The sequence below is a fragment of the Aotus nancymaae genome, unplaced genomic scaffold (genome assembly GCF_030222135.1).
Source record: "Aotus nancymaae isolate 86718 unplaced genomic scaffold, 86718_ANA_hifiasm-v0.15.2.pri h1tg000058l, whole genome shotgun sequence".
NCBI lineage: Eukaryota > Metazoa > Chordata > Mammalia > Primates > Aotidae > Aotus > Aotus nancymaae.
In genome coordinates this window covers 18,897,352-18,969,440 of record NW_026988472.1, presented here as the reverse complement: position 1 = coordinate 18,969,440, position 72,089 = coordinate 18,897,352, and the positions used below count along the sequence as shown (strand labels likewise).

General features: G+C 47.3%; 1 long non-coding RNA gene across 2 annotated transcripts; it reads left to right on the top strand.

The window, feature by feature from the left end:
- The first annotated feature begins 16,651 nt into the window (after positions 1 to 16,651).
- On the top strand, positions 16,652 to 24,484 carry LOC105714289 (uncharacterized). Of its 2 annotated transcripts, none has more exons than XR_010338190.1 (5): positions 16,652 to 16,837; positions 18,423 to 18,494; positions 22,647 to 22,718; positions 23,278 to 23,332; positions 24,218 to 24,484. It is a non-coding gene; the product is annotated as an uncharacterized LOC105714289 (long non-coding RNA). The 2 variants fall into 2 exon arrangements; XR_010338189.1 differs by having other exon boundaries at positions 23,142 to 23,332.
- Positions 24,485 to 72,089: the final 47,605 nt, after the last annotated feature.

The following is a 72,089-nucleotide window of genomic DNA, read 5'->3' as shown; positions in this document are numbered from 1 at the left end:
TCTCCAAATATAGTCATATTCCAATATACTGGGGGTTAGGGCTTTAGCAGATGAGTTTTTGGAAGACATAATTCAGTCCATATAACCAGTTCACCTCTTTCCTTTAAAAGGTCCTCAAAGAACCAATTTCCCAAGAGATAAAATGAGTCCCACAAGCTACTCGGGAGGCTGAGTCGGGAAGGATCACTTGAGCCAGGGGTTTAAGGCTTCAGTGAGCCATGATTTTGCCTGACAATAGCTACTGCATCTAGCCTGGGCAACACAGTGAGACTCCATCTCAAAAAAAACAGTGTTGAAATATGTGTCCTTCTCTTTTCTTGCTGAAACATTTTATAATGGTACAGCTTCCATACTCTTCCCAAAGTTTTTAAAACTCACTTCTGCCTTTAGGAAAGCAATACCACCCTCCTAGTCATTCCTTCCACCTGCCTCCCTGTAGGTCTCTGTACATCGCCACGGCAGGTCCAGAGCCCATGGTAGCTGGAGGCCCATGGCAGATGCAAGCCCAAGGCACTCACGGGAACTGTAGCAAAGGCTCAAGTGACACAGGCCTGTGGCAGACATGGGTCCGCAGAGGTTACAGTGCTTCCAGAAAACACAGTCCTCCTGAGGTCACTGGACCCAGAGTCCAGGCAAACATCAGCTCGGGGGCAAAACGCCAGACCTGCCTTCCTAGTTTTGTGGCGGCTTTAGTGAGTCAGAGGAGAGACTTCTGGTCCCCACTTGAGCACTTCTGGAGGATCGAGGACAGTGGAAGAGCTGATGGCCTGAGGGGAAAGCAGAAAGTTGTCCTCAGCTCAGCAGTCACTCCATCCTTCTTGGGCCAGACACTTCTCCCTAGATTGTTTTCTGTTTTCCTAGAAAATGGGGGTAAGTTGGATAGAGGAGCATGTTTTTCCACTATAAGATATCATTTCCCTCCAGCAGACCTCCCCTGCTGGGAATGGGGGGCACGGAATCAGGCCAAAACTGTGAGGCCACTGATCAACAAAGTTACCCTCCTCACAGAAACCCTGCCAAGACCTTCCTCTCCACCCATGAACCCCAGCCTTTTCCCCAGCTGAGTTGAAGCCCCGAACCCCACCCCACCCTTACCCTTCCAATAAACAGGCTGTCCTGAAGGTTGTGGTCCTTCTTCTGTAGCAGCAGGTGGGGTGAAGGAAGGTGGGAGGGGGCTCTAGGTGGTGGCTTCTTCCCATCCGAGCTGCCCACACCAGGAGTGTGAGTGTTGGAGGCGAAATAAGGCAGTCTTCTCCATAGAATTCTTTATTTTATTTTATTTTTTGAGACAGAGACTCACTCTATTGCCCAGGCTGGAGTGCAGTGGTGCAATCTTGGCTCACTGCAAACTTCATCTTCTGGGTTCAAGCGATCCTCCTGCCTCAACCTCCCGAGTAGCTGGGACTACAGGAGCCTGCCACCACGCCCGGCTAATTTTTATATTTTTAATAGAAACCTGTTTTCCCCATGTTGGCCAGGCTGGTCTCAAACTGCTGACCTCAGGTGATCTGCCTGCCTCAGCCTCCCAAAGTGCTGGGATTACAGGCGTGAACCACTGCACCCAGCCCTCCATAGGATTCTTGGCCAACTTTCCTGCTTAGGTTTGCTGGCTGCTCTTGGGGACCATGCCCTGCCAAGGAAAACAAAAACAGAGGGATCAGGAGAGAAGCCACTGCGTACAGAGCACAAGCCTCGAAATCGCTCTTTAGCTCCAGTCTAAACTTAAGAAATGTGACTTTCGCGTAGGACAAAACCTGCTGTGGAGCAAAATTGGGACAAATATATAACGAGGCGGGGATCCTGTAATTCCTGTTAATCACAGGCTGGTATGGAAGGTGGCCCCCATTTCAGGCTCTGAACGTGCTCCATGGGGGCAAGGTTGCATTTTACAAGGAGGTCCCTGAGTCACTGCCTCGCAGGGTGCAGGTGTTGAGATGCAAGAGGCCCTGTCCAAGGAAGTGGGTGGGGGGCTGTGTGCTACCAGGATTGCGGGCAGGCCTCCAGGTCTCAGTCCTGTCCTTGGCTGGAGCAGGGAGATCCTGATTAACATGAAAACAGAAGCCAGTTCAGCGTCCTCGGGCAGCTGGCGGCTTCTGCTGTGCATCTGAGGGGGAAGGGAATCATTCTATCACTGTCTTTCTTGGCCAATTAGATGATTCAGCATATTCCCGGCCTCTCTCTTGGCTGAGGTGATTTATAGTGAGTTCTGCAAGCCTGGCGAGAGTGAGTGATGGGGAATAGGGGCCCATCTAACACGTGTGTGCGCGCGTGTGTGTGTTGTGTGCACACTTTACACATCATGTATACAGCACCAGATGGGGGTTATGTGTGAGAGAGAGGAAAACATTCGCAGGCCTCTCCAGCTACTCTGGTTGCTGCCAGTTTCTATTGGAGAATTTCTCCTCTCAGGCAAAAATATTTACTTACGGGGATCCTCCAAGATTTTTTTTTTTTAGATGAGGGGTCGAAAGGAAGGAATGGGAAGAAGGGCAGAAGTTTAGGGCTTAGTCTGCTCAGCTGTTTTGAGTTAAGAGCTTCTGGGGAAACAAATGAGAAGGGAGGTGAGAGGGTCTGAGCCTCTTTGCCTCGGATATCTGAGCTTGCTTCTCTGATGATGGCAGCGGGAAATGGGCCTGAAGCTGAGGGTGCAGCTGTGGGCGGGCAATACAGGAATGTGTGTGTGCATTTGGGACGTGCACAAGATGCCCTTCTGCATCAGCGTTCAAGCATTTCTCATGGACGTTTTGATGAGATGCTCTGTGGGATTGCTTTAATGTACAGCTCTGTCCATCCTGGAGTTGGGGTGTAGTTTGTTATCTACTGCACCAGGACGGTGAAAGAAGCTATCATGTGCCCTTTGGGGTAAGGAAGCTCCAGCCCAATCTTCCTGAAGGAGTCAAAGAAAGAGATCATGACAGTTTTTTGGCTGCTATGAAGAAGAGTGATTGTTTCACCTGCCTATCTTTCCCCAAAAGATGGTTTCTAGCTTCTGTTATGGACCCCCCTCTTTTTTTTTTTTGAGACGAAGTCTCACTCTGTCACCCAGGCTAGAGTGCAGTGGCGCGATCTTGACTCACTGCAACTTCCACGTCCTGGGCTCAAGTGATCCTCCTGCCTCAGCCTCCTGAGTAGTTGGGATTACAGGCACACACCACCACACCCAGCTAATTTTTGTATTTTTAGTAGAGATGGGGTTTCACCATGTTGCCCAGGCTGCTCTCGAACTCCTGGACTCAAGTGATCTGCCCACCTCAGCCTCCCAAAGTGCTGGGATTACAGGTGTGAGCCACTGCGCCTGGCCTGTAATGGACTCTTGATATCATCTATTGAACAGTGACCTTTCTAAGCCCCTTTCTAAGTGGCCCGTTTGAAGTTTGAACCCATGGGCTTGACATTCTTTATAGCCTTCATCACAGTCATTGTCAGCATTATCAATGTCATCCTCCCCAATGTTTATTAAGTGCCTAGTATATGCCAGCCATTACTCCAGGTGCTTTTTGTACCTCATTTATTCCCCAAGACAATCCTTTGGCAATACTGTTAGCATCCTATGATGGTTAATTTTATGTCAACTTGGCCGGGCCACAGGGTACCCAGACATTTGGTCAAACATTATTCTGGGTGTGTCTCGGGGGTATTTCTGGATGAAAAGAACATTTGAATTGGTGGAGACAGCAAAGCAGATGGCCCTCCCTAATGTGGATGGGCCTCATCCAATCAGTCAAAGACCTGAATAGAACAAAAAGGCTGAGTAAGAGGGTATTTTGCCTGCCTGACTGTTTGAGCTGGGAACACCAGTCTTCTCTTGCCCTTGGACTGGACTTACACCTCCCAGTTCTCAGGCTTTCAGAGTTGGAGTGGAACTATACCACTGGCTCCCCTGGGTCTCTAGCCTGTAGATGGCAAAATATGGGACTTCTCAGCCTCCATAATTGTATGAGCCAATTCCTTATATCTGTATCTATCTATCTATCTATCTATCTATCTTTCTATCTATCTATTTATCTGTCTGTCTTTCTATTCTATCATCTTCTATTTCCGTTGGTTCTGTTTGTCTGAAGAATCCTAGCTAGTACACATTTTAGAACCAAGAGTGGTTCTAGAGGAACAGAATTTGAAGGATGAGGTTTCTGAATTGGTTCTAGGGTTTCTGGAATTGGCTGTCTAATCTGCTTGGATTTTAAAACAGTAATGACTCTATTTCTAGTAGTAACAAGAGCACTGATAATCTACGGTGTTATCTGGCAATAGAGATACACAAAATGTCACCATTAGATGTTCCTAATCAGTCTATAAAAAACAAGAAACTGGGTGACTGTGTATATATTTTTGAGCAATGTTTTTCAAACTATTGAATATGAGATTGGCTGGTTGCTCTTAATGTTGCTGGACAAAATGAGGAAAGAAAAGGATGAGCTCAGGGATTCCAATTCTTAGCTCAAGTACCACATAAATGATCTGAAAGCTTCCCTGTGTGCCATGAAAGAAACCCTTATTTCCTGTAGTCACATGGCTGAGATTGCTGAAAATCAGATCCAGAATCTCATCCTGTAGCTGGCTGAATTACAATGCAAGTTGAACTTCCAGCCTCATCGTGTGTCTACTGTTGAAGTGGGGGCATTGATTGGGAAGGAATGGGATCCTGGAAGTTGGAATGGGCTGTGTGGGAAGGATCCTGATGAAGCTGGGGACACTGAGCCCCTAAATTCCCATTAATCTTCTTTGCCAATGGAAGAAGTCTCCCCAAGCCCAGTGGGAGCAGCATCCTCACCTCCAGTGGGAGCAGCTTCTCTATCTCCATCTGAGGAGATTAACCGTGCATTGCCTGAAGAAACTGCAAAAGCTTCTCTTGAGGCAGTTGCTGTGCAAGACAATGCCAAGTCTCCTCAGAAACCACCCCACAACCCCTCTTTGCTTCTAGACCTATACCTGGACTTAAGTTCCAACAGGCCTCTAAAGGTGAGGTACAAACTATGACCCATGAGGAGGTGCACTGCACTCCAACAAACTACTTGAGTTTTCTAATTTATACAGACAGAATCTAGGGAACATGTGTGGGAATGGTTACTAATGGTGTGGGATAATGGTGGAAGGAACACAAAGTTGGATCAGGCCAAAGTTATTGATATGGGCCCACTAAGCAGAAGTTTTACATTTAATGTTGCAGCTTAAGGAATTGGAAATAACTCCAACAGTTGGGTTGTCTGGTTAGCTGAAACATGGACCAAAAGGTGGCCCATGGACCAAAAGGTGACTCACTCACAGTGAGTGAGTTGATCTGCCTTAGTTTAATATGAAGATAGAATTCAAAGGCTTAGGGAGGTTGGAATTTTAGAGTGGATTTGTCATTTGAGATCTACTCACCCACCCTGGGAGGGTCCAAAAAACATAACTTTAACCAACACCAGGAGAAATAAATTTGTGAGGGGAGCCCTGGCATCTTTGAAGAGCTCTGTGATTGCTCTTCTTTGTAAGCCAGGTCTTACAGTAGGAACTGCAGTCACTGAATAACACTAAACTCAATGAGGGTAATTGAATCCCAGGGTGGCAAGGCCAAGTGGCAGTCACTTGACTGCCAAAGGCAAGGTGGGAATTGTTACCATAATGGATAGCAGAGTCAAAGTAGCAATCAGAATAGTCTGGCTCATGCATACCTATGCCGTTCACTAGATGATCATAGTGTTCCTAGAAATGAAATAGATAGGAAGCCTACTAGATTCTTACTTAATCTGTAAAAGCAGAAAAAGTTTTAGGTCAAGTGAACAAAAGTCTAACCCGAATTATGAAAACAGAGAGTCATAGCCCCTCAATCAATTGCCAGACTTGAGCCAGTTTGCACACTCAGAACCCCTTAAATATAGGGAAGTCAGGGTTCCCTGGAGGAAGAACCCCAGTATACTGTCAAAATTTTATACAATTCTATCGGTTGTTTCTCTGGAGAACCTTGAATAATATATATCCCCATTTAACAGATAGGGAAACTGAGGCACAAGGTCTTACTTAGGAAGTTAGGATTTGTACCCAGGCAATGTGACACCAAGGCCCTCCTGCCAAGACTACTAGTTATCTCGCCTTCTGGCTCCTTAGCTTTTGCATATTCAAATAATTCCCCAGAAGATTCAGCATGGGCAAATGAGCTGAGAAGCCTGGGTCCTGGGCTGCCACTAACTTCCCCGTCCAAACCACCTTGGGCCACATCATGGAAGGATTAGTGAGAACTGCTGAGGGCTGGCTTGCCACATCCTGGATTGGAAAACCTCGGTCACCCTGAGAAGAAGGTGATGTAGTGGAAGCAGGAGGTAGGAGAACCAGCTTCTATTTCTACCTGGTCATTGACTTGCTGTGTAGCCATCTCTCTGCACCATAGTTTCATCAGCTATGAAAGGGGTGGTGTAGGCATGATTAATCTCTGTTGCTCCTGAATCCTGTGATTTGAAAGGGCTGTGGCCTTCAGATCATTGAGCAGCCCGAAGTAAGCAAGTCAACCATTGCACAATCTGAGTGTTTCACAGTAAATGTACCCAACTACAGAGGAAGTGTGTCAGTCCGTTTTGCATTTCTGTAAAAGAATCTCTGAGGGTGGGTAATTTATAAAGAAAAGAGGTTTATTTGGCTCACAGTTCCACAGGGTGTACAAAAAGCATGGCACCAACATCTGCTTCTGGTGAAGCCTGGGGAAGTTTCCAATCATGGCAGAAGGCAAGGAGAACTGGTGTGTCACATGGCAAGAGGGGAAGCAAAGGAGATGCCAGGCTCTTATTTATCTAGTTAGTTAGATGGAGTTTCACTCTTGTAGCCTAGGTGGAGTGCAATGGTGTGATCTCGGCTCACTGCAACCTCTGCCTCCTGGGTTCAAGCGTTCTCCTGTCTCAGCCTCCCGAGTAGCTGGGATTACAGGAGCCTGCCACCACACCCAGATAATTTTTGTATTTTTCATAGAAATGAGGTTTCACCATGTTGGCCAGACTGGTCTCAAAATCCTGACCTCAGGTGATCCATTCGCTTCGGCCTCCCAAAGTGCTGGGATTACAGGCATGAGACACTGTGCCCAGCCACCTAGCTCTTTTAAACAACAAGTTCTTATGTGAACTAATAGAGGGAGAACTCACTCATTATCACAAGGAGAGCACCAAGCCATTCATGAGGAATTCAATCCCATTTCCTAAACACCTCCCACCAGGCCCCACCTCCAACATTGGGCATCACTTTTCAACATGAGGTTTGCAGGGGACAAATATCCAAACCATATCAGGAAGGAATTTAGAGGGTGAAAACAGAAGTTTAAAAACAGGCTTTTCTCTTTATTGTGAGACTTTGGGCAAGTTCCTTAACTTCTCTGAGCTTGTTTCTGTAAAATAAGAATAATGATACCAACTTTTGGGATTTCTGAGGTATTTTAAGGAGGTAACATAGGCACCATGCTAATATAAGTGGCTACACAGTCTGCAGTTTTTCCTTCCCTTCTTGACTCAATTGATGTCAACATGGCTCATTCTCCCAGCTGGAGGACTAAAAGTATTATTCATTTCTTTCCCCTTTTCTTTTCAGAAGCCCGAGAAAGCCTCGAGAACACTATTGGAACCAGCTAGGCTCTTAAAGGGTCAGGCTTGCTTTCTGTCTTGGTTTTCTTCCCTTCTTCTTCCCTTCTTCCTTGTTTTCTGGCTCCTCTCCCTGATTCTTTTCTCTTATTCAACAAGCAGTTGCTAAGAAGCTCTCTATATGGGCGTTTGTACTGATTCTTTGAAGGTCAAGTTTGGCTAGCTTTCTGCGTGTAAAGCAAATGCCTTCTCTTCATCTCAGCTGGATGTTACATGGCTGCTTGAAGCCAGGAGGAGGGCAGAGTCAGCTTCAGTGGGGCCATGTGTGCATGTGCACATGGACACCGTGTATGTGTGCGTGTGTATATGGGAATCCACATATTCATATGTGTGTATATACATGAGGACACCGACACATGTACTGTGTACATGAGGAGAACCACACGTGTATATGTATGTGTGTACAAGAACACGTGAGTGTTCTTGTACACATGGACACCCACATGTGTACATGTATGTACAAGGTGGCACCCACATATGCACCAAAACATGATTCTCCAGCACATGCACAGATGGTTCTGATGAAACCCTCTTCCAGGCCAGGTGCGGTGGCTCACACCTGTAATCCCAGCACTTTGGGAGGCTGAGGCCTTCTTGAGGCCGGGAGTTCAAGGTTACAGTGAGTTATGATTGCACAGCTGCACTCTAGCCTGAGTGACAGAGTGAAACCCTGTCTCAGAAAACAAAAACATAAACAAAAAAACTCTCTTCCTACCCTGCCCCCAAAGTGCAGTCTGCCAGCAAAAATCAAGTCATTTCTAATGGGCTTGAAGGAAATAAGACATGCCTGGGTAAAAGGAAAGAATCTGTACCAGATAGTGCTCTCTTCATTATCAAACCAATCATTTTGAGCTATGACTTTTCCCAGAGGAAGAAGAAAATTATTAAATCAAACAAACAAATAAAACAAGATGGAGAAGAGACATACCAGGTTACTGGATTGGAAGACTCACCATGGCAAGGATGCCAATTGTCTCCCAAGTCAATCTACAAACTTACCATAATTTCAATCAAAACCCCATCACACTTTCTTGTAAAGACAAACTGATTCTACAAGGTATATGGAAAGGCAAAGAGACTAGAACTAGAATAGCCAAAACAATTTTGAATAAAACAAATGAAATTGGAGGAATCACATTACCTAATTTTAAGACTTACTACAAAGCCACAATAATCAAGATGACGTGGTATTGGTGGAGAGATACATAGATCAGTGGAATAGAATAGAGTCCAGACATAGGCCAATTGATTTTTGACAAAAGCACAAAGGCAATTCAATAGAGAAAGGGTAATCTTTTCCACAAATGGTGTTGGAACGATTGGATATCCATACGAAAAAAAAAAATGAACCTAGCTTAAACTTCACACCTTATACAAAAATTAACTGAAAAATGGATCGTAGCTGTAAATGTAAAATATAAAACTACAAAACTCTTAGAAGAAAACACAGGGGAAAATTTTCATAACCTAGGATTAGGCAGAATTCTTAGACATGAGATCAAAAATGTGATCCATAAAGAAAAATTGTTATATTGGACTTCATCTAAATTTAAAAATTAAAAACTTTTGTTCTGTGAAAGACACTTTTAAGACAATTAAAAAGCAATCTATGGACTGAAGAAAAGCATTAGTAAATCATATATCCAACAAAAGACTTATATACAGAATATATAAAGAATGTTCAAAACTCAACAGTAAGAAAACTAATAGCCCAATTAGAAATGGTCAAAAAGATAACCTCTTTGGTTATCCTGAAAGAGATAAATAGATGGCAAATAAACAGAAAAAGATGTTCCACATAATTAGCCATTAAGGAAATGCAAATTAAAACCACGATGAGATATATACCACACCCCCATCAGAATAGCTAAAATTAAAAGAAAAAAACCCACTGAGCATATCAAGTGCTGACAAGTATGTGGAACACCTGGAAGCCTCATGTGTCGCTGGTGAGAATGTAAAGTGATATGGCCACTCTGAAAAACTGTCTGGTAGTTTTTTTATAAAGTTAGACAAGCAATTTCCATAAGACCCAGCAATCTGACTCCTAAATTATTTATCCAAGGGAAATAAAAATTCATGTTCACACAAAAATCTGTCCATAAATGTTCATAGCAGCTCTAATCATAATTGCCAAAAGCTGGAAGCACCCTAAACGTCCTTCAGTGGATGAGGAGTTAAACAAATGGTGATATATCCATACAATGGAAAACTACTCAGCCATGAAAAGAAACAAACTACTGATACACACAACTTGGATGAATTGCAAAAGCATTATGTTGAGAGAGAGAAACCGGTCTTCAACAGCTCACATGCTGCATGATTCCATTAATAAACAAAAGGGTGTTAGTGCCTGGATCAGTGTTGGTCAGACATTAAGGGTGAGAGAGGGCTTGACTACAAAAGGGTAGTACAAATGAGTCTTGGGGGTTGATGAAATGGTTCTATATCCTGATTGTGGTAATGGTTACAAAAATCCATACCTGTGTTAAAAGTCATTTTCACATAGAAAAGTCATAGAACAGCAAATTCACAGGTTAACGCAAATAGCGGAGGGAAGAGGTTCTTAGGAAAAAAGAGGGCGAGAGGCATTTCACACACACACATATACACACCTGCGCCCACACACACAGTTTGGAAGGGGTGCCCCTTAATGAATTAAACACCCAGTACCATTTGTCTATTCAAGAAAATCATGACTTCATTCCTCTTTTAAGAAGGAAGATTTGATACAGGCATTGGACAGACACATTTATCACCTGTAGAAATTGGAGGTTCAATATTCTGCAAAGAACTTCCCTACCACCACCCCATCTGGATGCCACAATCCCTTTTTGCCATCATTTTACCCAATCTGAACCTTCTAGCACAATGTACCCACAACTATGGGAACGGTATTCTTGAATCCTAAGTGGGCCACATGGTCCCAATAAGAATCAACACACTTAGGCACACAACTGGACAAAATCTTTGAACTTGAGACTGGCCATAGGACAGCAAGGGCCCTTGGTGGTCCTGCCCTAACAGTGTCTCTGACTTGCCAGTGACCTCGTGTAGCTGCTGTGACTGTCCCATTTGAAACCCTCTCGGTCATGCCCTCCCCCTTCCCTCAGAAAAGGGGATAGCAGTGGTGGGAATGCAGCTCCTGATAAACAGATAAGCAGATTAGGACTGGCAGAAATTAGGCCCCTCAAAGCAATCAGGCTGAAGATAAAAGAGAAATTTAATGAAAATTGAAAATACAATCCATATTACATAGCCATTAAAAATGATGTTTACCAGGAATTTGTAATAGCATGGAAAACGCTTGTATCACCACATTGAGCAAGAAAAGAGCAAATTACCAAATTGCATGTACAGTTGATCACAATTATATTTTAAAAGATGTATAGTAAAAAGACTGGAGTTAAATACACCGTAATGCTGGCAATGACTGGCTTTCAGTGGGAGGAGGAGCCTCCCCCCACCGTTCTGTACTTTATATATTTCCAAATATTTTCTAGAATGACTGCATACATCTAATTTAAATTAATCTTTAAACTTAGAAAAATAGAATGTTGGAACTTGCTTTTAAAAATATAATTTGGAGCACCGGTGCTATATGTGTAAATGATCAAATATTTATCCAGCACCTATCATGGTCCTCAGAATCCTTTGCATAATAAAACCATCACTGCCAACCTCTCCTGTCTCCCCCCATAGCGAAGCCTCCCCAGTCTCCCTCCCAGCAATACACACATACACACATACAATGTCATCATCTGTTTGCTGCATTTGTGACTAAGTACCTCACCGAATACCTGAGGCAAGCTCGAGGATCTGGCACAGACATCACTGATAAGTCAGCTTCCTTTTGGCACTTTTGCCAAGACAGGAACTCTATAATAAATGAATGCCTGGGCCTCAAAGGTCCCCACTTAAAACCCTGGTCTCTCCAATCTCCTCGCTCCCATGAAGTCGCGGGCTCTCTGCGACTCTGGCTCATCCTCCCTGCATTCCAGCCCAGCCCCCGGAGCTCATCAAACATTTCTCCTTTTGTAACTGGTGGCCCACTCTTTCACCAGCAGCTGGTCCTGATTGACAGAGTCCACCTGTCAATCACAGGCCCTGCTCAGCTGCCTTTGAGGAGTTAATGTGGGGCCCCTTGGCCCTGCCTGATGCAGTTAATGCCTGCCTTCCCTGACATGGGCATTCTTCCCCTCGGGGCTAAGACCTCTCCCAGCCTCCCCACCATGCCCTAGGAGTGTCCTGCAGGCCTTTCACAATGCCTGGCCGCCTTCATTAGCCCTGGGGGTCTTCTGGGCCCCTTTCCAGTGCAAGGCGCCATTCACACTGATCCCCGCCCCCCAAATTCAGTATTAGGCCACCTGACCCCTGTCGGCAGCAATTTCTGTGACACAGCTCAGTGTGGGAAAGGCCAGTGACACCCTTTCTAGACGGATCAGGCCCCACACGGCCTCCTTTGACCCCGCCCATCTCCTGCTGCCCCTCCCTACTGCAGGGACAGGAGTGTGGGTGGGATGGCGCAGGGGCTGGTGACAGGAGCATACTGGGTCTGGAGTGCACACCCTGCTGGGGACTCCTCTTCAATTTTGGGTCCCCAGAGAGGATTCCAGAAAGGGCTCTCGCATCACTTATGAACCACAAAAGCAGTGAAAGTCAATAAAAGAGAAGCAGGCATTGTGTGGAATCCATGACAGTGGACAGCCGTGGAGATGAGCCCATTAGACAACAGGAAAGAGGAGGCAGAACACAGCCAGAGAGCAAGAGAGCAAGACTGACAGCGAAAGAGACGCTGTCTCCATAGAGAGACCCAGGTGGTCTTGGCTGACTTAGCCCAAGAAGTCGTTCACTGTCCCTTGCACTGCATTCTGTTGGTTACAAGTGTGTCAGTAGGCCGTCTCAGATTCCAGGGGAGAGGACACAGATGACACCTCTCTATGGGATGAGTGTCAAAGAATTTACAGACTTGTTTAAAACTGCTCCAGACTATGTCCGTGGGGTAATCCGGCCCCTCTGTAATACACTAGAGGCTTTTTTCAAGGCTATATGAAAAAAGAAACCTAAGGGTTCCTAAAAATGCCATTGATGGTTTTATTATGGGAAAAGCCCACATGTAACAGTCGCACATTATTTGAATGACAGCTTGAACCAGGGCAGCCACCAGCAGTAAGCTCTTTCCAGAAAGCGCTTAAAGCACATCAGCTCAAATACAGCTTCTGCCCCATGTGTTGATGGGAACAGCAAATTCACAGATTATTGCAAATGGTGGGAGGAAGGGGCGCTTAGGAAAAAAGAGGGTGAGAGGCATTTTACCTACTAGCAAGATGGGAGTGCTTGTTCTCCCTTTCCTGGGCCCCTCTTAATAAGATAGCCCTAGGAGGGGTCAGATTGTTCAGGATTGAAGGATTGGAGAACCACATGGCTTTGGACAGGTCGCTTGGCTTTCTGGTCTCTGTCTCCTCAACTGGAAAGTGCGAGGGTCAGATGAATGACTCTGATGTTAGTCCTGGGGCCAGCATTCCATGATTTTAACCAAGGGAAAGAAATCAGTAGGGCTTTGCCAAACCTACCAGCCTGGGCCTAGGTAGGAAACAAGCCAAATACAAGCTGAGTCTGTGCTCTCAAACTCCTGCATGGCTGAGGTCCCATTCTCAGCCAGAGTGGACAGAGTCACCAAGAACCCAGCACTATGGTTTCATGGCTGTGTTTCCTTTGTTAAAAAAAAAAAAATCCTATCCCAGGAAACTTCTTTTTTTGTGAGATGGAGTCTTACTCTGTCGCCCAGGCTGGAGTGCAGTGGCGCAGTCTCAGCTCACTGCAACCTCCCTCTCCTGGGTTCAAGCAATTCTTCTGCCTCAGCTTCCCGAGTAGCTGGGATTACAGGCGCCCGCCAACACGCCCGGCTAATTTTTGTATTTTTAGTAGAGACAGGGTTTCACCATGTTGGCCAGGCTGGTCTTGAGCTCCTGACCTTGTGATCCACCTGCCTCAGGTTCCCAAAATGTTGGGATTACGGGCATGAGCCACCATGCCCAGCCCCCAGGGAACTATTAAAGTTGATATTAAAAAGAGGAAAAAAAATCAAAGAATTATTCTGCACCTGCAGGGTAACTTCGGGAGGAAATACTTGGCAATTATTCTAATCTGGCTAAAGAGCCACGAGACAGACGGTTTTATACACCACGGAACATTACGCAGCCATCAAAAACGATGAGTTCGCGTCCTTTGTAGGGACATGGATGAACCTGGAAACCATCATTCTCAGCAAACTGACACAAGAACACAAAATCAGACACCGCATGTTCTCACTCATAGGCGGGTGTTGAACAATGAGAACACATGGACACAGGGAGGGGAGCACTACACACTGGGGTCTGTTGGGGGGAAATAGGGGAGGGACAGCAGGGGGTGGGGAGTTGGGGAGAGATAGCATGGGGAGAAATGCCAGATATAGGTGAAGGGGAGGAAGGCAGCAAATCACGCTGACACGTGTGTACCTATGCAATAATCTTGCATGTTCTTTACATGTACCCCAAAACCTAAAATGCAATTAAAATAAATAAATAAATAAATAAAAAACCCTGAGTGCAGTTCCTTGATACACCCCACGTGGAATCCTGGCCGAAGGTTTCCTCTACACCTGGATCCGCTCCCTCCTGAGCAGAACCAATACACTACTGGCATACTCCTGAGGCTTGGGAGGAAATGCAAAGAGACTGGCTCCATTCCCCTGCCCTCGGAGTATTGAGCTTTATGTCAGGACTCGAAGAAAAGACAGAATCTTGGCTGATGAAAAAGCCAGCACATACAACATGGGTGGTAGGGATTTGGTTCCATCAGGATGGGACCAGAGGCCTGACCACCTGGCACTTCCTAAATTCCCTCTGTAGACACCAGGTCATCCCAGTAGAAGATGATATTTTCCCAAGATGGCTGTAACCAGAGCTCCCATCCATCCCACATGCTCTTCTTACAATGTAACATCGAGTGGAATCTATGTGCCCTTCCTCCTGAATCTGGTGGCCTGTGATTATGGCAGAAGTGGCACTGTCTGACTTCTGAGACTAGGCCATTACAGGCCATCAAGTTTCCTCCAGGTTCTCTGTGAGGACTTTCACTGCTAGGATCCAGTGACCATGCTGCAAAGGAGCCCAAGACCAGTTGAGCTTCCATCAACCACTGAATGTGAGACTGAAGGAGCTTTCAGAGGATGCCAGCTCCCAGCCTTTGAGATGCCCCCAGCCTTTGACTCTTCCCAACTGAAGCCACAGACATCATAGAGCAGAAACAAGTTGTCTCTGCTATGCCCTTTCCAGATTCCTGACCCACAGAATCTGTGAGCAACATGAAATGGTCATTGCCGACTGGGCCCGGTGGCTCACACCTGTAATCCCAGCACTTTGAGAGGCCAAGGCGGGCAGATCTTCTCTGTATCAAAAAAGGTCATTGCTTTAAGCCAGAAGCCTGGGACTGTTTGTTACATAGCAACAGTAACTGATACATCTCTGAACTGACTGTAATGCTGTATCTCTCAAACTGTAGTACTTGGACTGCCTATGGCAGAATAGGGGAAGATGCTGTTAAAGATGCAGATCCTGGCCCCAGTCCAGACTCAAGCAATCAGAATTTCTGGGGATGGAATCAGAAAAATTGATGTTTTGAACAAATGCCTCCCCATGCTTCTTAGGCATATCAAAGTATGCAATAACACTGGTGTAGGACTAAGAAAACTATCCTAATCATAATTTTCTTCATTGTTGTTTTGACTGCAAGTTAACAAACTGACTGTATCTAACTTAAGCCCCCAGTGAGACTTCCTGAGTAGGCTCAGAAACACCTCTCAGCTCTTACTTTCTCCATGTGGTCCCTTCATGTTTCCCTCTCTTGGAAACCAACCATCTCTCCTCCATACCACCTTGTAGCCAGATGTGGCCATGTCACTAAACTGAGAAGGGGAAAGATCATGTGACAAATTTCTGGGAGCCTTACTTCAAAGACAGTTGGCATGTGTCCTTTGTCCCTCTTCCTACCTGGCCTCCATTCTTCTGGCTGGAATGTGGACATGAAAGTTGGAACGACAGCACGTATTGGGCAAAGGGATGACCTTGGGAATGAAGCCCATGCACAGTCGAGTGACAAGATAGTAGGATCTTGTCAGAGATACCTGGACCGCTGAGAACTTGGTGGAACAAAGGAGCCACGATACCAGCCCTAGGCTTTATTCTTCTGGAATTCTGTGTTTGAAAGAAATAAACTATCTTGTAGGCTGCTGTGACTTTGGGTCTCAGCTACTTGCTGTTGTACTTAAATTTAATTGGTACAATGGCAAATGCCGTGAGGGAAAATCCCCAGATGATTGGTTCCTAAGGCCGAGGACTGATTTGGAATCACCAGGATCCCCCTAGTGCGTGGGCCTAGAACGAGCTGAGTCCAGAAATCCTTCCCAGCCTTACAAACACACCAAAAGAAGCCTGGAAGCTGTTTTCAAGTTCTTTCAACCCACAGGGTTGTTGAAGTCGTTGGTGACAGACTATCTGCCTGGTTCCAGGTTCCCACAGGGAGCTAGATAACATCTATCAAAGCCAGCCAGATTCTAAGTGCTCACAGGAGGCTGAAGGCTCCCAGTGGCAGATGCTGAGAGTTTAGCTTCAAAATTAGGTTTGTGCTGAAGGCCTCATCCGGGCTAAACATTTACCTAATTATTCTAATATTTGTTTATAATAATAGAGGCCTATGTGCTGGGCAAAGTGCTAAATGCTTAGCACACGTGATTGCATTTACTCTCACAAGCGTATGTGGAGAAGGTTCTCTTAACAGGGTCAGAGGGTTTACGTAGAATAGCCCACAGTCTCACAGCTAGCAAATGGAGGAGCTGGAACTTGGACCCAAGTTTCAGTGACTTCCAAAGTCCAGGGGCAAACATTTCGGTGATTTCTTGTAGAAACTGACTCCCTCCCTCGATCGGCCTGGAGCCAGCTCCCTGAGCTGACACGTCTCTTTCCCTCAGGGGGCAGAAACCTGGGACACTCCCAAAGATCTGGCAACTTCTACCCTGGCAAGTTCTTTAGCAAGGCTGCAGATGAAGATGAAAGAGGACGTGCTGGAACAGGCTCTGGCAAGTGGGCAATGCCCCTGAAACGGGTTTGTAAAGGATCATTGGTCCAGGGCTCAGAGAGTGCTGGAGATAAAGTGCTGTTGGCCTCAAGCTACAGAAGACACCTGTGAAAGAAAGCTGGGTATGTGTTTTGTCAAGCAGAATAGGGAGTATATCCAGCCAGGGGTGACTACTCAGGGGCATTTCTCAACCTTGAAGGTGTCCTGCTTTCAAATGAATGAGTACTAATTGCTCATTCTAGAAAGCTAGGAGCCCCTCTCTCCTCTCACCTTTACCTCACTCTCTACCTAAACTTCTTGACTTGCAAACCACCAATTAGGAGGTAACAGAAAATACCAGCTGTTAATTAATACTAATTAACAAGGTTACTTAAAGTAAATGCTATTTAAAAAGCCAAAAGTGTTTCCTTATTCCCCAGTTAAGTTGGAAAGGTCATGCGGAGGTCACTCAGCTGCCCTGATGTCTTCCATTCATTCTCTTTCTTTCCAGACCCTTCTTCCCCTCTGGCCACTGCTCGTGTCACTCTAATGGGTCTCCTGCCTGTTAGAGTCAGAGACCTTGCTTTTCTTGATGGTCATCAGCCACCTCCTTCACCGTGCCTGGAATAATGTGGGAGCAGGGGACGTTTAGATAAGATGACTCAGATACATAAATAAAGCTGGGCTCTCCAAGTCTTAGCAGAGCAGAGTCCGCCAGGATGTTTGTGGTATCAGGAAACATGGGTCTTCTAAAGGTGGTCTTGGGGGTCTGTGTCTTACAGCCGGACACTGTCACCTCCAAATCCTCCTGTGTCCTTGAGTTTTTATGCATACAAGTGAGGGTGCTGTGGAAATCAAATCAGGGATGTCCACTAAATATTTCTGGCTCTCTGCCTTCCAGGCACATGTCGGAATTGCACTTCCTGGCCCCTTATAATTGAGTGAGACCATGTAACCAGTCATGACCAATGAGTTACAAGTGGGAAGTGATATGTTTCACTTCCGGACCAGGACATTTAATTGCTGGAGTGAAGCCCTCCAGAGCTTGCTTTCCTTTTGCTGGAAAGAATGGCAATATTCTAAACGGTGGCCCATCAGCCTGTGTCCTGCAGTGAGGGCCAGATAAAGCACAACACCCAGCCAACTCTAAATGGGTGTATTCTGTGTGTAAGAAATAAATGTGCTGTGTTAAGTTACTGAGAATGTAGGGGACCATTTACGACTGCAGCATAGTCTAGCTTTTGCCACAGGGGTTCTTAACCTCTTGGTGTTTGGGAATATTTTCTGATTTGGGAATTCTTTTCAACACACTTGAAGGGACTAGAAATCTCATACAACACTAAACGATGACTTGGGCCCAAGTCATTCCCTACTGCAGTTGTTCGGTATCTTTACCATCTTCTGCAGCTATCGGTCTTCAATTCTGTGTACCATTTGCCTTGGTCTTTTATTTTCCAATAACATTTTAAGTTGAAATATCATGGTTGTACATATTTTGGGGTTACATGTGATATTTTGATACAAGGTCTAATGATCAAACAGGGTAATTGGAGTATCCATCACATCAAACATTTATCTTTTCTTTGTGCTGGGAACTTCAGAATTTTTCTCTTCTAGCTATTTTGAAATATGCAATAAATTATTGTTAACTGTAATTTCCCTGCTGTACTATGGAGCCCTAAAACTTATTCTTTCTATCTAACTCTATTTTTGTACCCTTTAATCCAGGATCACCAATCCCTCCGGCTGAGGACCCGTACTAGTACGTGGCCTGTTAGGAACCAGGCCACACAGCAGGAGGTGAGTGGCAGTTGAATGGGCATAACCACCTGAGCTCCGCCTCCTGTCAGATCAGTGGTGGCATTAGGTTTTTATAGGAGCACAAATCCTACTGTGAACTGTGCATACCAGGGAACTAGGTTACACGCTCCTTATGAGAATCTAATGCCTGATGATCTGAGGCAGAAAAGCTTCATCCCGAAACCATCTCCCCTTGCCCCTGTCCATGGAAAAATTGTCTTCCATGAAACCAGCTCCTGGTGCCAAAAAGGTTGGGGATGGATGCCTTAACCAACTGCTTGATTGCTGTCACCTTCCTTTCTAATATTCCCGTGGAAGAAGCGTTCACCATTTCAGAGAATCATGATTCTCTCAGAGCTGGCTTGATGGGTGCCTCATCTCTTTCTCATGGTCCCAACGTCAATGCCTGACATGCTTAGAGCAATGTTCCATTTCACATGGAGCCAGCAGAGTCTTATTCTCAACAGCTACTCAGTTGTCACGGGGGCACTCACCTCCATGTAGCAGTGGCCTCTGAGTACACTTCCAGACAAGCTATCCAGAGATCACAGGGAGAGAGGCTCACAAACAATATAAAAAGCTTGAATCACCCAGCGTATGAAATCCATTGAAAACACACAGCAAGAAGCAAGGAAATAGAGGTGGGGTGGGGTGGGTTCGCACACTTAGGATGGGGTACAAGTGGGTGGAAGGACAACACTGCCTGAACCGAGGGAGATTGGAAGCAGGGAACAGTTCTGTCTCTCTCTGCTGCATCCACATGCCTTGCCCACTGAGGGTGCTTCTGAGATCTGTGTGGAGGTTTGAAGTCCGCAGATGTCCAGAAGGTGCCTGAAGCCAACAGTGCATACTTGGCTCTGTTGGAGACATGCAGAGACAGGACGCCTGGCCACAGCTGTACTTCTCCAATTAGCCTGAGGAGCAGCCACGGATGGTATTTGCATTTCTTGGGCAGAGAACACATGGCGCTAGAATGAGTGTCACCAATGGGTGGCCAAATATTGAGTGCCTCGTACGCTTCATGTATATTTAGGCTATCATGAATATTTAGTGCCTCAGGTACCTTAAATATATTTAGAGCCTCATGAATATTTTGTGTCTCTTGTATATTTAGGATCTCATGAATATTAGGACTTTCTTGTTCCTTCCCTCTCTTTCTATGTTCACACATGCTTTTCCTTATGTGTCTAACATTTCTTCAGGTTACTAACTTATATATCAATCACAAAGTTCATCCATTCCACTTGTTTTCTTGGCTTCTGTGGCAGAATGGTACATTCTCTCTCTCTCTCTCGTTTGATTGAGACAGGGTCTCCCTCTGTCACCCAGGCTGCAGTGCAGCAGCATGATGTCAGCTCACTGCAGCCTCGACCTCCTGAGCCCAAGCAATTCTCCCACCTCAGCCTCCTGAGTAGCTGGGACTACAGGCATGGACCACCATGCTCAGCTAATTTTTTTATTTTTCGTAGAAACAGAGTCTCCCTATGTTGCCCAGGCTGATCTCAAACTCCTGGACTCCAATGATCCTCCTGCCTCAGCCTCCCAAAGTGCTGGGATTATAGGCATGAGCCCCCATGCCAGAATGGAACACCAGCCATTCACTGGTCAGAATGGAACATTCTCAAACACTGTAACAAGTATCCATTATTTCAGCTGCAGCCAAAACTAAACTGATTGTTCTTGGTCAGGATTTATCACGTCTGTGAGGGGTTGCTGGACATAAGGTGCCTCAGTCCACTGCCCTACTCTAGGAGCCTTCAGGGATATCTCATGTAATCTGTGTAACTACTCAGCAAGGTGGGCCTCGTTATCCCAGCTTTACATCTAAGCACATTGAAACACAGAGAGGGTTAGAAACTTGCCACAGGTCACACAGCTGATAAGAAGCACAGTCAGAATTTGAACTCAGATCTGTTTTATGTTCTCCTCATTACCTCATGATTTTGAGCTTTGATCTCTACTGGGAGGTGGATGACATTCCACATCAGCTTGGTGCTGCTCATCTTTTCACCTCCGCAGCTTCTGTTCTGGTCCAAGCTGACTAGTACTATTTGCCTGGACTACTATAGCACCCAACTCTGCCCCTCCCACCCACGAATTCAGTCTACACATGGTGTCCAGAGAGGATGCTTAACCACACAAATCTGATTCCATCATACTGTCACTTAAGCCCTCCCTTGGCTTCCCATTGCTCTTTGTTTTTCGTTTTGTTTTGTTTTGTTTTGAGACAGAGTCTCACTGCGCTCTGTGCACCCAGGTTGGAGTGTAGTGGCGTGATCTCTGCTCACTGCAACCTCCACCTCTCGGGCTCAAGCAATTCTCCTGCCTCAGCCTCCTGAGTAGCTGGGACTACAAGTGTGCATCACCACGCCCAGCTAATTTTTGTATTTGTGGTAGCGACGTGGTTTCACCATGTTAGCCAGGCTAGTTTTCAACTCCCAACCTCAAGTGATCCATCTGCCTTGGCCCCCCACAAACTGCCGAGATTATAGGTGTGAGCCACTGTGCCCAGCTCCCATTGCTCTTCGAATAAAGATCCAAACCCTCACTATAGCTTACAACTTACTACCAGGCCACATGATCTGGCCCCAGCTGATCCCCTCAGTCTCTCCCTCACCACCATCCTCCTATCTTCCAGCTACACACTGATGTCCTATCACTTCCCAAATATGCCGTGTTACCTCCCATCATACGATATTTGTACATGCTGTTCCCTCTGTCTGTGATGCTTTGCCCTTCCTTCCTCATTTCGTTAATGCCCATTTATCCTCATATTTCAGCATTTGTGTTCCTTCTACTTTTCTGATCTCTCTAGCCTCAGTAAGTTTCCTCGTTTATATTGGGTTGGTACAAAAACCACAATTACTTTTGTACCAATCTAATAAACCCCTTCCCTGTAGAACAGTGGTGTCAACTTATAATTATGTCTGCACTGGTGAAAATGTTTACTGCTAGCCTCTGCACTAGACTTGTGGATGCTCTGAGATCAGGGCTTTTGCTCCCCACTGTATCTACAGTGCCCTCTCCATAAGTATTTGTCGTTGTCAATATAGATTCTTTTCCTGAGGAATCACCAGAGCTCCTGCCTCAGGAACATCTCCAGCTAGTTCCTCTCTCAAAGGCTTGCCTTTCCTGGAATCCAAACTGATGGCCACTTGTGTAGTGTGACCTCAAGTGGTCTCGGAAGTACTCTTTCTCCTATTACTCTGTTGGAAAATTCCACCGTGACAAAATCATGCCTTTTAGGACCTCATGAATATTAGGACTTTCTTTTGTTTTCTTTTTTTTGAGATGGAGTCTCACTCCGTTACCCAGCCTGGAATGCAGTGGAGTGACCTCGGCTTACTGCAACCTCCACTCCCAGGTTCAAGCCATTCTCCTGCCTCAGCCTCCCGAGTAGCTGGGATTACAGGTGTGTGCCACCACACCCAGCTAATTTTTGTATTTTTAGTAGCGACGGGGTTTTGCTATGTTGGCCAGGCTGGTCTCGAACTCCCGACCTCAGGCAATCTGCCCATCTTGGTCTCCCAAAGTGCTGAGACTACTGGCGTGAGCCACCACACCCGGCCAAGACTTTCTTGGTCTATCCATCTCTTTCTATGTTCACACATGCTCTTCATTATTTGTCTAACATTTCTCCAGTTTACTAACTTATCAATGACAAGGTAAAACGCATATCTGTGAAATGCAAATCTCTCTGGGAAGACTTTCACATGAACCCGTAGCTCAATTAGAATCAGATTCCAGTCACATCTACCCAGGACCTACTGTGTACCAGGGACTATGCAAGGCACTTACCACTGATGTGGCATGTTAGTTACGTATTGCTGCGTAACAAACACCGCAAAACTTAGAGGCTTAAAACAACAAACATTTATTATCTCCCAGTTTCTGGGAGTCTGGAATGCAAGTGTGGCCTAGCTGGGTCATCCAGCTTAGGGTCACTCACGAGGCTGTAATCATGACATAGGAGAAGAGCCACTTCCCAGCTCACTCACGCAGTTGCTGTCAGCAGGCTCAGGGCCTCATTGGCTGCTGGCTGGAGACATCAGTTCCTTGCTGTGTTAGTCTGTTTTGCATTGCTATAAAGGAATACCTGAAGCTGGGCAATTTATAAAGAAAAGAGGTTTATTTTGGTTCACGTTTCTGCAGGCTGTACAGGAAGCATGGCTGCAGCATCTGTTCCTGCTGAGGGTCTCAGGAAGCTTCCAATCATGGCAGAAGGTGAAGGGGGAGCAGGTGGATTCACATGGCGAGAGTGGGAGCAACGGGAGAGAGGAGGGGCTGCCTTCCTCTTTTAAACAACCAGTTATCTCATGATAAGTGACAACTCACTTATCATGGGGAGGGCACCAAGTCATTCAGGAAGGATCCACTCCTATGACCCAAACACCTCCCACCAGGCCTATCTCCAACTCTGGGGATCGCATTTCACCATGAGATTTGGAGGGGACACACATCTAAATCATATCACTTGCCAGGTGGGCCTTCCCATAGGGTAGCTCACAAGACGGCAGCTGGCTTCCTTCAGAGCAACCAAGTGACACAGTAAGATAGAGTGGGCAAGATATAAACCAAGACCTTTTATAGCCTAATTTCAAAAGTGACATCCCATCATTTCTGCCTTATTCTATTTCTATTCAGCAGAATTGAGTCAGTAAGTCCAGCCCACATTCCAGAGGAGGGGATTACAAAAGGGCATGGACACCAGGAGGCAGAGATCATGGGAGCCATTGTAGAGACTGCGTACCCCATAGGGGTTCTCATTTTATTCTCCCAACAGCTTTGTAAGGAACTTTTATCTTCATTTCAAAGGAAGAAAAGCTGGTTCAGAGAGGGTAAGTGTGATGGTTACATTTTACGTGTCAATTTGGCTAAGCTATGGAGTCCAATTGTTTGCTCAAACACTACTCCAGATGTTGCTGTGGAGATATCTTATAGATGTAATTAACATCTACAACTGGCTGACTTTAAGTAGAGGAGATTACTCTCCCATAATATGGGTGAGCCTCATCCAATCAGTTGAAGGCTTTAAGAGCAAAACTGAGGTTTCCCCGAGAAGAAAGTATTCTGCCTTGAGATGGTAACATAGAAATCCTGAGTTTCTAGCCTGCTGGCCTGTCCTGTGAATTTCAGGCTCAAGACTGCAACATCAACTCTTGCCTGAATTTCTAGCCCACCAGCTTGCCCTACAAGTTTCAAACTTGGGCCGGGCATGGTGGCTTATGCCTGTAATCCCAGCACTTTGGGAGGCCAAGGCAGGCAGATCGCTTGAGCTCAGGTATTTGAGACCAGACTGGCCAACATAGTGAAACCCCATCTCTACTGAAAATACAAAAAAAAAAAAAAAAAATTAGCTGGTGTGGTGACATGTGCCTGCAGTCCCAGCTCCTTGGGAGGCTAAGGTGGAAGGATTGCTTGAGCCTGGGAGGCACAGGTTGCAGTGAGCCGAGATCATACCATTGCACTCTAATCTGGGCAACAGAATGAGACTTTGTCTCAAAAGAAAAAAAAAAAAATCCAAACTTCCCAGCCCTTACAGTTGCATGTACCAATTCCTTTAAATATCTATATCTATCTATCTATCTGTACACTGAAAGGGTTCAAGACACACTATCTCAAGATATGATGCCTTGGCAGATAGAATATTTTAGGTTGAAGGAATTTGAGAAATGACAGTCACAGGAAAGACTCTCTCACCTCCCCTTTCTCTTCTGAAACAGATCATAAGATCCTCACGTGAGAGGTGGCCTCTCTAGACCTGGAAGAAAAGAACATCCTTATATCTGAAGACAGAGGGACACCAATAGGAGTCTGAACGAACAGGCCTTGCTAAGTCTCCCTCAGTTTACTCCACTTAGCACATATCCCTTGGTCACCTCTATCACATTTTTTCACCACCCTCCACCCTTCATCAAAGCTAGTATTAAAACGATCAAGGTTAACTTCATTTCCTCTGAAGGCTCCTGTGTCAGGTGAAGCTTCCATTAAATAAGTTTGTATTGCTTTTCTCTTGTTAATCTGTCTTTTGTCAGTCTAATTAACAGGGCCCCAGCCAGAGAAACTAGGAGGGTATAGAGGAAAAGATATTTTTTCTTCCCTTACAATAAACACACACACACATACTCATACACACACATATCCTACTAGTTCTGCTTCTCTGTAGAACTCTAACTGATAAAGTGTTTTTCCCAAGTCATATAGTTGGTAAGTGGCAAAGCAGGGAGGTGGAGAAAGAAGTTGAGAGCATAAAGCAGTCAATCAATCAACAAAGATTTATGAGTAATGTGGCAGATTATGTTTTCCAAAAATAATCACCACAACATATCCCAATCCACATGTTCTTAGAATGTGACATTGAGAACTTTCCCAACAAGAGGTGGGGTCCATACTTCCTCTGCTTGAATCTGGGTGGGTGTGTGACACTATTTGATTTCCAAGCCTAGGTCTTAAAAAGTGACACCACTTTTTCCTGCCCCTCTTGAGATGTTCACACTTGGAAGTCAGCAGCCATGCTTCAAGGCATCCCAAACTAGCCCGTGTGGAGAGAGCACCCGGAAAGTCCACATGTAGGTTTCTAGCTGACAGTCCAGCTGGGGCCCAGCTGACAGCCAGCATCAACCCCCAGACAGGTGAGTGCACAAGCCTTCAGACACAAGCCTTCAGAATGTCCAGCACCAGACATTCTGGAGTGGGAAAAAGCTACCCCTGCTACGCCTTGTTCAAATTCATGACACACGGAAACCTTGAAGGATTAAAAAAAAATGCTAATGTTGTGGGCTAGTGAGTTTTTGGGGTAATTTGTTACACAGCAATAAATAACTAGAATATCTGGCCATGCATCAGGCCTGGCTAGAGGCCCAAGGGATACACTGCTGAGTAAGATGGACATCGTCTAAAGATGTTTTGTATTAGTCAGCTAGGACTGTAACAAAATATACAGACCGGGTGGCTTAAACAACAGAAACTTACTTCCCACTGTTCTGGAGGCTGGGAAGTCCAAGATCAAGGTGCCAGCAGATTTGGTGTCTGATGAGGGCTAGCTTTCTGATTCATAGATAGTGCCTTCCAGCTGTGTCTTCACATGGCAGAAAGGGCAAGAAATCTCTCTGGGGCCTCTTTGATAAGGGCACTCATCCAATTCATGAGAGCTCATGACCTAATCACCTCCCAAAGGCCCTACCTGCTAACATCACCGCATTGATAGGATTTCAACATAGCAATGTTGGAGGAACACAAGCATTCGGTTCATAGCAAGTTTACATTCCAAACAGGGGAGACCATTCATAATCACATAACCAAGCAAGTAGATAACCTCATCAATGCTATGGAGAAAATAAAACAGGGTGATGTGTTTTGGAGGTACTGTATGAGCTTGGGTGGTCAGGGAAGTCCTCTCTGAGGTGGTGCTATTTGAGTTGAGATGTGAATGATGGGAAGAAGCAGAGGAGAAAAGAGCGGGAGAAAGGGAATCTCAGAAGAAGGGACAGCAAATGCAAGGCTCTACCCAAGGACAGACTTGGATGGGGATTCTCTAAAGGATAGCAGCAGCTGGAAGGTAGCAGAGACTTCCAAGGGGTCTGGTGGAGATGGCCCCACAGCCTGAGGCAGGGATAGGAAACTTCATTGAATTTCTTGTTTTTTTGTGACAGGGCTGTTGCCCAGGCTGGAGTGCAATTGTGCAATCACAGCTCACTACAGCCTCAGCCTCCTGGGCTCAAGTGATCCTCCCACCTCAACCTCTCAAGTAGCTGGGACTACAGGTGCGCATCACCACGCCAAGCTAATTTTTAATTTTTTTTGTAGAAACAAGGCTCAGGTTAGTCTTGAACTTCTGGGCTGAAGTGATCTTCCTGCCTTGGCCCCTTTTTTGTTTTTTTTTTGAGACAAGGTTTTGCTCTGTCGCCCAGGCTGGAGTGCAGTGACATGATCAGGGCTCACTGAAGTTTCATCCTCCTGCGCTCAGATGATCCTCCCACCCCCTCAGCCTCTCAAGTAGCTGGGACTACAGGCTCATGCCACCATGCCCGGCGAATTTTTGTATTTTTTGTAGAGACAGAGTTTCATCATGTTGGCCAGGCTGGTCTCGAACTCCCAGGCTCAAGCTATCCTCCTGCCTCGTTTTTCCAAAGTGCTGGGATTACAGGCATGAGCTACCTCATCCGGCCCAGGAAACTTCATTTGTTGATAATGAAGTGCCAGGACCTTTTACTTGCCCCATCATAGCTAACCTGTCGAGGGTCAGTGGGGGGTTGGGGGCATGGGTCAAATCCAGTGCTCCAGGCAAGTGGACCCTGGGAGGGGTCAGCACAAGCTGCCTCAGAGTTGGTCCAGCCCTGCCCAAAGCCTGCTTTGGGCCCAGCTGGCCTCCACTCCTGGCCAGGAGAAGGAGGGAGGAAAGGAGGGAAGGGGGCCTCCCACGCATATCAATGGGCCCTTTCTCTTTTCAATAAGCTCAGCAGAGTCCTGGCCTTTGTCTGGGCCCCTGCTCCCAGGGCAGATCTCATAAAGGGCCTCAAACTGCTGGCAGGGGCTAAGGACAGAGTAGTCTGAGTTGTCCTCACAATGGCAGGGTGAGGAGGTTAAAGCCCGGCGTCAGCTGCCCAGAATCTCATCCCTGGGGCTTTTCCTGCTTTTGTTGTTCTGGCCACAGGCCTGATATTTGATTTGATTTGGGCCTCTTTGCAGTTAATTGCAGAAGAAACTCAGGTGGAGGATGGCGAGGCTGGATTTGGTCAAGGTTACAATGAAGTAGTGAGCTTGCAATGGTGTGGGAGCAGTAGGGCCAACACAAGGAATCTGGGCTTTCAGACTCCGAAATTATGGGCTCCATGGAGCTCCTCAATGTGTATTTTAGATCCCCACTATTTGGGGCAAGGGATGAACTGCTCATCTTGTGGACAGCTCTTGCATGGCAGGGAATGATCTCGCCATGAAGTGACACTGCTGGGGGACTGAGGAGCCTTCACTCCTAGACTCTCCAGGAATTGTGCATTAATGCTCCAAAACTGCGCATCCCCCAAAACAGGAGGAGGGTAGATAAATTGCAGTGTAATCAAACAATGGAATACTACACAGCAATAAAAAGAACAAACCACTGAAACCTCTGTAACAGAAATGAATCTTACAGACATCAGGTTGAGTGAAAGAAGCCAGACACAAAAGAGTAACTATAGGATTCCATTTGTATGAAGTTCAAGAACAGGTGATGCCAATTAATCATGCTGAAGATCAGAATGCAGTTGCTTATGGGAACATGACTAGGAGTGGGCACAGGGGAACCGTCTGGGGTAGGTGTTCGAGTTATTCTGTATCTCCATTTGGTTGATGATTACACACCATCAACCATGTGTACATATGCACAAATTCATCTAGCTATACATTTCAGATCTGCGCACTCCACACCCGGCATGGTGACATGCCCCTATAGTCCCAGCTACTTGGGAGGCTGAGCTGGGAGGATCATGTGAGCACAGGGGTTGTTAGTCCAACCTGGGCAAACCCCGTTTTAAGACAGAGAGAGAGAGAAAAGAAAAAAATGACCCATCCAGGGACAGCTCTGTTTATGTAGGGGCTGTTCAGGGAGCCAGATTCCAGCTGTGCTAATTGAGGAGTTCAAGTCGCATTCTCAAAATTAGCCTTTTGCTAACACCTGTCCCTCAATTCTGTTGTCCTGCACACAGCATTCCGGCAAGGGCTGCCCTTGACCACAGAAACCAGAAAGCCCTCGGTCCAATTACTGTCTTAGCCCACACAAGCTGTTATAACAAAATATCATAGACTGGGTGACTGATAAACCAGAGAAATGTATTTTTCACGGTTCTGGAGGCTGGGAAGTCTAGATCACAGTGCCCACAGAGTTGGGATCTGGGAGGTCCTGCTTCCAGTTGCAGATAGCCGACTTCTCCTTGTGCCCTCATATGGCAGAAAGAGGGAAAGAGAGCTCTCTCGGATCCCTTTTATAAGGGCACTGATTCCATTCATGAGGGCTCCATCCTTGACCTCATGACCTTCCAAAGGCCCCACTTTCTAATACCATCACACTGGGGGTTAGGATTTCAACATGAATTTTTAGAGGACACAAGCATCCTGTCCCACCGTCCTGACGGCACCCAAACTCACATGAGTGGGGGCCAGAGGCATTTGCTCTCTGCATACTCTATGGAATCACTTTTGTTAGGTATTTTGTCCACCACTTCCTTCTTGCAGCAAAAAGCTAGCTATGGCTACACGACCACAGCCTTCCCCATGGAATTCCTAACTTTGCTAATTTGGACTTCTGATCACATTTGCTGTTTAGGTTGAATCTCAGCTTTCTCTGGCCTGTCCATTTGTCCCTCTGCTCCTCCCTTCTATACCTGAATTACCTTCCCTGAATGTAATCCACCCACTGCAGCCACACACAGATCCATAAACAAACACACAAAAGCTCTTCCAAAGGTGACTCCAGGCAGACCTGTTACCGAGTAGCCTGGGGAGGTCCCAGTGCTTCTTTGTATCTTGAAGCCAATAGGAATGACAGACTAGAAATGAAAACAGGGGTGAATGAGTGACTCAGCAAGTGCCCCTAACACTGGCCCTGTAAGCTAAGGCAGAACCAGGAAGCAGGGAACTTTTTCTAAGCTGGCTTGACATTTGCAAGGGCAACAGATATCAGTGCTTAGGCGTCCACAGGGAGTATGGTGGAGACTGACGGTCCTCCTCAAATGTCTCCTCCAAGCTGACCATCCTGTAGCCATCTCACCACTGTGATCCACAAGTGTAGGATCCAGTGCAAATCTGTAAGTATTTATTTGTGGGGCCTAATAAATACCTAAGAAATACAGGCTATAGTTCCTACTTCTGGAGCACCTCAACATTTAGTGAATGGGAGAAATGGATAGATGACTTCCAATTAGCCATGGAATATTGAGCACACTCATGGGCCTCGGATGTTTCTCCCAAAGCCCCCACTAAAATAACAGTTATGAGATATTTTAAAAATCTAAATCCATAAGGACAAAGGAGAGAGAGAGAGGAAAATGCAGCTGTTGAACAGTGTTATTAACATTTTGGAAGCTAGAAAGCAAGTGGATTTAGCGGACTGACAACCAGAGAATGCTGGAAGCTAAGTGCCTATGGGGGTAGAAGCTGTAAGAAGCGAGTCAATTCAGGCAGCAGAACCCCAGAAAGGCTGAGGGATCAGAGGCACCAGGTACTGTAGAAGGTACGAATGGGCTGAAAACAAGACTTGGCATGTCTAAGAGGCAGTTAGATTCTGCCACCTCTCCCAGCTAAGTCACTGTACCCCTGTCCCCCGACCTCATCAGAGCCTGGGGTTCACTTTCTGGATAAATCAGACTTAAAGACTCTAGACTGAAGACACCATGCTCAGTTGACCATAAAGGTGCTATAAAGGAAACAGGAGGTCCCCTGCTGGAAACAGAATTAATGACTGATCATCATCATTTTAAGCCACTAAGTTTTGGAGTAATTTGTTACCTGGCAGAAGATTAATAAAGAAAGTAAACTATGGACATGGAAAGCCTGGGCTTCAGGAAGCTGGCGCACATCTTGGAGAGAGGCAAGGAGAATTCTCACTTTGAGGACCAGGGGAGATCCCAGGCAGCCCGCTGGGCGGCAGCCCAGAGTGGAGCCCAGGCAGACACAGCAGGAGCTGGAGCATGCAGGATTCCAGGCCGGAGTCTCAAAGAGACAAAACACAAAGAAATGGACGGGCTTCTTTGAATGTATCCAGAAGAGACATACATATACTCCTTTGGGGGTAAATTGAGAAAAGACACACAGAAAGCTAAACAAAAAGAGTACAAGGCTGGGCATGATGGCTCACACCTGTAATTCCAGCATTTTGGAAGGCTGAGGTGGGCAGATCACTTGAGGCCAGGAGTTTGAGACCAGCCTGGCCAATATGGCAAAACCCCGTCTCTACAAAAAAATACAAAATAAATTAGCCAGATGTGGTGGCACACACATCTAATTCCAGCTACTCAGGAGGCTGAGGCATGAGAATCTCTTGAACCCAGGAGGCAGAGGTTGCAGTGTGCCACTTCACTCCATCCTGGGCAACACAGCCAGACTTTGTCTCAGAAAGAAGGTGGGGGAGGGCAAGAGATAAATTATTAACTCTAATAATGTATTTTCTCACAGTTCTGGAAGTTCAAAGTCCAAGATCAAGGTGTCAGCTGGGGCATGCTTCCTCTGAAGGTGCTAGGGAGGAATTTGTTCCAGGCCTGTCTCCTAGCTTCTGGTAGTTTCTACGTTGGGGCAGCATATCTCCAATCTTGTCTCGCTGTAACCTCCACCTCCCAGGCTCAAGGAATCCTCCTGCCTTAGCCTCCCACCCAAGTAGTGGGGACTACAGGTGTGCACCACCACGCCTGGGTAATTTTTGTATTTTTTTTTGTAGAGATGGGGTTTTGCCATGTTGCCCAGGCTGGTTTCGAACTCCTGAGCTCAAGCAATCCACCCACCTTGGCCTCACAAAGTGGTGGGGTTACAGGTTTGAGCTACCACACCTGGCCCAAGATAGTCTTGTTCTGTGCCCTGGTCCCTCAGAATCTCTCTCTGCAGCAGCAGATGATGACTTTTCACCCAGTGGTTCACCATAATCAATATGGTAGCCCCTGAAAAGGAAATTGAGTTAGCTGCTTCCCAAAGTCATTTTGCTGGACTACATTTCCCAGCCCTCCTTGCAATTAGGTGTGGCCACATGATCTTGTTCTGGTTAGTGGCATGTGAATAGAAAAAAATGGATGGAACATCTGGCTCTGACCCATAGAAGCCTCCCATGTGCTCTCCCCATTTCTACACCTTGATACAATTGAGTCCAACAAGTTACAAGATGGACAGGAACCTGGGACCCTGAATCACCCCTAGAGAGGAGAGCCTCCTGTCCTGTGGGAACACCTACTCTGGATTTTATGTCAGTGATAAATAATCTTTTGTTGTGCTAAGCCACTGAGGCTTGGAGGTTTATCTGTTACAGCAGCCAGCATTTCCCTAACTACTACATCCCCAGGAAAAACACTTCCTTCTGAACAAGTCCTTGTCCTGCACTTTGGTAGTGCAGTTGTGGGGATGGTCTCATCAGTTGGTAGCTAAGATCTCCAACCACAAGGTGAAGGCAGTGATGCTCTGCCTTTGCTAACCTGATAAGTAACTGCATCTGGGCGGGACCTTCCCGCTCTTTCACAGTCTTGTAGCCCATGCTCCCTGTAGCCGCATCCTGACAGCCTGGCAATTGCTCCCCTTGTTCCCCTTGGTTGCTGAATGGAAATCTTTGACTGATGCCATGAGGGAATGGAATCCCTCCAAGGGAGAAAAGGCCCTTAGAACAACCTGTCTAAGGAGCTAAAGGCTTCCAGCCTTCCCATGGATGGCATGCAGGCCACATGGGGCTTCCTTCAACATCCTTGGATTTGACCAGTGAGCCTCACCATGACGGACAGGGAGCACCTTAGCGTCAAAGATCTCATGTGACTCATTCTAACATGAGCAGCAAAGAGAAAGTCAAGGAAATTGGAATCACTATTTGAGTGAGGCCCAAGATGGGTATTTCCTGGCAGAGGGTTGAGGAGCACAGCCAAAATTCCCTGCCAAAATTCCCCAGCTCTGAGAGTCATGGATGAAGGGCACAGAAACTTTCTACTTCATTAACCAATCTAGAAGGATGGTCAGGGTTCGGAGGGCACACTTTGGGATGCACAAAACTCGAGGGCTCAAGGGGATGCCCACATAGTTGCTTCTAGCAGCTGGATGGGAAGGGGGACCTGGGAGGTCCAAACCGAGTTGCAAACTTGTGTCTGGAGAGAGGTAATGATGGAAGCCACAGTGCAGAAGGGGCTGAGAGAACCAGAAAGAATGCTACAGAAGCTTAAGGAGTGAACACAGTGGGGAGCTTGAGTCAGCAGGAAAGCTAGACAAGCTGACAAATGAAGAGCTGGAGGACAGGGAGGAACAGAAGCAGAAGAGAGAGGTGACACAGCAGCCCAATGTGGGGAGAGTGAGGAAGAAAGGAGTGGTCAGCCACATGGGGCGATGAGAGGACAAGGAGCATTGGGCATGGAAAGGCCATCAGATCTGGTGACACAAGCTCCTTGTCGGCCAGCAAGAACAAAAGTTAACGCAGAAGGACACTCACTAGTTGGCAAGGGGAAGCCAGGTGGAGATTCAAAATTTACGGCAGAGACTGTGAAAAAGGATAAACTGCCCCTTAGGGACTGTGAGCTAATTGTATCACGTGGTGCGCCTCGGGCAGGGACGGTCTAGCAGTGCAAAACAGAAACCCACTTGCACAAGCTTAAGTAAAAAGCGAGAATTTATGGGAAGAACATGAGGCGATCTCAGAGATTCAAGGACAGGAAGTGCAACTGGCCTCTGGGGACTGGCACCAGCAACTGGGGAGCCAGCAGGAATCTTGGCAGCTATGTACTTTCCTTCTCTCCTCTCTCTTTCTGGTACTTTGAAGTCTCTGGTTCACGCTTTTCTCTGAGCTTGCTTCTTTCCTCTCTCTGAGCCTTTTCTGCTACTCTATATACATGGTAGAAAATGGCTGTCTCTGATGGCCCTCCCTGGTCTGTTCACTTGTATGTTCCCTGTGACCAGAGCTGTGCCTGGCACAAACCGTCCTCTTTGTTCAAGCAGCCCACAAGGACTGCCTAGAAATGCAAAGATGCCCCACGGCCAAATTCCTGGGACAGCATCTGATTGGTCCAGTTGGGTCAGGTGCCCATCCCTTATCCAATCAGCTGTGGCCATGGGGAAGGTCTTGTGCCCTCCAGCCCCTTCAGTGGAGGCCAGGGAGGAGGATCTTTGGAAAGGGGACTGAAGTACACTCATGAAGAAGAGAACTTGGTGGCTGTCATAACCTGACGTTCCAGACAACCACGGGCCCCTGGTTCCTCCTGCCACATAAAGTGGTTCATGAGGTCAGGTTCTGCTTTAATGAAACAAACAACTCTCATGGAGGCCGAGAGAGGTGAGGTATGTGCACCCACAGATGCGCAGCATTTCCGAAGGTGAAACATCCCCCGTGCTTCCCTCTCTCCACTCCACTGCTGCCACCACTCCCCACACCCCAAAACCCAGGGATACAACCCGAAGAGCTCCTTAGAGCCTCTCAAAATGTCCAGATTTCCCCACCCTCAAATGTCATCTTCTTGGAGATAGCCTGACTTCTTCATTTCTTCAACTGAAGCCTGAAATGAGAAGAGGACAAGAAGGGCTGGATTGGAGGGGCTGTTGGGTGGGAGCAACGCTTGTTTCCTGCTTGGAATGACCCTTACTTACCACGTGGCACTTAGATCAGGTTGGGTCCCAACAAGAAGCAGTTAAGATAGTTTGAGAAGTATTCATTTACAAAGGTACCATCAACAAAGAATGTGGGGGTAGGAGAACCACAGGTATGGTACAAGAAGCAGAAGCTATTACCACCCCAGAGCCAAAGGGGAGGTCGTGGCTACCCCAAACTTAGAAGGGGACAAAGTTGAGTATGGGAGGCCACCTCAAAAGGAACAGGGGCCTTCAGTGGAAGGATCAGTCAGTCCAAGTAGACTTCACAGGAAGGAAGATAGGGACTAAATACTTCCCCTCCTTCTCCTCTGTCCTCTGATCTCTTGGTGGGGCTTCCCTATTGGCTGGAACTGGCCAATGGGAGCCAAAGGGTGGGAGGTCCTTTAAGATGAGTGCAATGAGTGCATTAAGGGTCAGCTTCCTGGGGCACAGGGCAGGGAGGAGGAGGTGGAGGGTGGGCCTGGAGGGGCAGTTGGAAGATGTTGTGAACATCTGCTTCCATACTGGGTCGCACTCTGTGGTGTGGGCTCCTCTAGGTCAAGCTATTGGGCTCCTTGGCATTTTTGTTCCCGGTACACAACCTAGTGTACAGCTCATGTGTCCAATCGTGTTTGCTGACACTCTGAATGAATTCTGTAATGCCTCTTTGTTTCTCTCATTGGCAGCGTAGTGGCAGTTAATGATATTCGACAGAATGGAACCAAAACACTTCCTTTATTTTGTCTGAGACAGGGTCTGGCTGTGTCACCCAGGCTGGTGTGCAGTGGCACAATCTCAGCTCACTACAACCTCCGCTTCCTGGGCTCAAGTGATCCTCCAACCTCAGCCTCCAGAGTAGCTGGGATCACAGGTGCACACTACCATACCCGGCTAATTTTTTCTGTATTTTTTTTACTAGAGACAGGGTTTCGCCATGTTGCTCAAGTTGGTCTCAAACTCCTGGGCTCAAGTGATCCGCCTACCTCAGTCTCCCAAAGTGCTGAGATTACAGGTGTGTGCCACCACACTTGGCCTAGAAATACTTCCTAAGGTGAAAGTTTAGAGGGTGGAAGAAGGAAAAGAGAAAGGAACCAGAAATGCCCCGAAGATGAAGGCTGAAAAATGCTGGAGCTGTTTTACTTTCTTCTCAGGAAGTGTAAATAATGAGCTGTACTTTATTCTTTGTTCACAGTAGTAATAAAAACACGGTAACTGGCATGTGCAGTGCTTCCAAGTCAACCAAGTGGTTTATATGCATTACCTCATCGGATCCCCTCAACAGCCCTGCAAGGTACATGATATTGTCATCCCAATCTTATAGACCAGACTCAGAGAGATTAAGTGGTCGGTCACCCGGTGAGTGTTGGTAGGACCACCACTGGGGCTTTGAGTCCATTTCCACTGTCACTTGTGCTCTGCTGCCCTCCTGCCAGAATGCCTCTCAGGCCTGTTCCTTGCTGGGCAGGCTGTCCAGATTGGAACCTCCTACTTTCAAGAGGCTGAACAGCTGAGCAGGAACAAGAGCAAACAGGGGCAGGAAGAGAGGAGGAGCCCTGCAGAGCACAGTGGCCCTTTGTTTTTTGCTGCCACCTCCTGGATCATCAACACCCTTTTGTCCTCTGTTCTCTGCTTCAAATACAGGCTGAACTAGGGGGGAAATGTCCTTCCTACTTATTGCACAACTATATAATAATCTGGAATATTTTAAATTGAAGTCATTTAAAAAAGGAAGGAAATTCTGACACATGTGATTGAAGACATTATGTTAAGTGAAATTAACCGGTCACAAAAGGACAAATCCTGTATTATTCCATTCCTATGAGGTACTTGGAGTCATGAAATTTATAGAGACAGAAGGTAGAATGGTGGTGGCCAGGGGCTGCGGGGAGCAGAAAAGAAGAAGTGGGAGCTATTGTTTAATGGGTACAGAGTTTTAGTTTTGCAAGATGAGAAAAGTTCTGGAGATGGATGATGCTGATGGTTACGAAACAATGTGAATGTACTTAATGACACTGAACTGTAAACTTAGAAATCGTTAAAATGGTAAATTTTATTATATATATTATATATTACGTATATATATATATATATATATATATTTTTTTTTTCTGAGACAGTCTCACTCTGCTGTCCAGGCTGGAGTGCAGTTGTACAATCACAGCTCACTGCAGCCTCCACTTCCCAGGTTCAAGCAATCCTCCTGCCTCAGCCTCCCAAGTAGCTAGGATTACAGGCGTGCACCACCACACCCAGCTAGTTTTTGTATTTTTAGTAGAGACAGGGTTTCACCATGTTGCCCAGCTGTTCTCGAACCCCTGATCTCAAGCAAACCACCCGTCTTGGCCTCCCAAAGTTCTGGGATTACAGGTGTGAGCCACCTCGACCAGCTCTGCTATATATATTTTACACAATTTTTTTTTAAGACAGAGTCTCACTCTGTCATCCAGGCTGAAGTGCAGTGGCATGATTTTGGCTCACTGCAACCTCCGCCTCCTGTGTTCAAGCAACTCTCCTGCCTTAGCCTCTTGAGTAGCTGGGATTACAGGCATGCACCAGCAAGCCCGGCTAATTTTTTTTGTATTTTTAGTAGAGATGGGGTTTCACCATACTGGCAAGGCTGGTTTCAAACTCCTGACCTTGTGATCTGCTTGCCTCGGCCTCCCAAAGTGCTAGGATTACAGGTGTGAGCCACTGCGCCCAGTCCTACACAACTTTTAAAAACTGAATTCAGCAAACATTTAATGAGCATCTACTTTGTGCTCTGCACTGGGCATTTAAAACCATAAATCATCAGCTCTACCTTTATGGATCTGTCAGTCCCATTGGGGGAAGTGACATAAATGTACCCAGCCCTGTGTGAAAAGAGCAACAGTGGCAGAATGCACATGGGACTGAAATTGCACCCAGGAAGAGCCAGTTCTGCTGCAGGGTGTGGGGAGGAGCCGTGAAGCTTTCCTGAAGGAAGCGGCATTTCCAGGAACTGAGATGACTTCATGTGTCTAAAAGAGGTTGGGCGAGGAGTGGGGCTGCTGAGGACACACAGAACACTCCAAGCAGAGGAATAGCATGAGGAAAAATATAGAGGTATGAAACGGTACGCCGCTGAGTCTCCTCTCTAACTCCTTGCCTTGATTTGTGGCGATTTAACTAAACCCACATACCCTTAATCTACACAATTGATACATCTACAGGAGTGCTTCTCAAACCATCTGTGGCGAAGGACCAGATTATATATATACACATATATATATTTCATTTCTAGTACATCATAGACTGATATGTGACCCTACTGCATATGACTATTGCAGAACTCATGCCACGTGTGACTTACCATGGAAGTCGGAACTGATATACTTCCTATTCAACGAGAGTTCACTGATGACACACTTGGACATCACAGCAAAGCCAAGTTGCTTTCAAGGCTTCTGAATGGTTTACTGTCAATTTCCATGTTTATCTCATTGTGAACCAGAAATGGTCCACGGACCACACTTCGAGTAGCGAGTAGCGCTGCTGGTCTATAAGAGGGTGAGCTCGTTAAAGAGAGGAACTATACCTTTTCATTTTATCTGTCCTTGCACATGCCTCCTGTTTCTTAGCAAGTTCATCCAAAAGAAGCCCTCTTCTTGCCCAGAAATGGATGCCCACCTGTTAGTTGGCTAGTATTTTTCCAGTGTTTTGAATTTGAAAAGCTCTGCTGGTATTAAATACTATTATTATTATTAGCCTTGTGTCCACTAAAGTGGATGCCATTTAATTAGAACTGCATAATAGGCAAATCTGCCTTAATTGGCTGGGATGTGGCTAAAAAACCATTTTGTGTCTGCTCTGCACTCTCTGTTCTGTGGCCATCACTTCGAGTTCTCTGGCAATGGGTCATTTTGGAGACCTTGGGCAGGGTTCAGGTAAGGTTATCTGGCTACTGATTAACACTTAATTAGCACCTTTTTCATGTAGCACAGCAGTGACTTTGTAAATTTTAAAATTTCAGGGGACCACTTAATGTGGAATTAAAGTACAAGTGCAATATTTAAAATGCATGAAATTGTTTTACGCATTACAGCATTAACTAGCTCTTAATTTATGCAGTGCATGCCAGAGAAGGGCAATTAAAGTGTAGCAGGGAAAAAAATTATAGATCTCTACGTTGTCCTGTCTTTTCCTCTAATGATGCTTTTGAAGGCTTTTGCTACATTCATACATTCAACTCCTGTTCTAGATTTAGGAGTAACTGGTAAGTTCTGAAGCTTGTTTGCCCCATAAGAATTGGCATAATCTTTAAGCCGAAGCCATCTCCAACCAATGTCTCCCTTCTAGGACCTAGAAATCTGCTTAGCCTCAGTAATTGGTCTGGGGATAGGCACATAGCCTGACTAGTGCCAATGAGATGTCAGGAGACATTTGCTGGAGCCTTATGGAAAATTGATGCTAAAGGTATCTTCCTCAGTAGCTGTTGGAGGGAACTGTTCTCTTTCCTTTGGCCTGTGTGGTGTGAAGGTGTGAGGTGCGGAATCATGACAGCCTTTTTGTAAGCAGTCTGGAGCAGCAGGGGAGCCGGTGTTTGGAATTTGGGGATGAAGCCAACACCACAGGATTGCCATATGGCAAGATGAAGAGAAGCCCAACCCCGAGAGATACTGGGTTGGGACTTGTCTGAAGGCACTTTGATCTCTGGACTTTTGAATTAGGTTGGAGTCTATACATATGTTGTATATTCCTCCTTCTCTGTCTTTTTTTTTTCTGAGATGGAGTTTCGCTCTTGTTGCCCAGGCTGGAGTGCAATGGCATGCTCTTGACTCACTGCAACCTCCACCTCCTGGGTTCAAGGAATTCTCCTGCCTCAGCCTCCCAAGTAGCTGGACCTACAGGCACCTGCCACCAGCCCAGCTAATTTTTGTATTTTTATTAGAGACAGGGTTTCTCCATGTTGGTCAGGCTAGTCTCGAACTCCTGACCTTAGGTGATCTGCCTGCATTGGCCTCCCAAAGTGCTGGGATTATAGGCGTGAGCCACCGTGCCCGGCCCCTTCTCTGTTTTTATTCATGTTGTTCCCTTTTACTGGAATGCTCTTTCCTTCTTTCTCTATCTTTAGAGGCCAAGTCCAAATGCCACCCATTTAAGAAGCTTGCCTAGACCTGAACCATGCTCGGGGTGGTCAGAATCATGCCTGCTAATGACCCTTCCTTGAACTTCTCCTTCAGCACAGAGCACATACTGCCCTGAAAAGCATGAAGCTGCAGCATTCGTATCGCTCCTGGCACTCTGAGTCTGCACAGTGCCACTGAACTGTTCCTAGAAAGGAATGCTAACTATGCTAGTGTGGCGTAGTCAGAGGAGAGAGTGGATGCGAGCATATGATCTTCTGAGCTAAAGCCAGACGACAAGAAACTGAGTAAATGCTGCAGCTGGGTGGATTCCTGGGCCCCTGCAGCTGCTGAGAGCATGTGAGGACTTGCGAGAAGGAGGAGGAGTCACAGGCAGGAGCCAATTAGAATCTCTGCTGGTCTCTCTGTTTACAACTTACATACATCTGTAGTCTCCAGGCGCAAAGTCAAATGCCAGGAAAGTACACGTTTCCCTGGCCCCTCCTCCTCACCACACCCTAAGCCTTCTGTGGCAGACGTGGGGCTGAGCTGCTCGTATCCCCTTCAGGAGCGCATCAGCTGTGCAACTTCTCCGAGCGTGGTGAGATGACAGCTTCATGGCCCACCTCAACCTTTCCCACGTGGTCCCCTGCCAGCGACTGAGCAAGGCGGGTGGTACTCAGAGCCAGCCATTTCTGATCTAGGCAGGGTTCCTCTGATGGGCACCTTTGCTCGGAGCTCCTGCTGGGCTGGCAGAGAGTTTTCAGATCTGCACTGCCACCTGATGGCTCTCCCTGCCCAATCCTGCTTCCTCCCCTCCTCCTTCCGCCTACTTCCAATAAACCCCTGGCCTTCCTTACTCCACCTCAGCACCGGCTTCCCGGAGAAATCAACCTGTCACACCCTCCCCAGAGGTCAAAACTGTTCATCGTGGGTGTACATTCTTCCAGATAGTCTCTTCTTTGCATTTGTATACATGTAGGTACATATGCCACCCAAATGTTTGTTATTACTCATTTTGTTTTTACATAAATGGGATTATACAGTGTGAGTGGTTCTATGACTTTTAAAATTTAACACATCTTCATGAGCAGTCAGTATCGGTGCACATAGCTATATCCTTTTTTTTGCATTTGCTGTAGAGTATTCCACAGTATGGCTAGCCCACTGTTTATTTTTATTTTATTTTTTAAGATGGAGTTTCACTCTTGTTGCCCAGGCTGGAGTGCAATGGCGCGATCTCGGCTCACTGCGACCTCCGCCTCCTGGGTTCAAGTGATTCTTCTGCCTCAGCCTTCCAAGTAGCTGGGATTACAGGCATGCGCCACCACGCCCAGCTAATTTTGTATTTTTGGAAGAGACAGAGTTTCTCCCTGTTGATCAGGTTGGTCTGAACTCCTGACCTCAGGTGATCTGCCTGTCTTGGTCTCCCAAAGTGCTGGGATTACAGGCATGAACCACCGCACCCCCCGCCCCTTGTTTATTTAACCATTCTTATACTGCTGGACATTTGAGCTGTTTCCCTTTTCTGTTATAATTAACGGGACCGCTGGAAACGTGCTATCAGTGGGTTGCAAATCACAATAAGCCGAACCTTATTCCCATCAGTATAAACCACGCACAATGAAAGGCTGAAAGAGGACACATACTAACCAGGTCTCTTCTTTTCTGATGCTCTGACAACCAGGCCCTTGCTGACCTTGGAGGCACTGTCCCCTCTTAGGGTTAGCCAATTCCTAAAGAGGAAACAGCTCCTGCCTCTCACACTCCAAGCCACTATCCTAACAGTGGCCACTATCCTAACAGCCTACTCGGAGCCCTAATCCTCCCAGGCCCAGCTGCTAGACAGCCTGGGACCGCCCCTACACCTAGAGCCCACTGAAGTTATTCCAACTAGCCAATCCCAAACCTGCTTATGCTGCCTCGCCCATTCCTTGCTACAGAAACCACAACGAAGCTACGTGCCCACCATTTCCTCCTCTGCCTCTGCTTCCTGATCAAACCGAGTACTTCCTTGTGGGCCCCCTCCCCAACCCATGGGGTGGCACAGCCCCTCCTCTTAGGATCTGTGACGATTGCAAACTGTCTTTTCAATGCCAATGGTCTCCATTTTAATGGCAATGGTTGGCCTCACCATACTTGAATTTCTTTTTTTTTTTTTTTGAGACGGTGTCTTGCTCTGTTGCCCAGGCTGGAGTACAGTGGCTCAATGTCAGCTCACTACAGCCTCTGCCTCCCGGGTTCCAGTGATTCTCCTGCCTCAGCCTCCTGGGTAGCTGGGATTACAGGCGTACACCACCACCCCTGGCTAATTTTTGTATTTTTAGTAGAGACGGGGTTTCGCCATATTGGCCAGGCTGGTCTTGAACTCCTGACCTCAGGTTATCCGGCCACTCAGCCTCCCAAAGTGCTGGGATTACAGGCAAGAGCCGCCGAGCCTGGCCACCATACTTGAATTAATAATAAAGCCTCTAGGTTAAAACAGGATGGAACATTGGCAAGGGGGAACAAACATTTTCTTTTTCTCTGGAAGGTTCCAGAATGCTTTCATTTGCGAACCCTTTCTGGGCAAATGTAAAGTGCGAAACATGATGTCTGACTTAGGTCAGACTGAAGAAGGAACTTCCTGCTAGTCAGCAAGGCCACCTGAATTACCCGGTTCCTGGGGCATCCTTAAAATGGTGTCATCAGCAACACCAACCCTAGTGAGCTGATTTCCCAAAGAGCAGAGGCAGGGACTTAGGCCAGGCAGCCAGGATCCTGCTGGCTTAAGGCTTTAAGGAATCTGCCACTCATCAGGGCATGGCCCCACCCCTTGCGGAAGGAGGCTGTGAGGTTCCCTCCAGTTCCCGCAGTCCCTACAGACAGCTGACGTAATCCTCACCTGAGAAGGGAGGAAGGATGGGATTACTGCCCTCTCTGCTGCCCTGGGGCTCTGGGCCCGATGACGTGGGGCATCCTGGCGGAGGCTGGCTAGTGTTCACAGCCGCCTGCCGGGAGCTGGAGCCTGTCAGCTCCAGCAGCAGCGAGGGAAGACGTTTCTGACACAAAACCCCAGGGGAATGCAGAGAGGAGCTGGGCTGTCATTACTTATTAACAATGGGCCTGATCCCCAGCCAGGCAGGCCCAGGGAAATAGCCTGTGGGGAGGCCGGCCTCCCCGCAGCGAGGCAGATTAACACTTTCAGGGCAGGAGGGAGCCATCGGGGGGTCAATTGTCACATTTTTGCATGTAAGCGGGGGCAGGGAGGGGGCTTTCTTCGTGTTTTCGAGGCAGGAACACTCTTTTCCTCCTCTTCCCCTCCCCTCTGTGTCCACATTCTTCTGTTCTCCTGCCTCGGCAGGTTTTGAGCAGGGACACTCACAGGATGTAGGAGACTGCTCAGCGGGGACAGACAGTAAGATTCCACAGTGCACACAACCCGGAACCCAGGTCTATTGAGGGTTCTCACAGAGGGCCTGCAAGGGCAGGAAGAGGGAGAAGGCAGCCAGGGCCGAGATCAAGGAAAGGTCTGCAAATGAGCTGGTCATTAAAGCCGGTTATCGCCTCTTTGTCTCCCCTCGAGGGGTGCCCGGCTCTCCTACCAGCAGGCTCTGTCCAGCCCGGCGATCTCAGGTGGACAGAGTGATCCACCGTGCTGTCGCAGGTCAAGTTTCCTGGGGAAGGAGATGCTGAGACTGAGATTAGCAGGTAGGACCTTTGCTAGGGAGCACTATTAGGATCAGCACCTGGAGAAGGAGTGGGGACTAGATTATAATGCAAGCCCGACAGATGCCTCACCCAGCCCCAGGTAGGGCTCTGTGTTTGGCAGACATGCCTGACAGCAGTAACTGAAGAATGACCCTGAGAATGACCGTGTGGTCTAAGAAGAGTGGGTATTCAGAGTCCCAAGCTAAGGAATCACGCAGTGGCCAACCTGGAGATTCATTCCTTATCTATGAAGGACATTTGAACCCCCAGCCCATGCCTTGGAATGCAGGCCCTCCAGGGGATCAAGGCCCTGTGTTTGGGGTTGGATGGAGGTTGCTAGGTGGAGGGTCCTAGGTAGAGGATGCTAGGTGGAGGGTGCTAGGTGGAGGGTGCTAGGTGGAGGGTGCTAGGTGGAAGGTGCTAGGTGGAGGGTGCTGGGTGGAGGGTGCTGGGTGGAGGGTGCTAAGTGAAAATGGCCATGTAAACAGCATGCTTGTTACAAATTGTAGCAGTTGTCCTGTCCAGCCCGGCGTCACTGGACTATCCCAGTGTGGAAGTCCCCCCAGTAAACCCTATGTCTCATTCGCTGTCTCTGGGTCTCTTCTTCCGTCTCTTGGACACAGTGCCATCATTATCGGAGTCAATAAATGTCTGGCACGACACTCTGGAGCTGGGTCGAGCCTTCAGATTTGGGGTGGAGGGCCAGCCTCTATAGCTCCCATTGATCAGCTCCTGGACATGGGCTTCCCTAGAAGCTGGCATGATCCTGGGCAGGCAGTTTCTTCCGCCTTGAGGAGGGGCCAGCCACAGGCAGCGCTCTCAGCAGAAGGAAGTAGGTTCTTTCTTCCTGAAAGTCAAGCACAGCAGACCCCACCCTCAGCCTGCTCTGCACCTGCCTCCCAGAGAACCATGAATGAGGGTTTCCAAATCACAACAGAGGTGTTCCTCTCCTGGAGTGGCCCTGGCCTCCCTCAGCACAGAGCTGGAATCCTGCCTCCCTGCAGAGGCCAGACTGGCCTCCCTTCCTGCTGCATCTCCTCCCAGCCCTCTTCCCACCCCTTCTCCACTGAAATTATTCAAACTAGCCAATCCCAAGCCTGCTCATCCTGTCTCACCCATTCCTCCCCATGGAAACCATAGCAAAGGCAAATGCCCACCATTTCCTCCTCTTCCTCTGCTTCCTGGCCAAACCGGGTACTTCCCCATGTGCCCCACCCCCACCCCCACCCCACGGAGTGGCATGCCCTCTTCTCTTGGGATCTGTGAGTACAGCAAACTATCTTCTCAATAGCAATGGTCTCCGGATCTGTTGGCCTCACCATACTTGAATAATAATAAAGCTTATACTCTAAAACAGGTCTCTACTTCCACCTTTCTCCCATGCCTCCTCCTGTCCATCAGGCCATTCCTCCTCCCATGCCTCCTTTCATCCTCCTTCCATCCCTCCTCTCACCCTCCTCCCACCCTTTCCCATCTCTCCTGCTCTTCCTCCTCCCATCATTCCTCTCATCCCTCCTTCCATCCCTCGTGCTGTTCCTCCTCCCATCCCTCCTCCCATCCCTTCTGCTGTTCCTCCTCCCATCCCTTCTGCTGTTCCTCCTCCCATCCCTCCTCCCATCCCTCCTCCCATCCCTTCTGCTGTTCCTCCTCCCATCCCTTCTGCTGTTCCTCCTCCCATCCCTCCTGCTGTTCCTCCTCCCATCCCTCCTGCTCCTCCTCCTCCCATCCCTCCTGCTCTTCCTCCTCCCATTCCTCCTCCCATCCCTCTTCTCTTCCCCCTTCTCTGCAGGGGCTACCACAGAGGTTTTCAAAGTTCTGAGGGCTCTACAATTGTTGAGCGGGTGCCAGTTTACACAGAAGCAGAACTGCCCCGGCTGAGGTGGGAGGGCAGGGAGCCCCTCCCTCTGCCCACTGTCATCTTGCTATAAAACACTTTGGAATCTGTCAAGATGGGGCTAAGCCAGAGCATTTTTTCCCTAATTGGATGTTTCCAAACTCCACCACAGGTGGCGCTAAATTGTCATAGGCTGTTCTGTTTTTTTATTCGTCGACAAGGAGCAGGAAATGCACAGTTGTTAAACATTCTGTAATTTAAAGTAAATTCCATGTGGGTCCTTTGGTATGTATGTGTGTCTGTGGTGGCTTTCGTTGACTTTAGGAGAGTGTGGTGGGCCTAATCGTGGACGGGATGGGGGGGAGTTTAGGAGTAGCCAGTTAGCGCGTTATCAGAGGCCCACACTCCAGAGCCTACCAGGACCTGTGCTTCAATCAGCACCAGAGGTGTTGTTCATTAGCATAAAGAACCTTAGAAATGAGTTCTTGGTGGTGAAACTAATTGCATGCAGGAGGGGTGGATGGGCTACAAATGGGAGCAGCAGTCCAGCCCTCGCAGGTGCAGAGTAGGAAAATCGGGCATGCCCCGTGGTTTGTACTTGTATAAATGGCACCCTGGGCTCGATTCCTATGTGGTCCTGCATGCATCCAAATGCTGATTTGGTGGATTTTGCACCCCTCAGTCAAACTAGAAGGTTAGAGAATCCCACTGTTTGCCTCAGGCAAACTTTCCTGCAAGGCGCTGTTGGAGCTCTTGAAAGGACAGAGAGCTGAACTTCACTGAACTTAACAGAACAAGTTGTATGACTGCTTTGCACAGCTTGCTCAGAAGACTGATGAGCAAGACTTCCTTGAAAGTGACCTGGTGGCCCAGTGTAGGAAGGGGACTTACCCCCTCACACACCTCTAATTACTGGAGGCTGCAGAAGTTTCCCAAAAAGAGCCTAATAGTTTTGCATGACCAAATTGGCTTAGGTCGATTTGCAATAGCCTAAAACTCCACCCCAGATCCTCTATAAAACCTTAATCAGCTGTGAATCCCCAGCTCCCCACATCAATAACCACTGTATGCCTCGGTGTTTTATCATGGGTATAGCAGGAATCTAGTACTTGGTTCTCTGTCATAAGAAGCTGTAAGGACTGTAAGTATTGTTTCCTTAAACGCTTCCAAAACAAGTTGGATTCGCAAATTGGAGACTGATCTCTTGGTGGGAGGAGGAAGATTTAAAAACAAATCAGCTGCCAGAAGTGTCCACAGCTTTTCTTGTCCACGTCACAGCAAGGAAGCATTTACTAAGGGCTAGTGGCCGTGGGCAGTGGGATGGGCATGGCACTTGAGCAAACTGCACTGGCATGGTCCCTAATTTCTTTGTGTTTACAGCTTAGGCTGGACGACACCCTGTGAAGCCAGATTAGGGGCAGCCACCAACCACACACATCCTGCACGAAATCAGATAATCAATGCAAAACACGTGGACAAGGAGGTAAGATTAGATACATACATCCGATGGCTTGAAGTGCTGACTGCCTACAGAGGAAGAGAAACAGGGCTGTGGGTTATACTCTAAACTTGAGTTGTATCTTCTCTCTGTACAGCCTGGCCCTGAAGGGTGGAGTCAAAGTCAATGGTGAAATGGATGGTTCTCAGGCAGCGGTAGCATGCTCACCTGTGTGAGATAAACCCAATGCTCAAGACCTTAGAGCACAGCATTAGTTTGGAGTGTCTGTAGGCCCTTTTAGCTGACAAAGCATTTCCCTGTCATTATCCAGTTAGAGCTTTACAGCCGATTGCAAGTGTGAGGGACGCAGGGCAGATAGCTACATCTCTTTGGGCTTACTGATAGCCACCCCCTGTTGCTTGCTGATAAATGCCCAGTTTGTCATTGTTGTTGTTGTTTGAGACAGGGTCTTGCTCTGTTACCCAGGCTGGAGTGCAGTGGCGCGATGTTGGCTCACTGCAGCCTCTACCTCCTGGGTTCAAGCGATTCTCTTGCCTCAGCCTACTGAGTAGTTGGGACCACAGGCACACGCCACCATGCCCAACTCTTTTTCATATTTCTTTATAGAGACAGGGGTCTCACCATGTTGACCAGACTGGTCTGGAACTCCAGGGCTTAAATGATCCGCCCGTCTTGGCCTCCCAAAGGGCTGGGACTACAGGTGTGCACCACTACACCCAGCCTAAATGCCCAGGTTTGTTTTGATATTGCATGATGATGTGTTCGTGGAAGGTGGGCTCAACCCCAGTAGATGACTCAATTACCCTAGGCCAATCATCATGCAGACACCAATTTTTGATGATTTAGTGTAGGGGTGTCCCTGAACTGACCCATAAAACCTGATCCTGGTGGGTGATTTCTCAGAAATATTCTTCTCCCTGAAAAAAAGGAAATGCTTAAGGAGACTGCTGCCACGGTCACCCATCCACCTTCTTCCCACCTTTGAATGCCCATTGTAAGGATATGAGATGTAGGAGCAACAGCAGCCATTTTGTGACTGTGAGGTGATGACAAAGCAAAATTGTAGAAAAAGCTTGGGTCCTTCATGACCTCTTTGCCACTCAATGTAAGACCAATTGCCTCTAGATTTTTTTTTTCCTTTTTTTTAAGAGATAGGGTCTTACTCTGTCACCCAGGTTGGAGTTCAGTGGCCCAATCATAGCTCACTGCAGCCATGAACTCCTGGGGTCAAGCAAACCTCCCACCTCAGCCTCTTGAGTAGCTGGGACCACAGTCATGTGCCACCACACCCAGCTAATTTTTATTTTAAAATTTTTTTTAGATACGGGGTCTCACTCTGTTGCCCAGGCTAGTCTCGAACTCCTGGCCTCAAGCGATCTTCCTGCCTCAGCCCTCCAAAGTGCTGGGATTACAGGCACAAGCCACCATGCCTGGCTTTGGACTTCTTGTTATATGAGACATTAATATACTGTTATTGTTTAAAAATATATTTTTTGTTAGCTACGCAGCTGGGAGTGTCCAAATGGGTATAATCCCCATTTAATAGTTGAAAAAGCTAAGGTTCAGAAGGTTCAGAGAGTTTGGGTCATAGAGTTAGTTAGTAGCAGAGAGGGGCTGCTGCTAACTCTCTCCTCTGCCTCTGAACTCTACAGTCTTAGGGAAGCCCTGGGGGCCTCCTCAGGGTTGGGGGAGGGGTGCCAGTGGTTGAGCTGTGTGTTCCTACCTCCCTCTTTCCACCCAAATCAGAGCAGTGGAGGCTTTTATCTGATTTACCTCACTGGCTTCTTACTAACATTCTGTTTGAAACAAAAGACTATGAGATTTAAAAATATTTTAAGCCACAGTCTTAGCACTTACCCTTTAATTACCAACAGCGGCTCTTTGCCCCACCACAGGAGAAAAAATTGTTAAGACAATGTCTTTTCTAAGCGGAAACAGCGCGTAGTATTTTATTTCCTAGGTTAAAGCCCAGAGATCCTAGCAAACTGCTCACTCACGTGCACACACATGCAACCTACACACACACAAATGCACTTCTGAAGCATATACATTCAGACGCGCCGCTCACTTTATTTTTCATCCTATTAGGCTCTTTCAGGTTATAAAGCACAGAGACACAATGAGGTTAGCACAGGTGCTGGGGTCTACAGAAGCCTCTGGGGGGCCAAGCAGGAGCAAGAGCTCCTGCCTTGCTTCTAGAAATGGCAGCAGCCACCGCCAGACTTGTCATCTGGTCTTATCCTTGGCTGCTTCAGACTCCAGAGCCACCTACTTTCTTGAGAATCAGCTTCTTTTGGCTTCTACTGCTCCCTCTCAAGGTATCCAGAACTGGACAGTTTCCCCCAGAGTGGATCTGATCAAGTGGGCTCCTCACCACACTGTGCAGATGCACCAGCCTTGCTGGGGCTCCTCAGAGCTCTCAAGCCAGGACACCTCATGCCCAGGGTGCAGATTCCTGATCCAATCAAAGGTAACAGGGTAATCACGGTTACAGAGTTAAATGACACATAACACAGGTGGCAACTTATGCAAATAAAAAAAAAAAAAAAACCAACCTGTCTCCTCAAAATGGAATGATGAGCATTGCAAGTGCTTACCATTTAATTAGCCCCACTGCAGCTGCCTGAGAGCAAGTGGGGACTGCCCTCCTTTCCTCCTTCTCTGCCTCTGTGCAGCTCCTTCCTCCCTCTCCCTTCTTTTCTCTCCTTCTTCCTTTGCTCTTTTATTCAATGAACATTTCTTTGATGCCTACTGTTCCAGTTATCTATTGCTGCATGATAAACGATCCCTAAATTTAGTAGCTTCAAAGGAAAAGCATTTTATTACATCTCACAACTTTGCAGGAGGTCGGAATTCAGACACGGCTCAGCTGGGTGGTTTTGTTCCTTATATGGTATCTGCTGAGAACACTTAGCAGTACTTGCTGGCAGCCTGGCTTGTCTAGAGGGTCTGACATGGGCCATGTCTAGTTCCTTGGCAGGAAAGGCTAAAAGGCTGGGCTCGCTGGGCCACTCTCCCATAGCATACTATCTCAGGGCCTCTCCATGTGACGTCTCTAATAGGTGAGTCAGACATCTTATGTGGCAGCTCTAAGAGTGAGTGTTCCAAGAGACAGGAAGTGTAAGCTGCCAGGCCCTTAAGGCCTGGGCACCAAAATTGGCACAGCATCACTTCTGCCATATTCTATTGATCAAAGAAGTCACAGAACCCACCCAGATTTAAGGGGAGAGATCTAGACTTCCAGGAGTGTGAAAGCTTTGGTGGCCATCTTTAATCTGCCGCATCTCCTATCTGCTGGGAGTTGTGAGAGATGCTGTGGAAAAAATAACATGAACACTGTCATTTTGTTCCCTTTTTATTTCTGCTGGTTTCAGTCCATCTCTGGGGGGAAACTTTCCTTAAGCTACAGGAAAAACTTTGTTTGACATTGTAATGGGTGTGTGTGTGTGTGTTGGCCAAGTGGGTCAGGGGGTGGTTGGGGTGGAGTGGGAGATAGAAACTGATCAGGGCAGAGTTGTGCTCAAGTGATAATATTGGGTAGGGGTTAAGATCTAGGAGAAAAGAAACCGCAGCTAACAAGACTGGGGCCAGGCTAGGTAGGCGGAGGCAGAGAGGAAAGCTCTGTTGGCAGTTGTCAGGGGAGGAAATTACCTTGAGGATACCTTAGTCTGGGTTACCCCTACAAGCAGACCCTGAAACAAAGATTTGGGTGCAGGTAGTTTGTGGGGGAGGTGATCCTGGGAAGCATGGTGAGGGGCTGGGGAAGTGAGACAGGGAAGGGAGAGAAACCAATCAAGGGTGTGCTAAGGAACAGGTAGGCAACAGGGCTCAGTCCTGCTCGGGCCCCCTGTGTGCAACATGCCCTACACCCTGGGGTTGTTGACTGATGAGCCAGGAACTAGGCTATTTATGCACCAACTCCCTTTCATCCATGATCAAGAGTTGTTCTTAGGATGTTAAACCCCCAGCACCAGTGACCTACTCTGTCACAGTGACCATCCCAGGAAACAGTCATCGTGTCCAGGAGTCATCTTTTGGTGGCCTCCAGCATTGGCCAAGGGAGCATGGGCAGCACTCTGATGAAACTCTTTATTCCCTTTACAATGGGATATGCACAGGGTCTCTGCCTTGCACACCTCCAGGGGCAACTGTCACACTGTATCTTAAGTTAGAGTGACCCCCTGGCAACATAAAACTCAGCAGCCTGGATGTTTGGATGTAACCCCTTCCTCCATCTTCCCACAAATTCTTCATTACAACCTGCATGACCCATGAATGCTCTAAGAATGAGCAGCTTCTCTCTGGGGTACGTGAAGAATGCTGAGTCCTAAGCCAAGGTCAGCTCTGAGCCAAAACAAAGACTTAGGCAGGGACAACTGGTACATGTGGTCCCCGTATCTGTCTGCTTGCAACAGAGAGTCTGGGAATAAGAGAAAGAGAGCACCTTCGGAATCCTGAGACCAGCCTTGGGTACTTCATCTTGTGTCTTCCAAGGCTTCAGAAACACAGGACTTCACTGAGACCAGATCAAGTTAGCAAGTTCATTCACCCTTCGTGGCTCCATTTTGTCAGCCAACCCCTAAGCAGACCTCTCTTCTCCACCCTGGCACTCCCTGCCTCTGCTCGCCAGCCATGTGGGTCGCACAAAGGGCACTGCCTGTGAAGCCCTGCAGCCCAGTTTGGAGCCTTTTCCTGACATTCCTTATTTGTGTGACCTGAAGAAAATCACTTGACACTTCTGAGTTTCCATTCCCCCATCTAAGGTTATCTCTCAGGCCTCTTGGACTCTGGCAGTCTGTGATTTTGTGATTCTATGAAGAATGAGGGAGATGCCTGTTAGTAAACATTGAGGAGTTATAATAAAAGTACTGTTGGGCGCGGTGGCTCACACCTGTAATCCCAGCACTTTGGGAGGCTGAGGCGGGTGGATCACGAGGTCAAGAGATCGAGACCATCCTGGTCAACATGGTGAAACCCTGTCTCTACTAAAAATACAAAAAATTAGCTGGGCATGGTGGCGCGTGCCTGTAATCCCAGCTACTTGGGAGGCTGAGGCAGGAGAATTGCCTGAACGCAGGAGGCGGAGGTTGCGGTGAGCCGAGATCGCGCCATTGCACTCCAGCCTGGGTAACAAGAGCGAAACTCCGTCTCAAAAAAAAAAAAAAAAAAAACCCAATATAATAAAAGTACTATGCAACCGAAAACGTCACGTGATTATGACAGCTCTGGCAATGCAGAACACTCCATGAGAAACAATCTCAGTCTCATTTAGACTTGGTCCCCCTTTATCAGCAGGGGCTATGTTCCAAGACCCCAAGTGGATGCGTGAAACCACAGATAGCACCGAACCCTAACCAAGGAATGCCGAGGTCACATTTTCAGTTAAAAGGAAGCACTTTAAGGCTTGTCTTTGGTATTTCGGAATTGCCAGCATCACTACTCTTGCACTTTGGGGCCATTATTAAGTAAAATAAGGGTTACTTAAACACAAACACTTTGATACCGTGACAGTTGATCTGATAACCAAGATGACTACTGACTGATGGATGGGTAGCATAGATAGTGTGGGTCCACTGGACAAAGGGCTGATTCACATTCTGGGCAGAACGGAACAGGACAATGCAAGATTGCATCACATTACTCAGAATGGTGTACAATTTTTGTTTATTTCTAGAATTTTCCATGTAATCTTTTTGGACCAAGGTTGACTGCAGGTAAGTGAAAGTACAGAAAACCAAACCATGGACAAGAGGGTAGTATTGTATTCTCTTTACTCAGGAGCCTCCCCACTCCACGCACTCTCACCCTGCCCCACACACCCCTAGCAACAACTCAGTGTCCTTGGTTACTCCATAAAATTCAAGTGGAAAGGCTCTGCTTCTCCAGTGGTCTCTTCCTGATGGGATTGGGGAGGACACCCCCAGATCCTTAGCCTCACCCATAAGCACTGAGAGGCCTCAGGCCAGGAGTGGGTACAACACAGGGACTCTACTCACTATTTCCTGCCCACACTCTGTTCTGCCTAGGCCCTGATGATGCATTAGTACATTCTTGCACTGGGTATTAGTCCGTTTTCAGGCTGCTGATAAAGACATACCTGAAACTGGGAACAAAAAGAGGTTTCATTGGACTTACAGTTCCACATGGCTGGGGAGGCCTCAGAATCATGGCAGGAGGCAAAGGCACTTCTTATACGGTGGCAGCAAGAGAAAATATGGAGGAAGCAAAAGCGGAAACCCCTGATAAACCCATCAGATCTCGTGAGGCTTATTCACTATCATAAGATAGCATGGGAAAGACTGGGCCCCGTGATTCAATTGCCTCCCCCTGGGTCCCTCCCACAACACATGGGAATTCTGGGAGATACAATTCAAGTTGAGATTTGAGTGAGGACACAGCCAAATCATATCACACTGAAATACTGGAGACTGGGTAATTTTAAATTTTGTTTTCCTTTTTTTTGAGACTGGGTAATTTATAAGAAAAGAGGTTTAATTGGCTCACAATTCTGCAGGCTGTACAGGAAGCATAGCAGCTTCTGTTTCTGGGGAGGCCTCAAGAAACTTCCAATCATAATGGAAAGCAAACGGGGAGTGAGACATCTCATATGGCCAGAGCAGGAGGAGGAAGGGTGCGGGGTGGTGCCACACACTTTTAAACAACCAGATCTTGTGAGAACGTACTTACTATACAGTACTAAGTGGGGAAGGTGATAAACTATTCATGGGAACTCTGTCCCCACGATCCAATCATCTTCCGCCAGGCCCCACCTCCAACAACAGGAATCCAGTTCAAACTGAGATTTGAACAGGGACACAAATCCAAACCATATCAGATGGGTTGTCATGTGTTGGTACAGGCTGGCCTTACTGCTCCAATTGCCCTTAGTTAGGGGGCCTTTTCAGCTGTTCTGTTTCCAGAATGATCTGTAGGCTGCTGCCTCCTTAGGGTGCTTTTGGCTGCAGGTAACAGATACCCACAACTCTAAATGTTAAGGGAGTTTACTTTCACAAAACTAGAAACCCCAAGGCAGGAAGTGCCCTGAGATGGGCACTTCAAGGCTGCTCTTCTGTGATTCTCTCTGGCCTCCTTGGTGTATGTGTGAGTTTCAGCCTCCAACTGGTCCCAAAAAAGCTATTGCAGTTCCAGGCATCACATGCAGACTACACAACCTCCAGTGGATATTATCCTCCAGGAGTAATATTCAAAACATTCAACAACCTGTAGAGTAGGTCACAACAGACCAGTAAGAAAAAACTCTAGTTGTACTGGTATAGGCCTGCTGAATATCAAGAATGTTTCCAGGGTTGCCTTACTAAGTAAAATAAGTCCCCTCAACAGAATTAGCTCACAGCTCATTGGCCAACACTGGATCACATGCCCCCACTCTCAAAACCAGTTTCTGGGAGATTACCGTTGATTGGGCTAGAAGGGTAAAGCTCTGCCTCTGAATTGGGATGGAGTCCCCTTTCTTGAGGCTGGACATCTGAATTCGATTCAGGTTCCTTTAGCAGTGTGGAGGTTGAGGAGGCCATCAGTCCCATCTGCTTCCCAGGCTTATACCACCTGCTCCTCCAAAATCAGAGGCTCCTTATGCTGGATCCAGATGCACTGCAAAACCTGACTTGGCCATCTCATTTTCGCTCCCTTGCTTCTTTATGCAACTGCAACTGCTTTATACTTTTTATGAAATTTATCCTTATAATCTCTGCAAAGTATAAAATGACAGCCATTTGGTTTGGTTAGGCCCATTTCATGGATGGACAAACTGAACACTGTTAAATGAGTCATTTCGGAGAGCCTAGGATATGGTTAATCCAGGAGGCCTTATGACAAACAACAGATCCTACTCAGCTGCCTGCTTTCTCCCTCCCTCTTACACCCGCCTCTCCTTTGGCTTAATTGATAGGCAAATTATTGAGTATTCGGCCAGGCTGGGGTCCAGGAGGCTGTTTATAGCCTGCAGATCTTGCCTTTTCTACCTGGATGAGTCTGCCAGCAGCCATCAGATAATCGGGCTCTTCCAGTGACAAGGGCATGATGGATTTCCCCCATTACTTGATATCAATGCTTTTGTTAGTTTGCATTTTATGCAGTGCCTTTCCTCTCAGCAACTCAAGGCCTTTTGCAGAGTCTTATGTAATGGAAAATAATTCTGCAAGGTAGGCAGACCAGGCAAGGCCAGAATACAGAAACCGCATTCTTTACACACATGCGCAGCAACCCTGCTGGGGCCCATCTGTGTTGGGGCGGCGACATTCACGGCACTTTGAGATGATAAGAGAGTACAGACCCAGACAAAGTGGGACACAAAAGAGGTCCCTCTCTCTGTGCTTGGGCCACTGGCTTTTAAATAGGAAAAGGAGGGGCTTTAAGAGAGAAGTCTTGGTCAAAAAAAGAAAACAAAAGAGAGAGAGGTAAGGGAGGGAGGAATGGGGCAACTATCCAAAAAAGTAAGGACAAGAAAAGGTGCTCAACAACATTGGTCATCTGGGGAAAGGAAATTCAAACCACCACGAGATGACACAGCATGGCCAATACAGCAAACAAAACACATAACTGGTAATAGTAAGCGTTGGTAAGGATGTGGAGTAACAGGAACTTCATACGCTACTGAAGAGTGTGTAACTTGGCACAGCCACAGTGGAGAATTGTTCAGTAACCTCCGAAGCTGAACGGCTTGCCCTATGACCCAGCGGTTCTACTCCTAGGTAAATGCCCACTGATAAGCACATATATTCCCCCAAAGACCTGTAAAATGGTACTCATCACAGCACCATTCACATTAGCCCAGATTGGAGACAACCCACCCAAATGTTCCTCGGAAATGAAATGGGTAAATACATTGTGTTGTGTGATTCTTCTGTGGAATATTATACGGCAATGAAAAACGGCAAAGTATGGCTTCATAGAACAATGTAGGCAACTTTCATATACATAATATAGAGGAAAGAAGGCAGACACAAAGGAGTGCATTCTGTGTAATTTCATTTATATGAAGTCCAAGACAAGGCTAAAGTAGTCTGTGGTGGCAGAAATTAGAAAAGCAATTGCCTATCAACTGGGAAGCATGCAGACATCATCTGGGGTGCTGGTGATGGGCTGGATCTTGATCTCAGTGGTGGCTAACAGGTGAGTTGACTTAGTAAGAAATTATCGAGCTGCACCCTCATGGTTCATGCACTTTACTGTCTATATGCTGTACTTCAAAAAAGGTTCGCAGTGAGGATGGGAGGAAGGGAAAGAGGAGAGTAAAGGAAATAAAGACATGCTTCTAATTGTGAACAAGTTGGATTGTGGTGACTGTCTTTGAATTCATTTGTTCACTTGCCCAAAGTGATCACCACTACCTCCATCTATTGGTGGTAGCAGAGTTAGTATACATTTTTTTTTCTAGTACTTAGCTTCCTTTCTTTCTTTCTTTTTTCTTTTTTTTTCAGAGGTGAAGGTCTTGCTTTGTTGCCCAGGCTGGTCTCAAAATTCTATGCTCAAGCGATCCTCCTGCCTCAGCCTTCTGAGTACCTGGGACTACAGGCGTGAGCACACCACACCCAGCCAGTGTTCAGCTTTCTCTCAAAATCTGTTGGCCAAAATTTCATGAGCAGAGAAGCTTCTATTTAGAGTAAGTCTGAAAGCACTAGAGATACATGGCTTCATTTATTCACTCATTTATTCATTCATTCAACCATCAAAGACAGGAAGAATTACTGTGATTCTGGAAGCCTTTGGCCAGAACTAGATGTTCTGTATCTAGTTACCCTCTTATCAGCAACAAGACTTTTCAGCCCATCTGGGGTGAAAGTTAGAGATGAAGGTGGGGGCAACCACTGCTGTAAAAACTGTTTCCCCTCCCTTTTTCCCTAGATGTCTCAACTGAGGGTTAATACTCGCTAGAGTTGAAAGTGATGAGGTGGTGGCAGCCTTGGAAAAGAGTGTATTAGTCTGCTCTCGCTGCAGTGACAACATACAATAAACTGGGTGGTGTAAACATCAGAAATGAATTGTCTTACAGTTCTGGAGGCTGGAAGTCCAAGGTCACAGTGTTGACAGGGTTGGTTCCTTCTAAGGGCTGTGAGGAGAATCTGTTCCGTTTCTCTCCCAGCTTCTGGTAGTTTCCTGGCAATCTCTGTCATTCCTTGGCTTGTAAAAGCATCACCCTGATCTCTGCCTGCATCTTCATGTAGCATTCTCCCTCAGGTCATTTCTGTGTCTCTGTCCAATTGTCCCCTTTTTCTAAGGACACCAGTCATACTGGATTCAGGCCCACCCTAATGACCTCATTTTAACTTGATTACAGAGGTAATCAAATCCCTGCTTCCAAATAAGGTCACATTCTGAGGTTCTGGGAATTAGGACTTCAACACAGTTCTTTTGGGGGGAGACACAGTTCAGCCCATAACAAAGGGGAATGTTTCCTGTATTAGTCTGTTCTCATACTGCTAATAAAGACGTACTCAGCTATTTTTAAAGAAAAGATCCAGTAATTTATAAAGAAAAGAGGTTTAATGGGTAATTTATAAAGAAAAGAGGTTTAATGGACTCATGGTTCCACATGGCTGGGGAGGCCTTACAATTATGGCAGAAGGCAAATGAGGAGCAAAGTCACGTCTTACATGGCAACAGGTAAGAGAGCATCTCCCCTTTATAAAACCATCAGATCTCATGAGATTTATTCACTATCACCAGAACAGCAAGGAAAAGACCCACCCCCATGATTCAATTACCTCCCACTGGATCCCTCCCATGACAGGTGGGAATTATGGGAGCTACAATTCAAGATGAGACTTGGGTAGGGACACAGCCAAACCATATCAATTCCACTCCCAGCACCGTTCCTCCACTGTGTCTGGGGTACATAGGTTGGAAAAGGCTGACAAGGGACCAGAGGCTCCTAAAACACATTCAGTGCCCATTTCCATGTGGGAAGGGGAAATCAGTCAGTTCAAGGTTTCTCCAAGATAGAATGGGGAGAAGCTGTGGAAACAGATCATCATGGCTGCAGGCACAGGCTCAAGAGACAGACAGGTTTCTTTCAAATTCTGGTTCCACTCATGGACCCACACTCTCATTGTATGACATTAAGCATGTTACATTGTGTTCTCTAAGTCTCAGTTTCCTATCATCTCTAAAGTTGGGACTCTAGTTTCCACCTGGCTGGGCTGTCATGGGGCTCAGCTTTGACAGAGCATATAGAGTGGATAGGGGCCGGGCATGGTTGGCTCGTGCCTGTAATCCCAGCACTTTGAGAGGCCAAGAAAAGTGGATCAGTTGAGGTCAAGAGTCCAAAACCAGCTTGGCCAACTTGGTGAAACCCTGTTGCTACTAAAACTACAAAACTTAGCCAGGTGTGGTGACACACGCCTATAGTCCCAGCTACTCGAGAGGCTGAGGCACGAGAATCACTTGAACCCGGGAGGCAGAGGTTTCAGTGAGCCAGGATGGCACCACTGCACTCCAGCTTGGGCAACAGAGCGAGATTCCATCTCAATAAATAAATAAATAAAGCGGCTAGGGCTGTGCCTGGTACTTGGACAGAATGTGATACATGCAAGGAATTACTGTTTGGTTCTGGGAGAGACTCAAGGTGGGCAGAACCATTAAGTTGAGGCTTTAGTAGCTGTAGAGAGAGCAGCTTTTAAGATGACTAAACAGTTTTTAAATTATTTACATCATATATGGATTTGTTTTTCTTTTTTTAGAGACGGGGTCTCATTCTATCACCTAGACTGGAGCATAATGGTGCGATCACAGCTCACTGCAACCCTGAACTCCTGGGCTCAAGCAATCCTTTTGCCTCAGCCTCCCGAGTAGCTGGGACTACAGGCATGCACCACAATGCCCAGCTAATTTTTTTTTTTTTTGGTACTGATGAGGTCTCACTATGTTGCACAGGCTGAATATGGTTGTTGTTTTGTTTTTAAATGCAAACACAGTAGAAGGGTTCAAGGTGAAAAGCACCTCTCCTCACTATCCCCTAGTCCTCTAGGCCCACACCCCTAGCATTTTTCCAAACATATGTATAATATCTATACATTTTCTAAATAAACTTTTCCGATATAGAAATGGGATCACTGCAGATGGTGTGGTACTCCATACATATACCCTGGATCAACCCCCGCTCCAGAGGTGCCTGCTGACATTTCACTCAAAGCCTGCCTCTTCCTCTCTCTCTCTCTGCAGGAGGATGCTCTCTGGCTAAGGAGGATACCCGCTTGCACTTGGGGCTGGCTGGAAGTGCCAGGAAATGGATGCCCCTCAACCACTGAGGGGCAGGAGTCAGTGGATAAATATCCCAGCTTCCTTGTCCCTTGGAGACATGATTCTGAGGTATGTTCTGCCACATGGGATAGAGCCCCAGTTGCCCACAGTTGTAACCAGCTCATTTTTCCCAGCCTTTATTGGCTTTCCTCCCCGTGCTGTCACTTCTCCACTCCCTCACTGTGCTTCCTGAATCACCTCCCAAATAAGACTTGCACCCAAATCCTTGTCTCAAGGTCTGTTTTGGGGGAAACCCAACTAAGACAGGGACAATACAGTCACACGCTTCTCTGCATCTAACTTTTTTCAGCCACCAGTATGACTCACAAATCTTTTCCTATCAGCACATATTGAAGGACTGTTTATTATTTCATCATCTGGGTGTGCCAAAATTAACTTAGCCAGTCCTCTTCTGACGGACATGTAAGTTGCTCTCCATTTTGTGCTCTTATGAACAAGGTGGTAATGGGCAGGTTTGCACCTGGATCTTGCTGCATATGGGCAATCAGAAGAATACCTTCTAGAAGAAGAATTGCTGGGTCAAAAGGTAAGGGAGCCCAGGTGCGGTGGCTCATGCCTATAATCCTAGCACTTTGGGAGGCCAAGGCAGGAGGATTGCTTGAGCTCAGGAGTTCGAGACCAGACTGGGCAACATAGTGAGACGCCTATCTCTATTTTTTCAAAAGAGGTAAGAGAACAGTTTTGACCAGGACCAAGGTGAAGGGCTCTGGAGCTCAGTGTGGAGGTGACCAGAGTAGAACAGAGGACAAGCCTGGGTGAGTGACTCAAGCCAGGAGACCCTTTTTGCAGTCAGGAGCTGGCATACCTGAAAAATCCTCAGAGATTCTTTCCAGAGGTCCCTGGACATTTTGGGGAGTATGGGGAGATCTCTGTGTGCTCAGACTGACTATAGCAGAAGGGCCTTCCCCCCAGGTAGCTGTCTCCAAGAAGGGCTCCTCATGGGCCCATCCTACATGCTCGTATCCTATTGCTATGTTTATGCCATAGATGGTTGTTCTTCAAGCAAAAGTCCCCAATTCTCAGATGAAAAAAAAAATTGTTTTGAGAGCACGCATTCCTGAGATCTTCAGGCTCTTCCTTTGGGCTGACTGTTGAGAAGAAATTAATTTTGAGGGTGGGAGGAATCGGTGAGGAGGTTGGGAACGGATCCATGGTGAGCGCTGGGAATGTTTTCTCTAATTTTGTCTCTCTGCCCACTCATGAACGCTTACAGTGTTTACCTGATCATCAGGCTGTTCAGAAAACAAATTTTAAAAGCATAATTTTTTGTTCTCCTGTCAAGTTATTTTCTGCTCACTGGCTGTCTACTGGATCTTGCCTTAAGATGCAGAGAAAGATGCCTCAGACCTTGCTCTGGGGACTTGAAATATCAGAGAGATGAGAGGACAAGGTCTTGAAGCAGCAATGGCAGCAACTGCCCAGAAAGTCAAGGTTATCGGTGGAGAGTAGGGAAGGGATTCTTCTTTCCACATCTTTCCCTTTCACTCTTTCTCTTGCTTTCCCTTTTTATCTTCTTTGTTTTCCCTTATCATGGAAGGTGGGGTCAGAGGCAGAAACACCACATTTGTCCTCAGTGAAAACCTTCCAGAAGGAGAGAGATCTGTGAAGTTTCAAAAGAGAAGAATGGGCATTTTGTTGACTTTTTGTTTTCTGTGCAGGTGAGGTGTAGGTACCATACCTACACACACGCGTGCACACACACACAAACACACACACACACACACACAGAGCACCAATTTGAGATCTGAGCTCTGGTGGGATTCTCTGATGCCCACACCCCACCTGACTCAAACCCGAAGGCCCCCATGGGTGTTATGATTATGAGGGGCTGCTCTGGGGAGAGGACTGCCCTCCCTGCCCTAGGGGAGGCCCCAGGTCTCACCTGCCCTTGGGCTCTATGGGAACAATCCCACTCATAGAGATGTGAGTCGTGGGGTCTGGAGGGAGACCTGGGAAAAGGAGCTGGTCTTCCCGGGCACCCCAGCAAAAGTAGGAAGTCAAATTTTGATCTTGTTGCAAAAGGTGTGCAATTCAAGGGAAGGATGCAATCAGAAGGGTTAGGAAGAGAGGATAAGGCTGTCCAGAGTTCTTATGTGTCCAGCACTTACCCCATAGCAGGCCCATGTCATCAAATAGCCCTAAGTTATCTTCTGCAATATCCAAATAAGGCCTTTGTGCCCAAAGGATGTGTCTAAGGATTCTCAGACACACACAGTCTCCAGGTAGCTGCAAATCACCTCCCTTGCCCAGCTCCTGCTGCTTCCCTCCCCCGCTCAGTACCTCCTGCCCATCCTTCATGCTTCCACCTTTCCTTGAGAAGCCGCGGAGCAGATGGTTATGAATGGGGCCTCGCAGCCAGATGGCCTAGGCTGGAATTCCAGCACTGCCACTACCAACTCTGGGAGCTTAGACAAGTTACTTAACGATCCCGTGCCTCAGTTTCCTCATCAGAAAAAATAGCATCTACTTTATTTGGTTGTTATGAGGGCCAATATTTGGGAAGCGATTCTAACAGTGCCTACCTGGCATGCGGTAAGCACTGAATATATATTTGTTAAATTAAAATGATTGTACAACTTCCTTGCCCTTGCGACAGCCCTGTGAGGTAGGCACTCTTATTACCCATTTCACAGCAGAGTAGATAATGGCCTAAATAGATAAGCATAAAGCCAGTTGATCCTGGAGCTGAGATCTGAACACAGCTCTGTCTAACTTCTGCAAACCACTATTACATACTGTCTTCACATACAACAAAGCTTTTTTTTTTTTGAGACAGAGTCTCACACCAAGACTGGAGTGCAGTGGCGCTATCTTGGCTCACTGCAACATCCACCTCCCAAGTTCAAGAGATTCTCATGCCTCAGCCTCCTGAGTAGCTGGGATTACAGGCAGGCGCCACCATACTTGGCTGATTTTTTGTATTTTTTAGTAGAGTTGGGGATTTGCCATGTTGCCCAGGCTGGTCTCAAATTCCTGGTCTCAAGTGATCCACCTGCCTCAGCCTCACAAAGTGCTGGGATGACAGGCATGAGCCACTGCACCAGCCAAACAAAGCTATTTTAAAGGACACCGAAGAGTCTGTGCCTTACTCTATAAGTGATCCTGCTCTAGGTTCAGCTGAAAATACTGCTGCTTCTAACGCTATGGAAAACAGCATGGAGTATCCTAAAAAAATTTAAAATAATGATCCAGCAATCCCATTTCTGGGTATATACTCACAGGTATTGAAAGCAAGATCTCAACAAGATATTTGCACACCCATATTCACGGCAACGGTATTCACAATAGTCAAGAGACAGAAGCAACCCAAAGGTCCATCAGTAGATGAATCGGTAAACAAAATGTGGCATATACATAGAATGGAATTTTGTAGAGCCCTAAAAACAAAAGAAATCAGCGGTCCTGAGTGCAGTGGTGTTTACCTCTAATTGACCACAACCAGTTACAGATTTCTTTGTTCTGTCTCCACTCCCACTGCTTCACTTGACTGGCTAAACATAAAAAATAAATAGAAAGGAAGCAAATCCTGTCATATGCAACAGCATGGATGAACCCTGAGAATATTATGCTAAGTGAAATAAGCCAGGCACAGAAAGACAGATACTGCATGATTCCACTTATACGAGGGATCTAAGTATTCAAATAATTCACAAAAGCAGAAAGTGGAATGGCAGTTGCTAGAGGCCTGGGGGGAAGGGAAATGGGTAGCTGTGTTTAATGGGTAGATTTTCATTTTTGTAAAATGAAAAAGTTCTGGAGATCTATTTCACAACAATGTGGATATACTTAACACTACTAAATTGTACATGTGAAAATGGCTAAGATAATAAATTTTATGTTACGTGTTTTTTATAATAATTTTTAAAATTTTTAAATAATTAAAAAAATACTATTGCTTCTGAAATGCTCAACTTAACACTCTGACCTTCCATTATTTTATTTTATTTTATCTTTTGAGACAGGATCTTACTCTGTCGTCCAGGCTGAAGTGCAGTGGCAGTCTCGGCAGACTACAGGTGTGCACCACTACACCTTGCTAATTTTTTTTTTTTTTTTTTTTTTTTGAAACGGAGTTTCGCTCTTGTTACCCAGGCTGGAGTGCAATGGCGCGATCTCGGCTCACCGCAGCCTCCGCCTCCGGGGTTCAGGCAATTCTCCTGCCTCAGCCTCCTGAGTAGCTGGGATTACAGGCACGCGCCACCGTGCCCAGCTAATTTTTTGTATTTTTAGTAGAGACGGGGTTTCACCATGTTGACCGGGATGGTCTCGATCTCTTGACCTCGTGATCCACCCGCCTCAGCCTCCCAAAGGCTAATTTTTTTTTATACAGACAGGGTCTCACTATACTGCCCAGGCTGGTCTTGAACACCCAGGCTCAAGCAATCTTCCTGTCATAGCCTCCCAAAGTGCTGGTATTAGAGATGTGAGCTACCATGCCCGGTCCCATAATTATCTTGAAATTTCCCTAGCAAAACACAAGTCCTGGACCAGTATATCTGCCTCTACCAGGAAGTTGCTAAACCTTCCCAAGGCTACCTCCAAGCAAGATGTTTCTTTTTATCTTCTTTCCCTAACCATCCCTAGTTTAGTGATTTTTAAAATGCTTTTGGGCCTCCAGACCCTTTTGAGAATCTGAGGAAAGCTACCACACTCTCCCTACCTTCACACCCCAAATGCACATATGCATTGACATAACTAATTTTCCTTATGATTCAGAGGACTCCTTGATAGCACGGGGCCTCTCCATGGTCCTCTGAGATTCTTACTCCCCTATGCATCACAGGGCTTCCCCTGATTGGCTCAAAGTTTTGTTAGTTACCTCTTTTCCCTCCCAGTAAAATCAAGGAAAAGGAGAACTTCTTAAAAGGCCACATGTAGCATCTCATCAAGCCCAGAATGGTATTATAGTATTATATTATCTGTGTGACAATTTACTCTAAAACATCTCTATATATGCAGTGTGTGTGTGTGTGTGTGTGTGTGTGTGTGTGTGTGTGATTATACTTACCCTAGGGGTGGTTTGTTAGGATTTGAAAGACCCTAGTAGGAATCTACATTCCAGAAGTGACTACTCAGTGCTCCAAATATCCATATCTAAATCTACACCAGAGGGTTCCTTAATTGGCATAGAGATCTTATAAATATTAGGATATATGGCTTAAGATTGTGGGCTCCGTGCCCTGGCAGGAATCAGGCTAGCACAGCCACCTGGCACCTTCAGAGCAACACTCTAATCTGGAGTTCCATTTGGTCCTCTATCATCTCCCTATTTTCAGAGGACTGTGGTGCCTCATTCACCCAGAAGTTTGGCTATCAAGAGACTATCATCGCATCTGCCTCAGAGTAAATCCTGCATACCAAGTGTCTATCAGAGGGCCTGAAGACAGAGTGGGAAAATTTCCCAGCCTACAGGAACACGTTATATCATCATCTTTGTATCTGCTTCCTCATAAATAATCATACGGCTGGTCAAATTCCATCTGAGGGTTGCTTTCATTCTAATTCATCACCTGGCAGTGAGTGGTAGGGAAGGACAGGTAGAGCCCCTACCTGTGTTCCTGGCAATTACTGAGGTGGCAGGATTGGCTTGGGGATGCCTATGGGTCATCCAAGTCTAAGGAGGCTTTGCAGTATTCAGGGAATAAACTGTTTCATCCAGACTCATTTTCCCCTCTCTCTCCTCCTGGATCTGGCTTTCTTCCATTGCTAGCTTCATTCTTGGACTCTCTGGTGATGACAAGAGGCAGCATCTCCTCATATTTGCTCTGGTTCAAGTTTGGCATAGAAAGTAAAGAGTGTATTTTCCTGAAATCTCTTACAAAAGTCTCCAAAGCCTGACTTGGATTGTGTGACTGTCCCTGATCAAATCACTGTTGCTGGAGAAAAAATATTCTGATGGGTCACATGCCAGTCAGATAGGTGTGTCAGCTCCACCAAAACCACATGGCTTGAGAGTAGTTAGGGATGAGCAATGGATTAAAGCTGGCCACAAAATCTTTGACACTAGTTCCATGGAGAGATAAGAATCCATTTCCCTTCCCCTTTAATAAAGGCCAGTCCTGTGCCTTGTTTTGGACAATAAAACATGGCGGACATGAAACTGTACATTTCAAAGCTGGGCCTTAAGAAATCTATGGATTTCACTTTCCCATGGTTAGAACACAGCATCATGGAACACTATGAGGAAGCCCAAGAAGCCATATAGGGAGGGCCATGTGAGGGAGAACTGAGGTGCCCAGCCAATTTCCCCAGCTGACCTTCTAGTCAGCAGCATCCAGGACTATTTGCCAGCCATGGAGGTGGGGCTATCTTGAGCAGTCAAGAGCAACTGAATCTTCAGATGCCAGCAGCACCAGCAGACACCACATGGAGCAGAAGAATCACCCAGTTGAGCCTGGTCAACTCACAGAACCATGAGAAACAATGAAATGTGATTGTTTGAAGTCACCAAGTTGTGGGTTCGTTTGTTCCATAGTTAGAGATAGCTGATACAAGATGGCTTCCTGCTACGGTTTGAATGTTTGACTCCCCTCCAAAATTCATGTTGAAACTTAATTCCAATGCAACAGTATTAACAGGTGGGGCCTTTTAGGAGGTCATTAGTCCTTGGGAACTGTGCCCTCATGGATGGGATTAGTGCCTTATAAAAGGGCTTGAGGGAGTGATTTTGCCCCTTCTGTCCCTTCTACTGTGTGAGGACACAGGTGTCCCTCCCCTCTAGAGGATGCAGCAACAATGCGCCATCCACGAAGCAGAGAGCAGCCCTCACCAGACACTGAATCTGCCGACACCTTGATCTTGAATTTCCCAGCCTCCAGAACTGTGAGTAATAAATTTCTGCTATTTATAAATTACCCAGTCTGTGGTATTTTTGATAGCGGCATATTAAATGTGCTAGATAGGCAACAAACAAGAGTCCATCACAATCACCTCCTCTGTGTAGTCAACTCTGCCTGGCAACTGATGGGCTCAAGAAGACATGGAATTTTCTGCAGCAGCATTCCAGTGTCCACTCATTAGTGTTGTCAGTATCCAGAGACAGTTGCTGTGGCAGCAGCGGCTGTACCCTGATTTGGAGTGCACAGCTCTGGCAGTGGGTTTTAAGCACAGCTGTTTCTATTGATGGTTTCCTGGCTCCGGGCCTTCCTGCATATAGCAAAGATAGCGGCTCCCCTGGTGGATCAGTCCTGCATGTTCTGAAAGTTCTTCTTGGAAACCCAGCCTAGAGTTTTCGCAATGGCCCTCTGTAGTGGATTACCATGGTGTCCTCTCCAAAGCTATGTCCCTGTCCTAACCTCCAGAACCTGTGCATGTAGCCCTATTTAACAAAAGAGTCTTTGTAATTAAGTATCTTGAGATTAGAGCAGCTTGGATTACCCAGGTGGGTCCTAAATCCTTATAACAGGCAGAAGAGGAGAAAACACAGAGAGGAGAAGGCCTCGTAAAGATGAGAGGCAGAAATTGAAGTGATACTACCACAAGGAAGGCCAATAGCCCCGAGAAGCCGGAAGAGGCAAGGAAGGATTCTCCCCTAGAGCCTGCAGAGGGAGTGTGGACTTGCTGACACTTTGATTTTGGACTGCTGGCCTCCAGAACTGTGAGGGAATCAAGTTGTTTTTTAAGCCACCCAGTTAATGGTCATTTGTGGCCTCAGGAGACTAATACACCTTCCAGTGATTCTGTAAGCACTGACTTCCTTGTTTTAAATCCCTTTCTGCTTAAAATGTCTGGAGCAGTTTCTGTTTCTTGAACTGAACCCTGAGTGGTACAACTCCCTTCCCATTCTGGAAATGCAAGACTAGGCAAGCCAGAATGCATATTGTCAGTAGGAACGGGAGCCGAAGCCGGATGGACTCTGATTTGAGGCTCATAAAATGGTACCGTCCCTCGCGCTGCTGTCAGCCTCACAGGCAGATGCATTTCTCCCAGTTCAGCAGAAGCATTGGTCTTGATAGTCTTTTTACTGCTTCTGTGGCAGCAACAGTTTATTTTTACTTTAAATCACTCTGCAGCCAGCACCCTGGCTCACTTCTGCCAGGAGTCCCACTGCCTCCTCAGTCCAAGATCACAGAGCCAGACAGGGCCTCTATGATGCCTATCTCTCTTTTCTTTACCCCTTGGAGCCCAATAAAGAGCTGGAAAGCACCAGAACATGATTGAAAGTCTTTATTCGAATACCAGTGCGATCACTTCTTAGAGAGCAGCTTGTCTTGGTCTGTATCCTTTTCCCAAACCAGGGCTCTCTGTGTTCAAGGACATGCAGGGGTATGTGTGCCTGAGTGTTCATGAACTTGTGTGTCCATGAGTGTCTCCGAGCCCATGTCCCTGTTCCTGTGTGTATGTGTGCCTTTCTGGGAGTTTGTGTTTGTGTCTGGCGTCTGGATGTGTGTATCTAGTGGATGTGGAGAGAGAGTGGCGGGAGAGGAAGTGAAGTGGCTGTGGTTACTGTTAATACCATAAAGTTGAGCTATTGTTTTCATAAATAGGAGGCTGGAGATCGCCTCTTGCTGCTCTTACCACTGTGCTGTTGAAATTATGTTACCGTGGAAGAATCCATTTTTCATTCTGCAAGCGTAACTGCTTAAAACAGAACGGGGAGAATTCTGCTCCGTGGAACTCAGGTGGGATTGGCATTATCCGTGGAATTTCTAAGCCAAGGCACTATAGCACCTTGTGGCCTTTGTCTTAGGGATCAAAATAGAAATCATAGAATTCTCTGCTAGTAAAGCTGAGGTCATCTCAGTGCTTCCCAATAAATCCCCTGTGGTGCCTGTGTTGATGGTTCTGTGTTAAGGACACATTCTGCATTGGGAGCTATTCCAGGCACTGACTTTCCCGAGAGGAGCTGGGCCCCAGTTGGGACCTCCAGGGGCTCTTGATGATCTGATATGGTGCCATCAATGCAAAGAATGATATGAACAAGCATAGAGCTGGGTGACATTGAGTGCAATGACATGAGGCCTTTACCCTAGCCTTGGAGGAGGGAGTGTAATCAGGGGAAGCTTCCCAGAAGAAGTAGCACTGATGGGATGTCTGAAGGGATAAGTAGGGATTAGCAGGAACCCTTAGAGCTCCCCATGATCAAAGGAGATGCCTCGGCTTAGCCCAGGATCAGGCAGCAGCTGCCTTGTATAGAGAGGAGATGGCAACTCTGCTTACTTGGGGCAGAATCATTCCATTGTGAGCCACATAGTGCCACTTGCAATATGAAAGAAGGGTTCTTGGCTGGGTGCAGTGGCTCATGCCACCTGGGAGGCCAAGACAGGTGGATCACCTGAGGTCAGGAGTTCAAGATTAGCCTGGCCAGCACGGCAAAACCCTGTCTCTACTAAAAATACAAAAATGAGCTGGACGTGGTGGCGGTCACCTGTAGTCCCAGCTACTCGGGCGGCTGAGGCAGAATCGTTTGAACCTGGGAGGCGGAGGTTGCAGTGAGCTGAGATCATGCCACTATACTCCAGCCTGGGAGACAGAGTGAGACTCCATCTCGAAAGAAAGAAAGAAAGAAAAAAAAAAGAAAGAAAGAAAGGTTCTTTCTCCCCCACTCCCTCCCCAGCCCAATCTGAAAATCATACATCTTCCTCCCAGACACTGCTGCCATAAAGAGTGGCCAGGCTCTTGGCCCTCACCGTTCCTCCAGAGCCCACCCTGGGCTCAGCCACTGTGTCGGTGGCTCCTCTTGGCCCCTCCAGATCTCTGCCCACCGTCCTGGGCAGGTTCTGCACCCCAGGAGGCTGGTCTGTCCTCCAGCTTCAGGAAACTCAGGCAGAAGCCCCAAGAGCAGGAGGATTTGTCTCCCAAACTTCCTCCCCCTCAGGCCCCTGCGTTCTGCTGCTAAAGGCCACCGCTCCTGTGGGGCTACCCTTCTCCTACCCTGTAATTACTCTCTCTGGATTCCAAAAGCCACCCCTTCTCCTTATTCCTTCAGGAGTGGAGTGGTAGCAGCTTCCTGCCATCGCTGGTCTCCGCTGGCTTCACTTCCTCTTCTGGGCTTTCTCCCACCAGCTCCCACCTCTGTAAATAGTCCCTTCATTAAACTCTCCTCATATCTCCTGGCTGGAAAGTGGCACCTTTTTCCTGCCAGGACCCTGGCCAGCACTCTCACCTCCCAACAGAGGGCGCTACGCTCTCCCAGGCTTTGGGCCCCTACGATCTCCTGGAGGGCAAGGTGGCGGCCAAGGAGCCATGAAGCCACTTGGCTCAGATCAGCTGTGGTCCTTCCCACCTTGAGCCCAGGTTGCAGGAAATGGGCTCTCACTCGGTCTTCATGACCAACCCCCGACCTTGGACGTAGGCTCCTGAAAGGGATTCTGCTTTTGTGCTTAATTCCCTGGCTAGTTCCAAAGGGACGTGGGGCCACATGGATCCCTGCGTGCCTTCAGAATCCTGACTCTGAATTGCCCCCATCAGGCCTGTGGGCCTGCTCCTGCTGTGGCCCACCCTCTCCCAACCGCAGTGGCACATCCCTCCCACAGCCAGGCTGCATCCAGCCCCTGACACCTGGGCTGCCAATCACTCCGGTACTCACTGCTGCAGCGGCTGCTGGAAGCGGTCTGGAGCTTGGGGCCTGCCATGCTCACCTCCCCATCTGGATATTCCCCAGCCCTTATTCCGGCAGCTGCCTTGGCAGAAGGCTCATATCAAACCTCAGCCTTTCAATCCCTTCAGACTCATGCCCGCCCACCAGAAGTGCTCCCGAAAGGGCAATGTTAGTGGGAAGACCAGCCTCCAGCACATGGAGCATCGCCTGGGGCTGAGTGAGCACGGTGACCCTGGGCTCAGCCAGAGGACCGCAGCAAAGGCAGCATTTCCAAGTGGATTCAGAGGAGGGAGAGGAAAGGAATAGAAGCCAAGGGGCTGAGGAAGGTGGGAGGAGGACAACCAGAGCACCTTCAGCAACCTCATGTCCTGCAGGAGAGCAGCACGCGCTGCGGGCCAAGCGCTCAATACTCATTTGCATCAGGCCCCGTCACCGCACAAATGATCCCTGCCTTTTAAGGGAGGAAACTGAGAAATGACAGCTTGACTGGCTTGCCCACAGTGAGGAAATGCAGTCTGATTCCCAAGTGCACCCTCTGTGTCCTTGGCCTTCACATGCTAACCAGGTCCTGCTACAGGTTTCTCAGACCACTGACCAGATTGGCCATTTGCCTTGCTCCTGAGTTTCGACTAACGGACAAGCATGAAGGAGTCCATCCCTCCTCCACCCTCAGCTCTGTCTCCCCTCAGTGGCGCCTGGGCTCCAGCCCTGTCCTCCCTCCCTCCCTCCTTGTGGCTTAGAGCATCATGGTCGCAGTCAGGGCCAGGGTCCCAGCAGCCTCTGTGCTGTCGCCTCTTCCATCCATCATGGGGGTTCTCTTGCAGTGTCTGCGTTGAGAAACAAATGTTCTCCCCCTTTAGTAAATCATGTGAAACATCACAACCAGGGACAGCTGGTTAGAACACAAGCTACTACTTTCCTACAAGGTGACGATATTGGAGGCACAAAACGTATGCAGAACTGCACACGGGCAGTGCCCTGCTTGCCAGCTCCGCACAACCTGGCCTCCCTCCACGCGCCCCTCTGCCTCAGGCTCCAGGCCAGCTGGGCGCCATGTTTCCCTCCCCAGCCCTTGAGGAAACAAGGGCGTCTTTCTGTCTGGTTACCTGGGCACAAAGCAGGCTTGGCAGATACAGCTCCTCAAGGCACCTCCCAATCACCTCCCAATCACCTCAGCTTGACCTCTTCTCTCAGGGTTCTCCAAATCAGAAATCTATGCCAGGCGCAGTGGCTCACACTTGCAATCTTAGCACTTCGGGAGGCCGAGGTGGGAGGAGCGCTTGAGCCCAGAAGGTCGGGACCAGCCTGGCCAACACAATGGGACCCCATCTCTAAAAAAAAATAAAACAAATAGCCAGACATGTAGCCCCAACTATTTGTGAGGCTGAGGTGGGAGGATTGCTTGCACCTGGGAGGATGAGGTTGCAGTGAGCTGTGGTCACAGCACTGCACTCCGGCCTGGACAACAGAGTGAGACCCTGTCTCAAAAAAAAAAAGAATCAGAATTCTCACCAACATGGCTCCTTCCTTGGAGTTGGGGCAGTAGTGGGTAAAGCAACATCGGCTGTAGACTAATCGTGTTGCTGGACTCTTTTATCGACCCTGCCCTTTGAGGTGCTCTTTCTTCCCTGTCTTCAGGCTCCCAGATCCAGCGCCCATCCTTCAAAGTCTACTTTTTGGAATAAATCTTGTGTCAGTCATTTACATGTTAGTATGAATTTGCATACTAACTAATTCTCTCTCCCAGGAGGATTTTCATTTAAATCTTTCTGGATGCAAATCATTCTGCAATGAGAGATTTTTCCCCATTAGAGGGATTTTAACTTGTAATCTCATAAGGCAGAGAGGCATGGGGGCAGGCACACTACTCACAGACTGTGAATCTCACAACTTCATCCACTTGTTATGTTTCCAAATGGTCTAGCTTAAGGTGACTTCTCTCCATGTTGTCTTGCTCCTGGGGTTTAGAGGTTTTGTTGACTCATCTTTCTGATTCATCTAAGAATCACAAGATTTCAGGTCTGATGGGACCTTAGAGATCAAATAATCCAACCCCTTAGTTTCTCAATGAAGAGACAGAAACACACAGAGAGAAAAGTGACAAGCCCAAGATCCCACAGCAAGTGACAGCAGAGCCAAAGCCAGGCCCTGGGCTTCCTGGCTCCTAGCAATGTCCTTTGCACTATGCCACGCCAAGACCCATAAATAACTTTTAACCAAACACAGGCATTCTTTGCAAAGCAAAGCCCAGGCAGAATGGCACAGGCCACTTTTGTGTGGCTTGAGAAGATCATTCCTAGAAGCATTTGGTCTAGAAAGAGAGGCCCACAGAACCCTCCTTGTGCCTACAGGGTCTGGAGGGTCCTGAACCAAGCTCACTGTTATCACCGCCCAGGAAAACACCTCTCCTGAATTTTGCCACAAGGGGCTCTAGTTTTGTTTCCCAAGCAGCCCCTCATCCTTCAAAAGCAGGACCACTCTTGGCCATACGCATCAGCCAGCTTTCTTGTGCTTCCTCACCAGACCGCACAGCGCCCTCACCTATTTGAGATCAGCCTTGGCCTGAATTTGATCTGGACTTATCCCAGAAGTACAGGTCAAAGGCAGAGGACCAGAATCAATATGTAGCCTAAAAAGGAACTAACCAGTCCCGGAACCGGACTGCCTAGGTTAAACGCTCACCTTTCCCACCTCCCAACTCCATGTCTTTGGGCTGTTTACTTAAGTTTTCTGTGCCTCAAACCCCTCAACTGTCAGATAGGGATAACTGGCACCTGCCTCCCAGGTTGTTTCAACAGTGAAATGGAGTCAATACATGGAAAGCACTTGGAACGGTGCTTGCACATAGTAAGCACTCACTTAGATGTACCCATAATGGAGCCTAGCACAGTGGCTCATGCCTGTAATCCTGGAGACTCAGGAGTCTCAGGCAGGAGGATCACTTGAGGCCAGGAGTTTGAGATCAGCCTGGGCAACACAGCGAGACTTCATCTTTTTTCTTTCTTTTTTTTTGGTGCCGGGGGACGGAGTCTCGTTCTGTTGCCCAGGCTGGAGTGCAATGGCGTAATGGTGTGATTTCAGTTCAGCACAATACCTGCCTCCCAGATTCAAGCGATTCTCCTGCCTCAGCCTCCCGAGTAACTGGGATTACAGGCGCATGCCACCATGTCTGGCTAATTTTTGTATTTTTAGTAGAGACGGGGTTTTGCCATGTTGGTCAGGTTGGTCTCAATTCCTGACCTCAAATGATCCACCAGCCTCGGCCTCCCAAAGTGCTGAGATTACAAGCATGAGTCACCGAGCCCAGCTGAGACATCATCTCTTAAAAAATACAAAAATTAGCTGGGTGTGGTGGTGCATGCCTGTAGTTCCAGCTACTGGGGAGGCTGAGGCAGGAGGATCACTTGAGCCTGGGTTGAGGCTGTGTGAGCCGTGATGG